Source organism: Hyperolius riggenbachi, chromosome 6 (assembly GCF_040937935.1).
Source record: "Hyperolius riggenbachi isolate aHypRig1 chromosome 6, aHypRig1.pri, whole genome shotgun sequence".
NCBI classification, from domain to species: Eukaryota; Metazoa; Chordata; class Amphibia; order Anura; family Hyperoliidae; genus Hyperolius; species Hyperolius riggenbachi.
In genome coordinates, this window is record NC_090651.1 from 386,251,748 (window position 1) to 386,323,836 (window position 72,089).

The following is a 72,089-nucleotide window of genomic DNA, read 5'->3' on the forward strand; positions in this document are numbered from 1 at the left end:
TAGATATTGTTGTATTAGTGTTAGTAGATATTGTTATATTAGTGTCAGTAGATATTGCTGTATTAGTGTCAGTAGATATTGGTGTATAAGTGTCAGTAGATATTGTTGTATTAGTGTCAGTAGATATTGGTGTATTAGTGTCAGTAGATATTGGTGTATTAGTGTCAGTAGATATTGGTGTATTAGTGTCAGTAGATATTGCTGTATTAGTGTCAGGAGAAATTGGTGTATTAGTGTCAGTAGATATTGTTATATTAGTGTCAGTAGATATTGGTGTATTAGTGTCAGTAGATATTGCTGTATTAGTGTCAGTAGATATTGTTGTATTAGTGTCAGGAGAAATTGGTGTATTAGTGTCAGTAGATATTGGTGTATTAGTGTCAGTAGATATTGTTATATTAGTGTCAGTAGATATTGCTGTATTAGTGTCAGTAGATATTGATGTATTAGTGTCAGTAGATATTGTTGTATTAGTGTCAGGAGAAATTGGTGTATTAGTGTCAGTAGATATTGTTGTATTAGTGTCAGTAGATATTGCTGTATTAGTGTCAGTAGATATTGCTGTATTAGTGTCAGTAGATATTGTTGTATTAGTGTCAGGAGAAATTGGTGTATTAGTGTCAGTAGATATTGGTGTATTAGTGTCAGTAGATATTGTTATATTAGTGTCAGTAGATATTGCTGTATTAGTGTCAGTAGATATTGGTGTATTAGTGTCAGTAGATATTGGTATATTAGTGTCAGTAGATATTGGTATATTAGTGTCAGTAGATATTGGTATATTAGTGTCAGTAGATATTGGTATATTAGTGTCAGTAGATATTGCTGTATTAGTGTCAGTAGATATTGCTGTATTAGTGTCAGTAGATATTGCTGTATTAGTGTCAGTAGATATTGTTGTATTAGTGTCAGGAGAAATTGGTGTATTAGTGTCAGTAGATATTGCTGTATTAGTGTCAGTAGATATTGGTATATTAGTGTCAGTAGATATTGTTATATTAGTGTCAGTAGATATTGCTGTATTAGTGTCAGGAGAAATTGGTGTATTAGTGTCAGTAGATATTGTTATATTAGTGTCAGTAGATATTGCTGTATTAGTGTCAGTAGATATTGGTATATTAGTGTCAGTAGATATTGCTGTATTAGTGTCAGTAGATATTGCTGTATTAGTGTCAGTAGATATTGTTATATTAGTGTCAGTAGATATTGCTGTATTAGTGTCAGTAGATATTGCTGTATTAGTGTCAGTAGATATTGTTGTATTAGTGTCAGGAGAAATTGGTGTATTAGTGTCAGTAGATATTGCTGTATTAGTGTCAGTAGATATTGGTGTATTAGTGTCAGTAGATATTGGTGTATTAGTGTCAGTAGATATTGCTGTATTAGTGTCAGGAGAAATTGGTGTATTAGTGTCAGTAGATATTGTTATATTAGTGTCAGTAGATATTGCTGTATTAGTGTCAGTAGATATTGCTGTATTAGTGTCAGTAGATATTGCTGTATTAGTGTCAGGAGAAATTGGTGTATTAGTGTCAGTAGATATTGTTATATTAGTGTCAGTAGATATTGCTGTATTAGTGTCAGTAGATATTGTTGTATTAGTGTCAGTAGATATTGTTGTATTAGTGTCAGTAGATATTGCTGTATTAGTGTCAGGAGAAATTGGTGTATTAGTGTCAGTAGATATTGTTATATTAGTGTCAGTAGATATTGCTGTATTAGTGTCAGTAGATATTGCTGTATTAGTGTCAGTAGATATTGGTGTATTAGTGTCAGTAGATATTGGTGTATTAGTGTCAGTAGATATTGTTGTATTAGTGTTAGTAGATATTGTTATATTAGTGTCAGTAGATATTGCTGTATTAGTGTCAGTAGATATTGGTGTATAAGTGTCAGTAGATATTGTTGTATTAGTGTCAGTAGATATTGGTGTATTAGTGTCAGTAGATATTGGTGTATTAGTGTCAGTAGATATTGGTGTATTTGTGTCAGTAGATATTGGTGTATTTGTGTCAGTAGATATTGCTGTATTAGTGTCAGGAGAAATTGGTGTATTAGTGTCAGTAGATATTGTTATATTAGTGTCAGTAGATATTGCTGTATTAGTGTCAGTAGATATTGCTGTATTAGTGTCAGTAGATATTGCTGTATTAGTGTCAGGAGAAATTGGTGTATTAGTGTCAGTAGATATTGTTATATTAGTGTCAGTAGATATTGCTGTATTAGTGTCAGTAGATATTGCTGTATTAGTGTCAGTAGATATTGTTGTATTAGTGTCAGTCGATATTGTTGTATTAGTGTCAGTAGATATTGCTGTATTAGTGTCAGGAGAAATTGGTGTATTAGTGTCAGTAGATATTGCTGTATTAGTGTCAGTAGATATTGCTGTATTAGTGTCAGTAGATATTGGTGTATTAGTGTCAGTAGATATTGTTGTATTAGTGTTAGTAGATATTGTTATATTAGTGTCAGTAGATATTGCTGTATTAGTGTCAGTAGATATTGGTGTATTAGTGTCAGTAGATATTGGTGTATTAGTGTCAGTAGATATTGCTGTATTAGTGTCAGGAGAAATTGGTGTATTAGTGTCAGTAGATATTGTTATATTAGTGTCAGTAGATATTGGTGTATTAGTGTCAGTAGATATTGCTGTATTAGTGTCAGTAGATATTGTTGTATTAGTGTCAGGAGAAATTGGTGTATTAGTGTCAGTAGATATTGGTGTATTAGTGTCAGTAGATATTGTTATATTAGTGTCAGTAGATATTGCTGTATTAGTGTCAGTAGATATTGATGTATTAGTGTCAGTAGATATTGTTGTATTAGTGTCAGGAGAAATTGGTGTATTAGTGTCAGTAGATATTGTTATATTAGTGTCAGTAGATATTGCTGTATTAGTGTCAGTAGATATTGCTGTATTAGTGTCAGTAGATATTGTTGTATTAGTGTCAGGAGAAATTGGTGTATTAGTGTCAGTAGATATTGGTGTATTAGTGTCAGTAGATATTGTTATATTAGTGTCAGTAGATATTGCTGTATTAGTGTCAGTAGATATTGGTGTATTAGTGTCAGTAGATATTGGTATATTAGTGTCAGTAGATATTGGTATATTAGTGTCAGTAGATATTGGTATATTAGTGTCAGTAGATATTGGTATATTAGTGTCAGTAGATATTGCTGTATTAGTGTCAGTAGATATTGCTGTATTAGTGTCAGTAGATATTGCTGTATTAGTGTCAGTAGATATTGTTGTATTAGTGTCAGGAGAAATTGGTGTATTAGTGTCAGTAGATATTGCTGTATTAGTGTCAGTAGATATTGGTATATTAGTGTCAGTAGATATTGTTATATTAGTGTCAGTAGATATTGCTGTATTAGTGTCAGGAGAAATTGGTGAATTAGTGTCAGTAGATATTGTTATATTAGTGTCAGTAGATATTGCTGTATTAGTGTCAGTAGATATTGGTATATTAGTGTCAGTAGATATTGCTGTATTAGTGTCAGTAGATATTGCTGTATTAGTGTCAGTAGATATTGTTATATTAGTGTCAGTAGATATTGCTGTATTAGTGTCAGTAGATATTGCTGTATTAGTGTCAGTAGATATTGTTGTATTAGTGTCAGGAGAAATTGGTGTATTAGTGTCAGTAGATATTGCTGTATTAGTGTCAGTAGATATTGGTATATTAGTGTCAGTATATATAGTTATATTAGTGTCAGTAGATATTGCTGTATTAGTGTCAGTAGATATTGTTGTATTAGTGTCAGGAGAAATTGGTGTATTAGTGTCAGTAGATATTGCTGTATTAGTGTCAGTAGATATTGGTATATTAGTGTCAGTAGATATTGTTATATTAGTGTCAGTAGATATTGCTGTATTAGTGTCAGGAGAAATTGGTGTATTAGTGTCAGTAGATATTGTTATATTAGTGTCAGTAGATATTGCTGTATTAGTGTCAGTAGATATTGGTATATTACTGTCAGTAGATATTGCTGTATTAGTGTCAGTAGATATTGCTGTATTAGTGTCAGTAGATATTGTTATATTAGTGTCAGTAGATATTGCTGTATTAGTGTCAGTAGATATTGCTGTATTAGTGTCAGTAGATATTGTTGTATTAGTGTCAGGAGAAATTGGTGTATTACTGTCAGTAGATATTGCTGTATTAGTGTCAGTAGATATTGGTGTATTAGTGTCAGTAGATATTGGTGTATTAGTGTCAGTAGATATTGCTGTATTAGTGTCAGGAGAAATTGGTGTATTAGTGTCAGTAGATATTGTTATATTAGTGTCAGTAGATATTGCTGTATTAGTGTCAGTAGATATTGCTGTATTAGTGTCAGTAGATATTGTTGTATTAGTGTCAGGAGAAATTGGTGTATTACTGTCAGTAGATATTGCTGTATTAGTGTCAGTAGATATTGGTGTATTAGTGTCAGTAGATATTGGTATATTAGTGTCAGTAGATATTGCTGTATTAGTGTCAGTAGATATTGGTGTATTAGTGTCAGTAGATATTGCTGTATTAGTGTCAGTAGATATTGGTATATTAGTGTCAGTAGATATTGCTGTATTAGTGTCAGTAGATATTGCTGTATTAGTGTCAGTAGATATTGGTATATTAGTGTCAGTAGATATTGCTGTATTAGTGTCAGTAGATATTGGTATATTAGTGTCAGTAGATATTGCTGTATTAGTGTCAGTAGATATTGCTGTATTAGTGTCAGTAGATATTGTTATATTAGTGTCAGTAGATATTGATGTATTAGTGTCAGTAGATATTGTTGTATTAGTGTTAGTAGATATTGTTATATTAGTGTCAGTAGATATTGCTGTATTAGTGTCAGTAGATATTGGTGTATAAGTGTCAGTAGATATTGTTGTATTAGTGTCAGTAGATATTGTTGTATTAGTGTCAGGAGAAATTGGTGTATTAGTGTCAGTAGATATTGCTGTATTAGTGTCAGTAGATATTGGTATATTAGTGTCAGTAGATATTGTTATATTAGTGTCAGTAGATATTGCTGTATTAGTGTCAGGAGAAATTGGTGTATTAGTGTCAGTAGATATTGTTATATTAGTGTCAGTAGATATTGCTGTATTAGTGTCAGTAGATATTGTTGTATTAGTGTCAGGAGAAATTGGTGTATTAGTGTCAGTAGATATTGCTGTATTAGTGTCAGTAGATATTGGTATATTAGTGTCAGTAGATATTGTTATATTAGTGTCAGTAGATATTGCTGTATTAGTGTCAGGAGAAATTGGTGTATTAGTGTCAGTAGATATTGTTATATTAGTGTCAGTAGATATTGCTGTATTAGTGTCAGTAGATATTGGTATATTAGTGTCAGTAGATATTGCTGTATTAGTGTCAGTAGATATTGCTGTATTAGTGTCAGTAGATATTGTTATATTAGTGTCAGTAGATATTGCTGTATTAGTGTCAGTAGATATTGCTGTATTAGTGTCAGTAGATATTGGTGTATAAGTGTCAGTAGATATTGTTGTATTAGTGTCAGTAGATATTGGTGTATTAGTGTCAGTAGATATTGGTGTATTAGTGTCAGTAGATATTGCTGTATTAGTGTCAGGAGAAATTGGTGTATTAGTGTCAGTAGATATTGTTATATTAGTGTCAGTAGATATTGCTGTATTAGTGTCAGTAGATATTGCTGTATTAGTGTCAGTAGATATTGTTGTATTAGTGTCAGGAGAAATTGGTGTATTAGTGTCAGTAGATATTGCTGTATTAGTGTCAGTAGATATTGGTGTATTAGTGTCAGTAGATATTGGTATATTAGTGTCAGTAGATATTGCTGAATTAGTGTCAGTAGATATTGGTGTATTAGTGTCAGTAGATATTGCTGTATTAGTGTCAGTAGATATTGGTATATTAGTGTCAGTAGATATTGCTGTATTAGTGTCAGTAAATATTGCTGTATTAGTGTCAGTAGATATTGTTATATTAGTGTCAGTAGATATTGCTGTATTAGTGTCAGTAGATATTGGTGTATTAGTGTCAGTAGATATTGGTATATTAGTGTCAGTAGATATTGCTGTATTAGTGTCAGTAGATATTGGTATATTAGTGTCAGTAAATATTGCTGTATTAGTGTCAGTAGATATTGCTGTATTAGTGTCAGTAGATATTGTTATATTAGTGTCAGTAGATATTGATGTATTAGTGTCAGTAGATATTGCTGTATTAGTGTCAGTAGATATTGGTGTATAAGTGTCAGTAGATATTGTTGTATTAGTGTCAGTAGATATTGGTGTATTAGTGTCAGTAGATATTGGTGTATTAGTGTCAGTAGATATTGGTGTATTAGTGTCAGTAGATATTGCTGTATTAGTGTCAGGAGAAATTGGTGCATTAGTGTCAGTAGATATTGTTATATTAGTGTCAGTAGATATTGCTGTATTAGTGTCAGTAGATATTGCTGTATTAGTGTCAGTAGATATTGCTGTATTAGTGTCAGGAGAAATTGGTGTATTAGTGTCAGTAGATATTGTTATATTAGTGTCAGTAGATATTGCTGTATTAGTGTCAGTAGATATTGTTGTATTAGTGTCAGTAGATATTGTTGTATTAGTGTCAGTAGATATTGCTGTATTAGTGTCAGGAGAAATTGGTGTATTAGTGTCAGTAGATATTGTTATATTAGTGTCAGTAGATATTGCTGTATTAGTGTCAGTAGATATTGCTGTATTAGTGTCAGTAGATATTGGTGTATTAGTGTCAGTAGATATTGGTGTATTAGTGTCAGTAGATATTGTTGTATTAGTGTTAGTAGATATTGTTATATTAGTGTCAGTAGATATTGCTGTATTAGTGTCAGTAGATATTGGTGTATAAGTGTCAGTAGATATTGTTGTATTAGTGTCAGTAGATATTGGTGTATTAGTGTCAGTAGATATTGGTGTATTAGTGTCAGTAGATATTGGTGTATTTGTGTCAGTAGATATTGGTGTATTTGTGTCAGTAGATATTGCTGTATTAGTGTCAGGAGAAATTGGTGTATTAGTGTCAGTAGATATTGTTATATTAGTGTCAGTAGATATTGCTGTATTAGTGTCAGTAGATATTGCTGTATTAGTGTCAGTAGATATTGCTGTATTAGTGTCAGGAGAAATTGGTGTATTAGTGTCAGTAGATATTGTTATATTAGTGTCAGTAGATATTGCTGTATTAGTGTCAGTAGATATTGCTGTATTAGTGTCAGTAGATATTGGTATATTAGTGTCAGTAGATATTGTTATATTAGTGTCAGTAGATATTGTTATATTAGTGTCAGTAGATATTGTTGTATTAGTGTCAGTAGATATGGATGTATTAGTGTCAGTAGATATTGGTGTATTAGCGTCAGTAGATATTGATGTATTAGCGTCAGTAGATATTGGTGTATTAGTGTCAGTAGATGTTGGTGTATTAGCGTCAGTAGATATTGTTATATTAGTGTCAGTAGATATTGATGTATTAGTGTCAGTAGATATTGATGTATTAGCGTCAGTAGATATTGGTGTATTAGTGTCAGTAGATATTGGTGTATTAGCGTCAGTAGATATTGATGTATTAGTGTCAGTAGATATTGTTATATTAGTGTCAGTAGATATTGATGTATTAGTGTCAGTAGATATTGATGTATTAGTGTCAGTAGATATTGATGTATTAGTGTCAGTAGATATTGATGTATTAGTGTCAGTAGATATTGATGTATTAGTGTCAGTAGATATTGCTGTATTAGTGTCAGTAGATATTGTTATATTAGTGTCAGTAGATATTGATGTATTAGTGTCAGGAGAAATTGGTGTATTAGTGTCAGTAGATATTGCTGTATTAGTGTCAGTAGATATTGGTATATTAGTGTCAGTAGATATTGTTATATTAGTGTCAGTAGATATTGCTGTATTAGTGTCAGGAGAAATTGGTGTATTAGTGTCAGTAGATATTGTTATATTAGTGTCAGTAGATATTGCTGTATTAGTGTCAGTAGATATTGGTATATTAGTGTCAGTAGATATTGCTGTATTAGTGTCAGTAGATATTGCTGTATTAGTGTCAGTAGATATTGTTATATTAGTGTCAGTAGATATTGCTGTATTAGTGTCAGTAGATATTGCTGTATTAGTGTCAGTAGATATTGGTGTATAAGTGTCAGTAGATATTGTTGTATTAGTGTCAGTAGATATTGGTGTATTAGTGTCAGTAGATATTGGTGTATTAGTGTCAGTAGATATTGCTGTATTAGTGTCAGGAGAAATTGGTGTATTAGTGTCAGTAGATATTGTTATATTAGTGTCAGTAGATATTGCTGTATTAGTGTCAGTAGATATTGCTGTATTAGTGTCAGTAGATATTGTTGTATTAGTGTCAGGAGAAATTGGTGTATTAGTGTCAGTAGATATTGCTGTATTAGTGTCAGTAGATATTGGTGTATTAGTGTCAGTAGATATTGGTATATTAGTGTCAGTAGATATTGCTGAATTAGTGTCAGTAGATATTGGTGTATTAGTGTCAGTAGATATTGCTGTATTAGTGTCAGTAGATATTGGTATATTAGTGTCAGTAGATATTGCTGTATTAGTGTCAGTAAATATTGCTGTATTAGTGTCAGTAGATATTGTTATATTAGTGTCAGTAGATATTGCTGTATTAGTGTCAGTAGATATTGGTGTATTAGTGTCAGTAGATATTGGTATATTAGTGTCAGTAGATATTGCTGTATTAGTGTCAGTAGATATTGGTATATTAGTGTCAGTAAATATTGCTGTATTAGTGTCAGTAGATATTGCTGTATTAGTGTCAGTAGATATTGTTATATTAGTGTCAGTAGATATTGATGTATTAGTGTCAGTAGATATTGCTGTATTAGTGTCAGTAGATATTGGTGTATAAGTGTCAGTAGATATTGTTGTATTAGTGTCAGTAGATATTGGTGTATTAGTGTCAGTAGATATTGGTGTATTAGTGTCAGTAGATATTGGTGTATTAGTGTCAGTAGATATTGCTGTATTAGTGTCAGGAGAAATTGGTGCATTAGTGTCAGTAGATATTGTTATATTAGTGTCAGTAGATATTGCTGTATTAGTGTCAGTAGATATTGCTGTATTAGTGTCAGTAGATATTGCTGTATTAGTGTCAGGAGAAATTGGTGTATTAGTGTCAGTAGATATTGTTATATTAGTGTCAGTAGATATTGCTGTATTAGTGTCAGTAGATATTGTTGTATTAGTGTCAGTAGATATTGTTGTATTAGTGTCAGTAGATATTGCTGTATTAGTGTCAGGAGAAATTGGTGTATTAGTGTCAGTAGATATTGTTATATTAGTGTCAGTAGATATTGCTGTATTAGTGTCAGTAGATATTGCTGTATTAGTGTCAGTAGATATTGGTGTATTAGTGTCAGTAGATATTGGTGTATTAGTGTCAGTAGATATTGTTGTATTAGTGTTAGTAGATATTGTTATATTAGTGTCAGTAGATATTGCTGTATTAGTGTCAGTAGATATTGGTGTATAAGTGTCAGTAGATATTGTTGTATTAGTGTCAGTAGATATTGGTGTATTAGTGTCAGTAGATATTGGTGTATTAGTGTCAGTAGATATTGGTGTATTTGTGTCAGTAGATATTGGTGTATTTGTGTCAGTAGATATTGCTGTATTAGTGTCAGGAGAAATTGGTGTATTAGTGTCAGTAGATATTGTTATATTAGTGTCAGTAGATATTGCTGTATTAGTGTCAGTAGATATTGCTGTATTAGTGTCAGTAGATATTGCTGTATTAGTGTCAGGAGAAATTGGTGTATTAGTGTCAGTAGATATTGTTATATTAGTGTCAGTAGATATTGCTGTATTAGTGTCAGTAGATATTGCTGTATTAGTGTCAGTAGATATTGGTATATTAGTGTCAGTAGATATTGTTATATTAGTGTCAGTAGATATTGTTATATTAGTGTCAGTAGATATTGTTGTATTAGTGTCAGTAGATATGGATGTATTAGTGTCAGTAGATATTGGTGTATTAGCGTCAGTAGATATTGATGTATTAGCGTCAGTAGATATTGGTGTATTAGTGTCAGTAGATGTTGGTGTATTAGCGTCAGTAGATATTGTTATATTAGTGTCAGTAGATATTGATGTATTAGTGTCAGTAGATATTGATGTATTAGCGTCAGTAGATATTGGTGTATTAGTGTCAGTAGATATTGGTGTATTAGCGTCAGTAGATATTGATGTATTAGTGTCAGTAGATATTGTTATATTAGTGTCAGTAGATATTGATGTATTAGTGTCAGTAGATATTGATGTATTAGTGTCAGTAGATATTGATGTATTAGTGTCAGTAGATATTGTTATATTAGTGTCAGTAGATATTGCTGTATTAGTGTCAGTAGATATTGGTGTATTAGTGTCAGTAGATATTGGTGTATTAGCGTCAGTAGATATTGATGTATTAGTGTCAGTAGATATTGTTATATTAGTGTCAGTAGATATTGATGTATTAGTGTCAGTAGATATTGATGTATTAGTGTCAGTAGATATTGATGTATTAGTGTCAGTAGATATTGATGTATTAGTGTCAGTAGATATTGATGTATTAGTGTCAGTAGATATTGTTATATTAGTGTCAGTAGATATTGCTGTATTAGTGTCAGTAGATATTGGTGTATTAGTGTCAGTAGATATTGGTGTATTAGCGTCAGTAGATATTGATGTATTAGTGTCAGTAGATATTGATGTATTAGTGTCAGTAGATATTGATGTATTAGTGTCAGTAGATATTGTTATATTAGTGTCAGTAGATATTGCTGTATTAGTGTCAGTAGATATTGGTGTATTAGTGTCAGTAGATATTGGTGTATTAGTGTCAGTAGATATTGGTGTATTAGTGTCAGTAGATATTGCTGTATTAGTGTCAGGAGAAATTGGTGCATTAGTGTCAGTAGATATTGTTATATTAGTGTCAGTAGATATTGCTGTATTAGTGTCAGTAGATATTGCTGTATTAGTGTCAGTAGATATTGCTGTATTAGTGTCAGGAGAAATTGGTGTATTAGTGTCAGTAGATATTGTTATATTAGTGTCAGTAGATATTGCTGTATTAGTGTCAGTAGATATTGTTGTATTAGTGTCAGTAGATATTGTTGTATTAGTGTCAGTAGATATTGCTGTATTAGTGTCAGGAGAAATTGGTGTATTAGTGTCAGTAGATATTGTTATATTAGTGTCAGTAGATATTGCTGTATTAGTGTCAGTAGATATTGCTGTATTAGTGTCAGTAGATATTGGTGTATTAGTGTCAGTAGATATTGGTGTATTAGTGTCAGTAGATATTGTTGTATTAGTGTTAGTAGATATTGTTATATTAGTGTCAGTAGATATTGCTGTATTAGTGTCAGTAGATATTGGTGTATAAGTGTCAGTAGATATTGTTGTATTAGTGTCAGTAGATATTGGTGTATTAGTGTCAGTAGATATTGGTGTATTAGTGTCAGTAGATATTGGTGTATTTGTGTCAGTAGATATTGGTGTATTTGTGTCAGTAGATATTGCTGTATTAGTGTCAGGAGAAATTGGTGTATTAGTGTCAGTAGATATTGTTATATTAGTGTCAGTAGATATTGCTGTATTAGTGTCAGTAGATATTGCTGTATTAGTGTCAGTAGATATTGCTGTATTAGTGTCAGGAGAAATTGGTGTATTAGTGTCAGTAGATATTGTTATATTAGTGTCAGTAGATATTGCTGTATTAGTGTCAGTAGATATTGCTGTATTAGTGTCAGTAGATATTGGTATATTAGTGTCAGTAGATATTGTTATATTAGTGTCAGTAGATATTGTTATATTAGTGTCAGTAGATATTGTTGTATTAGTGTCAGTAGATATGGATGTATTAGTGTCAGTAGATATTGGTGTATTAGCGTCAGTAGATATTGATGTATTAGCGTCAGTAGATATTGGTGTATTAGTGTCAGTAGATGTTGGTGTATTAGCGTCAGTAGATATTGTTATATTAGTGTCAGTAGATATTGATGTATTAGTGTCAGTAGATATTGATGTATTAGCGTCAGTAGATATTGGTGTATTAGTGTCAGTAGATATTGGTGTATTAGCGTCAGTAGATATTGATGTATTAGTGTCAGTAGATATTGTTATATTAGTGTCAGTAGATATTGATGTATTAGTGTCAGTAGATATTGATGTATTAGTGTCAGTAGATATTGATGTATTAGTGTCAGTAGATATTGTTATATTAGTGTCAGTAGATATTGCTGTATTAGTGTCAGTAGATATTGGTGTATTAGTGTCAGTAGATATTGGTGTATTAGCGTCAGTAGATATTGATGTATTAGTGTCAGTAGATATTGTTATATTAGTGTCAGTAGATATTGATGTATTAGTGTCAGTAGATATTGATGTATTAGTGTCAGTAGATATTGATGTATTAGTGTCAGTAGATATTGATGTATTAGTGTCAGTAGATATTGATGTATTAGTGTCAGTAGATATTGTTATATTAGTGTCAGTAGATATTGCTGTATTAGTGTCAGTAGATATTGGTGTATTAGTGTCAGTAGATATTGGTGTATTAGCGTCAGTAGATATTGATGTATTAGTGTCAGTAGATATTGATGTATTAGTGTCAGTAGATATTGATGTATTAGTGTCAGTAGATATTGTTATATTAGTGTCAGTAGATATTGCTGTATTAGTGTCAGTAGATATTGGTGTATTAGTGTCAGTAGATATTGGTGTATTAGTGTCAGTAGATATTGCTGTATTAGTGTCAGGAGATATAGTTGTATTAGTGTCAGTAGATATTGGTATATTAGTGTCAGTAGATATTGTTATATTAGTGTCAGTAGATATTGTTATATTAGTGTCAGTAGATATTGATGTATTAGTGTCAGTAGATATTGATGTATTAGTGTCAGTAGATATTGATGTATTAGTGTCAGTAGATATTGATGTATTAGTGTCAGTAGATATTGATGTATTAGTGTCAGTAGATATTGTTATATTAGTGTCAGTAGATATTGCTGTATTAGTGTCAGTAGATATTGTTATATTAGTGTCAGTAGATATTGGTGTATTAGCGTCAGTAGATATTGATGTATTAGTGTCAGTAGATATTGATGTATTAGTGTCAGTAGATATTGATGTATTAGTGTCAGTAGATATTGTTATATTAGTGTCAGTAGATATTGCTGTATTAGTGTCAGTAGATATTGGTGTATTAGTGTCAGTAGATATTGGTGTATTAGTGTCAGTAGATATTGCTGTATTAGTGTCAGGAGATATAGTTGTATTAGTGTCAGTAGATATTGGTATATTAGTGTCAGTAGATATTGATGTATTAGTGTCAGTAGATATTGTTATATTAGTGTCAGTAGATATTGGTGTATTAGTGTCAGTAGATATTGATGTATTAGTGTCAGTAGATATTCCTGTATTAGTGTCAGTAGATATTGATGTATTAGTGTCAGTAGATATTGATGTATTAGTGTCAGTAGATATTGATGTATTAGTGTCAGTGTATAGTCTTGTATTCGTGTCAGTAGATATTGCTGTAATATGGGTCACCTGGCCGTGTGGTAAATGAGTGTGAGGCGGAGGTCCCCTCAGGCTATTATTACTGTCAGTCTATATTGGTATATTAGTGTCAGTATATATAGTTATATTGGGGTCAGTGTATATTGGTATAATAGGAACCCTCCAGCCGTGTGGTAAATGTCTGTGTGAGGAGCAGGTCCCCTCAGGCCACCATCACTGTCACTCTATATAGTTATACATCTGGCTGTGGCGTTCTGTGTGGCACATTCCCCTCACTCCATCATCTCTGTCAGTATATATGTGAGTGATTGCTGTGTCAGTATATGTTAGTGTCTTCTCACTCAGTGACAGGCAGACAGTGGAGGGGAATTTAGCAGCTGCCTCACCTCAGGATTCCTTCTGTGAGGAGATGTGACAGGAAACCTGAGCCCCTCCCACCTGTGGCTGCAGATGTGGGCGGGGCTGGCAGCTCACCTCAGGATTCCTTCTGTGAGGAGATGTGACAGGAAATATGAGCCCCTCCTACCTGTGACTGCAGACATGGGCGGGGCTGGCAGCTCACCTCAGGATTCCTTCTGTGAGGAGATGTGACAGGAAACCTGAGCCCCTCCCACCTGTGGCTGCAGATGTGGGCGGGGCTGGCAGCTCACCTCAGGATTCCTTCTGTGAGGAGATGTGACAGGAAATATGAGCCCCTCCTACCTGTGACTGCAGACGTGGGCGGGGCTGGCAGCTCACCTCAGGATTCCTTCTGTGAGGAGATGTGACAGGAAACCTGAGCCCCTCCTACCTGTGACTGCAGATGTGGGCGGGGCTGGCAGCTCACCTCAGGATTCCTTCTGTGAGGAGATGTGACAGGAAATATGAGCCCCTCCTACCTGTGACTGCAGATGTGGGCGGGGCTGGCAGCTCACCTCAGGATTCCTTCTGTGAGGAGATGTGACAGGAAACCTGAGCCCCTCCTACCTGTGACTGCAGATGTGGGCGGGGCTGGCAGCTCACCTCAGGATTCCTTCTGTGAGGAGATGTGACAGGAAATATGAGCCCCTCCTACCTGTGACTGCAGATGTGGGCGGGGCTGGCAGCTCACCTCAGGATTCCTTCTGTGAGGAGATGTGACAGGAAACCTGAGCCCCTCCTACCTGTGACTGCAGATGTGGGCGGGGCTGGCAGCTCACCTCAGGATTCCTTCTGTGAGGAGATGTGACAGGAAATATGAGCCCTTCCTACCTGTGACTGCAGACATGGGCGGGGCTGGCAGCTCACCTCAGGATTCCTTCTGTGAGGAGATGTGACAGGAAACCTGAGCCCCTCCCACCTGTGGCTGCAGATGTGGGCGGGGCTGGCAGCTCACCTCAGGATTCCTTCTATGAGATGTGACAGGAAACCTGAGCCCCTCCCACCTGTGGCTGCAGACATGGGCGGGGCTGGCACCTCACCTCAGGATTCCTTCTGTGAGCTGTGACAGGAAACCTGAGCTCCTCCCACCTGTGACTGCAGACATGGGCGGGGCTGGCAGTTCACCTCAGGATTCCCTTCTGTGAGGAGATGTGACAGGAAACCTGAGCCCCTCCCACCTGTGGCTGCAGATGTGGGCAGGGCTTGCAGCTCACCTCAGGATTCCTTCTGTGAGGAGATGACAGGAAACCTGAGCCCCTCCCACCTGTGTCTGCAGACATGGGCGGGGCTGGCAGCTCACCTCAAGATTCCTTCTGTGAGGAGATGTGACAGGAAACCTGAGCCCCTCCCACCTGTGTCTGCAGACGTGGGCGGGGCTGGCAGCTCACCTCAGGATTCCTGTGAGATGTGACAGGAAACCTGAGCCCCTCCCACCTGTGGCTGCAGATGTGGGCGGGGCTGGCACCTCACCTCAGGATTCCTTCAGTGAGGAGATGTGACAGGAAACCTGAGCCCCTCCCACCTGTGTCTGCAGACGTGGGCGGGGCTGGCAGCTCACCTCAGGATTCCTGTGAGATGTGACAGGAAACCTGAGCCCCTCCCACCTGTGGCTACAGATGTGGGCAGGGCTGGCAGCTCACCTCAGGATTCCTTCTGTGAGGAGATGTGACAGGAAACCTGAGCCCCTCCCACCTGTGGCTGCAGATGTGGGCGGGGCTGGCAGCTCACCTCAGGATTCCTTCTGTGAGCTGTGACAGGAAACCTGAGCTCCTCCCACCTGTGACTGCAGATGTGGGCGGGGCTGGCAGTTCACCTCAGGATTCCTTCAGTGAGATGTGACAGGAAATATGAGCCCCTCCTACCTGTGGCTGCAGATGTGGGCGGGGCTGGCAGCTCACCTCAGGATTCCTTCTGTGAGGAGATGTGACAGGAAATATGAGCCCCTCCTACCTGTGACTGCAGACATGGGCGGGGCTGGCAGCTCACCTCAGGATTCCTTCTGTGAGGAGATGTGACAGGAAACCTGAACCCCTCCCACCTGGCTGCAGATGTGGGCGGGGCTGGCAGCTCACCTCAGGATTCCTTCTGTGAGGAGATGTGACAGGAAACCAGAGCCCCTCCCACCTGTGGCTGCAGATGTGGGCGGGGCTGGCAGCTCACCTCAGGATTCCTTCTATGAGATGTGACAGGAAACCTGAGCCCCTCCCACCTGTGGCTGCAGACATGGGCGGGGCTGGCACCTCACCTCAGGATTCCTTCTGTGAGCTGTGACAGGAAACCTGAGCTCCTCCCACCTGTGACTGCAGACATGGGCGGGGCTGGCAGTTCGCCTCAGGATTCCCTTCTGTGAGGAGATGTGACAGGAAACCTGAGCCCCTCCCACCTGTGGCTGCAGATGTGGGCAGGGCTTGCAGCTCACCTCAGGATTCCTTCTGTGAGGAGATGACAGGAAACCTGAGCCCCTCCCACCTGTGTCTGCAGACATGGGCGGGGCTGGCAGCTCACCTCAAGATTCCTTCTGTGAGGAGATGTGACAGGAAACCTGAGCCCCTCCCACCTGTGACTGCAGATGTGGGCGGGGCTGGCACCTCACCTCAGGATTCCTTCAGTGAGGAGATGTGACAGGAAACCTGAGCCCCTCCCACCTGTGTCTGCAGACGTGGGCGGGGCTGGCAGCTCACCTCAGGATTCCTGTGAGATGTGACAGGAAACCTGAGCCCCTCCCACCTGTGGCTGCAGATGTGGGCAGGGCTGGCAGCTCACCTCAGGATTCCTTCTGTGAGGAGATGTGACAGGAAACCTGAGCCCCTCCCACCTGTGGCTGCAGATGTGGGCGGGGCTGGCAGCTCACCTCAGGATTCCTTCTGTGAGCTGTGACAGGAAACCTGAGCTCCTCCCACCTGTGACTGCAGATGTGGGCGGGGCTGGCAGTTCACCTCAGGATTCCTTCTGTGAGGAGATGTGACAGGAAACCTGAGCCCCTCCCACCTGTGGCTGCAGATGTGGGCAGGGCTTGCAGCTCACCTCAGGATTCCTTCTGTGAGGAGATGACAGGAAACCTGAGCCCCTCCCACCTGTGTCTGCAGACATGGGCAGGGCTGGCAGCTCACCTCAGGATTCCTTCTGTGAGGAGATGTGACAGGAAACCTGAGCCCCTCCCACCTGTGTCTGCAGACGTGGGCGGGGCTGGCAGCTCACCTCAGGCTTCCCTTCCATGAGATGTGACAAAAGGCCTGTGTATAACCGGAGTCCCTCCCACCTGTGGCTGCCAACATGGGCAGAGCCTTCTGTGCCACACCCTGATGGAGATGCCCCTCCCCCTATACTTGATTTCTCTGATTATAGATAGTGGGTGGCAGCTGTTGCCGGACCTCCATGGCATTGTTGTGCAGATAGGGGGAGGAGAATGCCAGCTGCATAAAAGCTGAAAGTAAAGAAGCCAGTAGATGAGATGCAAATTCTTCCAAAATATGCAAATGTATGCAGTTTGAAAATGGACCAATCAATTTAAACCCAGGTTTAAATTGATTGGTCCATTTCAAGCTGCATACATTTGCACAAGAATTTGCATCAACTCAGAAGAATTTGCATATCTTTGATCATCCCTAGAGGCCAGTACAGGGCAGCAGCTGCAGAAACTTCCATCATGTGCTTGATTGAACTTAAGCTGGCCATACACTGGCCCGATTTGCCGGCGTTTCGACAGCAGATTCGATCACTGGGATCGAATCTGCTGAAAAATCGTTCGCGCTACACGCCGAATTTCGATCCATTTCATCCGATCCCGCCAATCGCTCCGTGCGGAAAATGACCGTCGATCGCCCGCGGGTAGGGAGCGCGTCGCTAGCGGCGTTCGAGTGCCCGACAACCGACGCAATAGAGCGGCAATACATTACCTGCTCCGCCGGCGCGACTACCCCCAGTCACCGCTGCTCCGTGTCCGCGCTGGTCTCCGGCATGCTTCAGTTCCTCCTGCCCGGCAGGAAGTTTAAACAGTAGAGGGCGCTCTACTGTTTAAACTACCTGCCGGGCAGGAAGAAGTGAAGCATGCCGGACCTGGAGACCAGAGCGGAGAAGACAGCGGAGACCTGGGGACTGGAGTCACGCCAGCAGAGCAGGTAATGTAAGCGGGCGGGGGGGAGCGGCGGCAGCACCACCACCACAACAGATTGTGAACGATTTCAGGCTGAAATCGGTTCACAATCTGTTTGCAGTAAAGGTAGCCATACTATCCCTCTCTGATCAGATTCGATCAGAGAGGGATCTATCTGTTGGTCGAATCTGATGGCAAATCGACCAGTGTATGGCTACCTTTAACCTGTGGTTTTTGTTCTGGACTTCCTTTGCTAAACAGATGTAGAAAGTCAGACATAACAGTGGTAGTTGCATTGCTGCAGCACAGCTCACTGCCAATGGGAAGCATCACTGGAGATGAGCAGATTGGGGCAATCATTGTTTCTATAATACTGGATTGTGTTAGAAGGCAGATTAAAAAAAAAAAAAAGTCCCTCGATAGAAGCACCTCACGGCAGTCACAGCTGTTTGGCTAGATTTACAGGACAGATAAGGTGACAGTATATATACATACACACACACACACACACACGCACACACACCTTTCCTTATCTCGCCACAGCTCCACAATAACCGCTGACTTCTGCTGTCCACACCATGATAATCGCAGCTCTCCACACACACCTCTTGTGATCCCCTCACTGGGAAGTGCATTTTGCGCATGCACAAAACTCTCCCAGCATCGGGAACACCTCGCCACAGCTCCACAATGACCGCTGACTTCTGCCGTCCGCCTATGTCTCCTGTGATCACATCGCTGGAGCATTCTGCGCATGCACAAAACTCTCCCAGCATCGGGAACACCTCGCCACAGCTCCACAATGACCGCTGGCTTCTGCCGTCCGCCTATGTCTCCTGTGATCCCATCACTGGAGCATTCTGCGCATGCACAAAACTCTCCCAGCATCGGGAACACCTCGCCACAGCTCCACAATGACCGCTGGCTTCTGCCGTCCGCCTATGTCTCCTGTGATCCCATCGCTGGAGCATTCTGCACATGCACAGAACTCTCCCAGCACCAGGAGCACCTCGCCACAGCTCCACAATGACCGCTGGCTTCTGCCGTCCGCCTATGTCTCCTGTGATCCCATCGCTGGAGCATTCTGCACATGCACAGAACTCTCCCAGCACCAGGAGCACCTCGCCACAGCTCCACAATGACCGCTGACTTCTGCCGTCCGCCTATGTCTCCTGTCATCCCATCGCTGGAGCGTTCTGCGCATGCACAGAACTCTCCCAGCATCGGGTGCAGAATCGCAAGAGGCACCTGCAGAGTAGCACACAGCTGCTAAAGCACAGCGGAACTGCAGCAATGGACATACTGATGCCTAAGTGCTGGATGACTCCAGGTAACGCTTTCTATGTACCCATCACAGATATCCTTTTAAAAATGGTCATCCAGTCATTCAAATTATATGGTAATGATGTAGAATAACCCAGTCTCACTCAAGTAAGTTTTCATCCTTTCATCACCACCCTTTCCTCAGATCTATGATAAATGTGTTTAATAGTATACACCCCGTACCTTCCACTGCACCTTATAAACAAGGGGGGGGGGGGGGGTAATTGGTGCAGATCAGGCAGCAGTGGCATAGTAGATACTGCTCTTGACTTGCAGCACTGGGTCTCTGGTTCCAATCTCAGCCAGAGCACTATCTGCATGGAGTTTGAATGTTAGCACAGCATCTGTGTGGCGGGTTTCCTCCGGGCACTCTGGTTTCCTCCCACATTCCAACAACATACTAATAAATTAAATTGACTCCCCCTAAAATTGGCCCTAAACTATGATACGTACATAGATATAGGACTATGGTATGATTAGATTGTGAGCTCCTCTGAGGACAATCAGTGGCATGACTATGCACTCTATATAGCACTGACAACTTCTGCAGCACATTACAAATACATAATATGGTAGGACATTAGACTATTACAGGATTAGAGTGTGAGCTCCTCTGAGGACAGTCAGTGACAGGACTATGTACTCTGTAATGTGCTGCAGAAGATGCTAGTGCTATATAAATTCTAAATAGTAACATCCCTGGCCTCTCAGTGAAGTGACAAGCAGCGCATCTTCAGCAATCGATAACCTGTCACAGTGCTCCACTGATCACCAGCAATCAGCAAAGTGCTAAACGCTGCTGGAAAACAACAGAGTGTGAACAGGGCCTACAGATGTCACTGTCTGTGATACATTCCAGAATGTATAATTGGAGAAAAGAAAGAATTTTACAATGAGGAACACTAACTACATAACCTGGAGATGATTATTGGGGAGGGGGGACCCCACAAGTTATTTTCACTACAGTACCTCTAAGTAATTGTAAGTGCTTTGGCTGCATGGTGTAATGGTTAAGGGCTCTGCCTCTGACACAGGAGACCTGGGTTCGAATATTGGCTCTGCCTGTTCAGTAAGCCAGCACCTATTCAGTAGGAGACCTTGGGCAAGACTCCCTAACACTGCTACTGCCTATAGAGCACACCCTAGTGGCTGCAGCTCTGGCGCTTTGAGTCCGCCAGGAGAAAAGTGATATAAATGTTATTTGTCTTGTCTACTTTTTCTCTTGTATTGAGCATAAATGGTAAATGCTAGGCCAGCTTCAGTTAGTACTGTTGTGGTACAGTGGTTAGGGTGCTTGCCCACACCACAGTGAGACCCAGGTTCAAATCCCAGCCAATGTGAGTTGGCTTTTCTCTTTCAAATATTTTATTGAGAATTTTTAAAAAATAATAAGATACAACTCCAGTGAGGGATCAATATTCACCCTGAACTGGACAGCATGACAATAACCATGTTAGCTTAGCATACATCACAAAGGCAAAAGATGACATACCGCACAGTAACAATTAAAGGTGGGAGGGCAAAAAGCCGCCCCAATATACATCTAGCAGGGGACGTCGACCCAGGACAGCTGATCTCCCCTGGCAGTGGTGGACTTGGTCCCTCAACTGACCCTTTTCCCTTCCCTGAAGGGCCTCCCACCCATAACCCACCCCCCACCCCCCCATCCCAGAGAGAAGGAGAAAAGGAAGGAAAGAGGAAAAGAAAGGAAAAGAAGAGAAGAGAAAAGAAGGACTCATGCACCAGGACCACAGCCACACGCTCCAAGATTCTGCAGGGCACTCCTGACTAGGGTATTATCCCCTGCCTGTTATGGTAAGGTAATCCTTCCAGGGCTGCCAGATCTTGTCGACCCTTGCCAGCCTATCCATGAGTATTCCTGCCAGCCTTTCTTGTGTCATGAAGTTGTTAATCCTATTCTTAACTTCCTCAAATGATACCATTTGCTGTTTCCAGGCTCTGGCTATTGTTTGCTTGGCCGCAACAAAGATAAAGTGGCATAGTGCCCTCTGGTGTTTTGAGAGAGAATCTATTTTGAAGTGCAATAAAGCTGACCAGGGGTCCTTCTGAAGGGGGGTGTGAAAAACTGCTTGCAGCAGTTTATAAACTTTAGTCCAGAAGCGGGTTAGCATAGGACACTTCCAAAAAGTGTGAAGTAGATCCCCTTTAGTTGCGCAGCCTCGAAAACAGGAGCCAGACCCGCCCAGATGCACCAGTCTAGCTGGCACCCAGTACCATCTCATTAGGATCTTAAAAGAGGCTTCTACCAGGTTCGTATTAATAGAGATATGATTAATAGTATCCCAAACTGACCTCCAATCTTCTTTATCCTTGGATCCCTTTAGGTCACGCTCCCAACTTTTCACGTAGGCATGAGAAAAGGAAGCCGGTGGGCTATTTAAAACAGAATATAATGAGCTAATGAGACCATGTCCCCCCGGGTTCTGGGCGCATGCCCTTTCAAAGCATGACAATGTGGAGCTATGATCCTGGTGGGGTGCAAGAAGGGAGCTAATCCAATGTTTCAGTTGGTGGTATCTAAAGAGTTCTGAGGTAGGAATCTGGTATTTTTCTTGGAGATCAGACCAAGAAATCATTTTTGAGTTCCTAACCAGGTCTTGCACCAAGTATATTTTTTTAGAGGACCACCAACGGAACGCAGTAGGATTATCATATGCCGGGTTAAAAAGAGGGTTTTCCAGGATAGGTAACAAAGGTAGAGTGGGAGAGAGAAGCCCCTGAGAGTATTTAAAGGAGTCCCATACAGTTAGGCAATGCTTATAAATTTTCCCCAATAAAGGGGGCCTCAGCCTAGGTGGCAACCAGATGGAGCATTGGACTGATTGGGGTGCAGCCGCCACGATTTCAAAGAGGGACCAAAGTGGCATCTCAGAGCCCCTATATAGGCTTACCATAGGCGCAATCTGGGCAGCCTGATAATATTTCATAATGTTGGGGAAGCCCAAGCCCCCTTGGGTTTTATGTACGAACATAGTGGTTTTAGCCACCCTAGGCTTAGAGGTTCCCCAAATAAAATTTACAAGCTTAGATTGCAGCAACCGTAAAAAGTGTGGCGGGACCCTGACTGGGAGGAGGCGGAATAGATATAAGATCTTTGGTAACAGGGTCATTTTGGTGGAGTGCACCCTCCCAAACCAGGACAGTTGAAGGGTAGACCATCGGGAAATGAGGTGAGAGATCTGTTTGGATAAATTATAATAATTAGCATGAAAAAGGGAATCATACCTGGGAGTGAGGCGGATCCCCAAATACTCTATATGTGTTGTGGCGATTCTGAAAGGAGTATCCTTGATTAGTGAGGACCATTCGCTATCGTCCATTGTAATGTTCATAAGAACGGATTTATGCGGATTGATGGTCAGACCCGAAACCTGTGAAAACCTTTTTAAAATGGTCAATAGATGTGGGATAGAGGCCTGGGGCTCCGTCATGAAGAGCAGCATGTCGTCAGCAAAAAGGTTGATTGAGTGATGGGTGCCTGCTATTTCTAGGCCCTTAACCTCCCCGGCATCCCTGATTACCTGGGCCAATGGCTCCATAGCCTAAGATGGCGCCGGGTGAGGACGCCACGGCCACAGGGCTCCGGTCTTTTTTTGTTTTTTCCCCCTAACTCCCCCGCTGGCGACCTCCCGTCCACCTCCATTCACCTGTGGATGATGCAGGGGGCTCGGATGTGCCCCGCGGGCTGCTGGAGGATCGGGAGGTCGCGTGCTCTGCTCCGCTGCGGGGTGGGGATCGTCTGACCTGGGGAATCCGCCAGGGGAGCCGGAACACCGCTCTGGAGCCAGGGAAGCCGGGACACCGCACGCAGCGCCGCATCCATGCAGCACATGGTTTGCTCTCCTGCCGGGGACCAAACGGAGAGGGGCAGCGGCGGCTCCACAATGCCCTCGGTCGCTCAGGACTGTCGGGGGCTGCCGCCTGGGAAGAAGCCGCATTATGCCCCCGCCGCCAACACGTGCTCCCGCCGCCACCACTTGCCGACCAGGGCCGCCGCCGGAGACCTCCCCCAGTGACCTCCCCATCACAGGACTGCTGGGGTTGCCGGTCACCCTCCACCACGGGTCGCCCAGGGACCAGCAAGGACACATGGGTCACCCGCCACGTGCGGAGGAGGCCTGTCTGCAGCGGCTCCCCAGTCACCAGGACCACGACCAGGCTGCCACCGTGCTGATGGAGGGCCTGTGGCTGCTCCTCGCAGCCACAGAGAAGGTATGCTGCCCCTGGCCTGTCCACCTCTGCTGCCTAGCCAGGGTGCCCCCTTCCCGGCCTGATGTCCACCAATGGGGCCTAGCCGAGGTGCCCCCCGGCCTCATGTCCACCACTGCTGGGTGGCCCCAGGCCCCATGCCCACCACTGCTGCCCAGCAAAGGTGCCCCCTGGCACCACAGTCTCATGTCCACCACTGCTGGGTGGCCCCAGGCCCCACGTCCACCACTCCTGCCCCCTGGCACCACAGGGCCCCACTGGGTCTGAACCCTCATCACCCAGCCATGCGGACCCTGAAATTAGGAGCGATTCTCCTGGAGTAACCTGGCTAAAGTGATCCCTGCTGGCCGCCTCCATCACGATCCCCCCCCCCCCCCCAGCATCCTCTCTACTTTCCGCGGACAATCGGAGCACCTGTCTAGTTGGGAGCGCGTCGCTGTGTAGCGTCCAGTGCCGAAAATGGCAGCGCTCATATCAGCTCTCAGGCTGCTCCTCCAGTCCCACTCTTTTTCTGTCCCGCTATCAGTGTATGTCTTGCTATGCTATGTGTGTATTACGTAAATTGTACGTGTATGTTGTAATGCTCTGTTTGTATTATGTTACTGTACGTGTATGCTGTAATGCTCTGTTTTTGCTTTGATTTTGCTTTTGTTTATACGTATGTACCTATGCTTAATTGTATACGACGCTCTGCTTAAATGTACGCACAAACTGTAATGTTGCCCTATGTATGCTTGTCCCACGTCCACGTATGTACCATGCTATTTTCTGTTTTCACCAACGACCCTGTATGCGCCAAAACCAATTCCGGGTACAATTCACCGTTGTACTTGGCGAAATAAATTCTGATTCTGATTCTGATAGCCAGTATAAACAAAATAGGAGACAGGGGGCAACCCTGTCGGGTCCCTCTTGTGATTCGAAACGTATCAGAGGAGTAGCCAGCATACTTAACCCTAGCCGAGGGGGATGAGTATAACGATTGGATCCAATTCAAGAAGGTAGAGTCAAAGCCCCGGTGGCGAAGGGCATAATATAAATATTCCCATGAAAGAGAATCAAATGCCTTATATATATCAAGACTGAGGCAGACCCCCGGTATCTTCCTGGCTCTAAGACATTCAAAGATTTGGATTGCTCGGAAGACCGCATCTGTGGCTTGTCGGCCCGGGACAAAGCCTACTTGGTCTTTATTTATCATACTAGAAAGCAAAGGGTTAAGTCTGGTGGCCAGTATCTTGCTGAGTAGTTTCATGTCAACATTTAGAAGGGATATGGGCCGAAAATTGTTAAAATCTATGGGGTCTGAGTCCGATTTAGGCAACATTACAATATCTGCCTGTAGTGAGGAAAAGTTGGGAGTTGAGCCTCCTCTGTATTCATTAAAAACCTGTTTAAGTAGGGGGGCCACTGAGGTAGCAAATTTTTTGTAGAATAAGGGGGAGAACCCGTCCGGGCCTGGAGCTTTAGAGGGTTTTAAAGATTTAATTGCAGTGAGGACTTCATCTGTGTGAATTTCTTTGGATAAATTCTCAATTGCCTCTTGAGAAAGTCGAGGGAGATGGATAGAGGAGAAAAAAGATTCTAGGCCTGAGGGGTCAGGATTTGCCCTTGAGGAGTATAGATTCTGAAGAAATTCCTGAAAGAGGGAGACTATCTTATGTGGGTCTGCTGTAGGTGGGTGGTTTGGGCTGCGAACTCTACAGGTGGGTGGTTTATATCCCCTATTTTTAAGTTTGTTAGCTAAGAGCGTGTGGGGTTTGTTGGCCCAACGATAGTATTTGTTTTTCTGCCACCTAAGCTGTTTTTCTATGACCTCGCTGAGCAGGGAATCTAGTTGGATGCGGAGTCTATCTCTTTCTATTTTAAGAGCTGGTGTCTGGAGGGTCTTCCAATAACGCTCAACTTCCTCCAACTGGGCAGTTAAATCTGATATGGTTTGGGTTTTTGCCCTTTTCAGATGGGACGCTACACTAATAATTCCTCCCCTAACCGTAACCTTCATGGCCTCCCAAAGGGTGATTGCTGAACTGACTGAGCCCTCATTATTATCCAGGTAATCAGAGATGCAGGATTGAATCTTATTGAGGCAATCAGGGTGTGATAGCAAGGAGTCGTTCATACGCCACTTAAACATGCGGCCTCTTGGTACCAGTGAAGACATTTGTATCTGCACAGGGTCATGGTCTGACCATGGGACTGTGAGGATTTTTGCTGACATGACATTAGCAATCATTGAGGAGTTTAGAAAAAAATGATCTATTCTGCAGAAGCTTCCATGAGGGTTGGAATAAAAAGTAAAATCCTTTGTAGTCGGATTGAGTTCTCTCCAGACATCGAGTAGGCCCCTACTAGAGAGCAATTGCCCGACTGTCTGTGAGGTAGTGGTGGAAAAAGATTGGGAAGCTGCTGCAGAATTAGGGCCTGGGGCTTTATCTATATCAACATTAAGGGTGACATTAGTGTCCCCGCATAATATAAGAGACCCCTCTACATGATGATCAATTACCTGCATAAGGTGAGATAAGAAACGGTCCTGGAACCGATTCGGTGCGTAGTATGATACTATAGTTACTTTACTGTCAAAAAGGGTGCCTTTCAGCAAGACATATCTCCCTGTTGGGTTGAGAATAGAAAAATCACATTTGAAAGGGAGGTTGCGCCTGAAAGCAATCGTAACTCCACGTACCTTGTCAGGTGCGCAAGAGTGGTATACTAGAGGGAAGTGTCGATTAAGGAAGGTTGGGTGGCTGGATGCTGAAAACCTAGTCTCTTGGAGACACACTATGTCTGCATGACAGGCCTTGTAGTAGTGGAACGCCTTCCCTCTTTTCTGCGGAGAATTAAAACCCTGCACGTTGTGTGTAATGATTTTTAGGGGTAGACTATCCATAATCAAGGCTGGAGTTAGAGCCATTAAAGCAGAATGAAAGGTAGGGCTGATCTAGTATAAATATTGGGTGCCTCCCCATAGCAGTGTGAATTTGAGCTAAGGGTGCAGTCCTGTGACACGAGTCCCGAGGAAGAGAGTAGAGAGAGCATAGAAAAGAGCAAAGGCAGAAGAGAGAAATAAGAAGAAATGAGAGGGAAAAGAGAAAAAAGAGAGAACCCCGAACCTCTGATCTCTTCAGAAAAATGAAGAGGCAGAGGAGAACCATGCCCATGTTTGAGCCATCCGGCTTGGTGGAGAAACTCACCCAGCCTAGGCCATAGAGTAGGCGTAACCAAATTCTGGCGCCTACCCGGGGAGGAGGCCCTCCCCGGCTGCATGAATAATAAACATTTTCAATTCAATTAAAAGGCATCACTATAACATAACCTTAATTACCTATATAGGTCCGTCTGTGTCCCCCATCCCCTCTTATCCCCTGGACCTCAGACCCCGTCAAAATTTTCCCCCGAGCAGCATAACAGTGAATAATTAAGAAAAACAAAAAAATATAGAAATATAAGGGAGCCAGAAGCTTCCGGAACTATCAGCCGAGAGCCCTACGCCCCCCCCCCCCACGTCGGTAGAAAAAGGATTTGTAGTAAAACAAATAAGCCCTGCAAGGAGGGGTAAACAGGCATGGTCTAGTCAAAATAAGTGGCCCAGTGGGGCAAGATAAGGCTCCCGGCTGAAGCTACTACCCCAAGAACAATAAATCCTAATGCCCCGAAAAGTCTGTGATATCAGGCCTGTAACAAAAAAAAAGGGAATGCATGTCATATATTTCAAGAGCTTGCATTACAACAATATGGTGATTAGGCTGTTAAAGTGAGAGCACTCTGAATCGGGGGCACAGTGGTGATGGAAAGTACAACTCAGATGCTCTTCGTACGTATCTGGGGGCAGAAAAAGACACACATTAAAAAAAAAACATGACCAGGGGGCCCAAAGGCAAAACTCAGCAGCAGGCCCTAAGTTTTGGGCCTATAAGAATGCTCCAACAGTCATCCTGGGTCTGAGGCTATCGAGGGTAACGACTTTTCCTTGCCCCGGTTCCTCGAGCGTTGTGATCTAGTTGTTTCCCACCCATAGTGGTTGCGAGCGTATGGATCCTTGACTCCCTTGACTACGTGCAGGGGATGCGGTCGGAAGAGAAAGTTTGAGACGTTCTAATTTCTTCTGGGCCTCCTCGGGCGTCGTCACAGTATGTGTGATATTGTTGTGCGTAAAGATCAATTTAAAGGGGAAACCCCATTTGTACTTTATGCCATGGGAAAGCAAGATTTTGATGGCTGGCTTCATCTCTTTGCGGCGCAATATTGTAGCCGGCGCGAGGTCGGCAAATAGTTGATATTGATGCCCTTGGAACTCTAGCTTATCTTTAGCTCTGGCGGCCTGAAAAAGGGTTTCTTTCGTTTTATAGAACGTAAACTTGATAACAATGTCTCTGGGTGAGCCATCGGGTCTTAGTGGCCCAAGTGCTCTGTGAATCCTATCAAACTCCAACCTCTCAATCGGAATAGTATGATCCAACTCTTGGAACAGGGCTGTAACTGTCGAAGTGAGATCCGTAATACTTTCCGGAAGGCCCCGGACACGCAGGTTGCCTCTGCGGGCGCGGTTTTCAAAGTCCTCCATACGAGAGTTAGTCGCTCGGAGGTCCGATCGCATTTCCCCAATATCTTTCTCGTGCTCATCTATGACTATGTCAGTATTGTCCATACGTCTTTCTAGTTCGTTTGTTCTAGCCCCCAACTCCCTGATTTCCTTGGATAGGCGGGAAGCTAATTTGCTGGAGGACTCCGCCAACTCCCTCTGTAAGATAACCTTAAATTTGTCCAGCAAGTCCCGATCTCGGGTGTCTATATCGCCGGACCCCGCCACCGAGGTCCCCCGCTTCTGTTTGCGAGTCTGGGCGCCCCTTGTACCTGAGAAGCGACTATCTCCGTCTGACTCGTTTCCGTGGTCCGAGTCCTCGTGCTTGCTCATGCTCGTCGCCATCTTGGCCTTCGGGGTGCGCGCTGTTGAGGGTCTCAGCGGCGGAATCCTCGTTCTGGCGTTTCCCCTTGCCTCCCATCTGAGTGCTGGGGTGGTCCGGGAGAGAGGGCACACAGACCGACCACTATTATCTTGGTCAGATGCCTGGATAAACTCCGATGCAGCCGGGAAGAGCGGAGCTCGCTCAACACACGTCCAGCTTGAGCGGCTGCAGGCCACGCCCCGTGAGTTGGCTTTTATGCTACAAATCCTTAAAAGGAACCTTAACGGAGAAGGATATGGATTTTTCCTTTTAAAATAATACCAGTTGCCTGCATCGCCTGCTGATCCTGTGTCTCTAATACTTTTAGCCACAGCCCCTGAACAAGCATGAAGAACAGGTGCTCTGACTGAAGTCAGACTGGATTAGCTGCATGCTTGTTTCAGGGTGTGATTCAGCCACAAAGATCAGCTAGACTGCCAGGCAACTGGTATTGTTTACAGGAAACATCCATATCACTCTCAGTTAAGGTTCCCTTTAAGCAACCTAATGTTTCTATTGCATTGAGCATACATGGTAAAATTTTAGGCCAGCTTCAGTTACTACTGTTGTGGTACGGTGGTTAGTGTGCTTGCCCACCACACAGTGAGATCTGGGTTCGATTCCCAGCCATGGTAATATGTAAACTGGTTTTTTTAAATAGTATAATTCCCTGGCAGATGAGACCCTCCTCCCTCCAGAAGGAGGGAATAGGTAGAAGGGGAGGAGACCCACAAGAGGCTAATTAAAATCTCCCTAGCAGAGTGTGTAGCAGCTGTCCCATAACTAATTAGTGTAGGCAGACAACTGAGTCAAATGGTATAAGGACCTTGCTTGGAGGAGGGAGGGTCCTCCAGCAGTGATGTGTATTTCACTCAATCAGGTGTGCCTCCAGGTATTAGAGCTCTTGAAACATGTTTCCAGCCGGTAGAAGTTTATTAAATTTTCAAAGTTCGCCTCCCCATTGAAGTCTATTGTGATTTGTGAACTTTTTCGCGAACTGAACCTTTCGTGGAGGTTCGCGAACCTAAAATCGGAGGTTCGTGACATCTATCACAACCAACAAGAAAATCCAAATTTGGGTTCGACGAAAATTCACTCGTTCATAATCGATTGTGTCCATCAATGGAGGTTATTTACAACCAATCCGATCAGAATTTCTGATCGCTCAAACTATTTTTTGCTAGAAATTGGACAGTTAGTGGCCACCTTTAGTGAGACAGATCAATAAACGGGATTTGTATTCCCACTCAATGATCTCAGGGGCAGCGGGAACGCGTGGCGCAGCAGCACAGGCTATCTGGACAGATATATCTGTCCAGATAGACCTAAAGCTGGCCACTAACGGTCCAATTTCTAGCGAAAAATCGTTCGAGCGATCAGAAATTCTGATCGGACAAAAAATCGTTCACTACACCATCAACTAACCAATCATTGCTTCCTATCCATCACGACCACCAAGAGAATCCAAATTTTCGTTCGACGAAAATTCATTCGGGCGACATTTTTTTCACTCGTTCATAATCGATTGTGTCCACCAATGGAGATTATTTACAACCAATCCGATCAGAATTTCTGATCGCTCGAACGATTTTTCGCTAGAAATTAGACTGTTAGTGGCCAGCTTAAGTGGTTAAATATTTTCTTGTTTGCTGGTGACTTAAAAGGCATTTTATTAACAAGTTTAAAAATATCACCTAGGACAGTATTTCTCAACATTTCTTTGGGATGTACCCCTTTTAAAGCCCTGTACTCACCAAGTACCCCCTAACATAGTAAACATGATCACAAGTACCCCTTGACAAATATATATTTAATCATAGTAAACGATAATTGGTTCTAAACAATTTCCAAGCCTCTACTATTGCTTTTAATTGGCTAAAACATTAATTTTGTGTTTAATTAAGATTTATTTTCTAAAACTCTAAATTTGTTATTCTTGGTTAAGTATATGAAGCCTGAGTACCCCCTGGAACCATCAGAAGTACCCCTGGGGTACGCGTACCACACGTTGAGAACCTAGGAGATAAATCAGGTGAAAAAGTTAATTGCATGTGGGCCTTTTTCTCCTGAGTTTTTTCCTAGGTGATAATTTTTCATCTTCAATTTTAAACATATTTTCAGCACTTTGCAATTGAAAAAGTATCAAAAATTAGAAGAAAAAGTACCAAACATTATTTAGAGTATTTCGTGCTTGCTGGTGGTTTAAAAGGCATTTTATAAACAAATTTGAAAATATCACCTGGGAGATAAAGTTAATTGCATTATAGGCCCAGGACCCCTGTGCAGTTAACTTCACCTGAGTTTTCTTCTAGGAGATACTTTTTTTATATTCTCTTTAAAATAACTTTTGAGCTGTGAGAAAACGCGGAAAAGTTGCTGCGTGTACTGGCAGCAAGGCGGCTGATTCCGCGTCTAGCGCGGCGGTTTGTCCGCAGCAGCGTGCATCTGTTAGTTCACACAGGCTGAGGAATACGCACGCACGCTGTGAGGCAGAACCTTTATGACAGACAAGGAGGGATCAGCTGACCTCAAGGCAAGTGGCTATTGGTTGATCGCTGTTGGGTGGCACTGGAGAGCGCTGCTCTATATGTAGTCACTGCTGGTCAGTCTCAGGTTGTCTGCCGTTGCGAACACTACGTGGAAGCACACAGACCTTAGTTAGATCCTACAGTGTGTTAGACCTGGGAATTCACACGGAGCCAGATTACCTCTGTGTAATATTGTATTATACTTCAGACTAGTTCCAGGGTGTCGAGACCACAGACCTCACAAGACAAATAATATTTATATTTGGGTGTAAGTGGGAAACAAAGAAAAAGGAATACTGCCCATGCATTACAGCTGGCACATGAACTGCTTTTCTATGTGCTTTGTGATGTGAAGAGCTCTTGCTAATGTCATGCTGTGTGTGATGATTCTAATCTATAATGATCCCCCGTTGCATTGCATTAGAAAGAGCTTTACAAATCACTAGCACTTAAAAAGCTCTCACAAGCGGTAGGCTCCCTGCACGCGATTCCAATTTTTATTCGTTAGGCATCGTTCACATCTGCTGCGCTGAGAACCTCGTGAAAATGCGTGGGAAAACCGCATGTGCTCGTGCGCGCCTCTGTGTGTTGTGCTTCTTTAACCACTTGCCGACCGCGCACTCATACCACGCGTCGGCAAAGTGGCAGATGCAGGACCAGCGACGCAGTATTGCGTCGCCAGCTGCAGGCTGATTAATCAGGAAGCAGTCGCTCGCGCGAGCGGCTGCTTCCTGTCAATTCACGGCGGGGGGCTCCGTGAATAGCCTGCGGGCCGCCGATGGCGGCTCGCAGGCTAAATGTAAACACAAGCGGAAATAATCCGCTTTGTTTACATTGTACGGCGCTGCTGCGCAGCAGCGCCGTAAGGCAGATCGGCGATCCCCGGCCAATCAGCGGCCGGGGATCGCCGCCATGTGACAGGGGACGTCCTGTCACTGGCTGCACAGGACGGATAGCGTCCTGTGCAGCCCGGAACACCAGGGGGGCCAGGTAGGAGAGGGAGGGGGGGATTTCGCCGCGGAGGGGGGCTTTGAGGTGCCCCCCCGCAACACCGGCAGGCAGGAGCGATCAGACCCCCCCAGCACATCATCCCCTAGTGGGGGAAAAAGGGGGGCAATCTGATCGCTCTGGATGCACCCTGATCTGTGCTGGGGGCTGTAGAGCCCACCCAGCACAGATCACAAATAACAACGCTGGTCCTTAAGGGGGGGGTAAAGGGTGGGTCCTCAAGTGGTTAAGGCACGTTTTCCTTAATGTAGCAGTAGGCAATAAAGCTTTGTTTTTCTATGTAAATGTATTTTTTTTCCAAACAGGGGTAAAAACATGCACTTCTACGCGCTTAAAAAGCACACCCATTCACTTGCATTGATGTGCGCTTTACAGTAATGCACGCAACCCTACGTTTTTGTAACGCTGCTCAGCGCATAGATGTGAACCAGCTACATTACATGGGAAAATCAATACCTTGCAGAACGCACCGGGCAGTGCTCTGTGAAAAGCGCACAGAAACGGCCCTGATGTGAAGGAGGCCTTACTGCATGCTGCGTTTTTTCCTCCATTTTCCTGTTGATTGTATAGAGGGGAAAATCTGAATTGCAAATCAGAATCAGAAACTGAATTGCAAAACTGATTTGCAGTGTGTAGTGAGCCTAAAGCAGCTCTAAGCCTTATTCTGGGAAAAATGTACCCAACCATACTGGGGAACAACAGACATGTGAAGAGTTGCAACCCACTTTCCACTGCAGAAAAATGTACTGCAACCCACATTTGTGATAAGGTTCAGAGCGCGTGGCTGAGCAGTTGGCTTCTACTAAAAATAAAACGATGGCTAGTAACTGCTGGAGGCCTTTTCAGATGTGGTATGTAGCAGCCTGACATCACACTATCAAGCTGGCGAGTGTATCAGCAAGGGGTTAGTGTGCGATACACGGACAGACCCTTACATGCTGCAGGCACAACACAGCAATGCAGGTACTGCCAGTTTCTCTAATCTCTACCATGTGACAGTGTGCCCAGGCCCCAACAACAAAAATAACACAACACACAAGATTTAAAGACTTTTTGGGAACAGGACTTTATTTTGAAAATAATGTTCAATGTTTCTTAGCTGCTGCAACCTGCAAAAAAGGAGGAAAAAAAACAAAAACAAAAAAAAAGTTAAGATGACAGGACCTGGCTTTCTAAAAATGCAAACATTGGCACAAGAGACTTAATGGTAAATATTATGAATCATATTGACAATTGACCTAATCTTAATTTTATTCATGTCAATGACATCTTTGCTTGCTTTGGGTTGTGCTGCACCCGTGTGACCCCAGCAGTAGAATTACCCATCTGCACATGGCTTCCTCAGCTCACCGCATGTGACATTTGCAGCACTGCACTTGGGACAGGCTGAGGGTAAAGAGCTGGGCGTGGCTTTCAGCTGCTACAGGCTTCCTGTTTTTGAACACTAGCAGCACAAAGTGAACCAGAGACGAAGCGCCCTCATGTATGTTACCATATATATCAGTAAGAACATTAGAGAAAACACCTACCCTGCTCTCTGTTTCATCCTCACTGCTAAAAGTGTCTGTTATCAGCTGTAATAAGAATCCCGGACTGAGCATTCAGTCTGGCTTTGCAGGGAATAATTATAGCTGAGTCATTATAGCAGAGCCACAAGAGGGCAGGCTTGGGCTTGAAAAGACACCAGAGAAGACCGACTCCGCTATAATCTTTCCGTAGCAAAGCTAGACTGAGTGCTCAGTCGGGGATTCTTATCAGAGGTGATAACAGTCAGATTAAACAGAGAACAATGAAACAAAGAGCAGATTAGGTGTTTACTGTCATGTTCCCACTGATTTATAAGGTAAAATACATGCGGGTGCTTCATCTCTGGTTCTCTTTAAAATGGATCAGATAAACTTTTACTCATTGCATAATAGTGTTCCTTTCATATAGTTTATAGGGCATTCCTCAAGCCAAATACTTTTGTTTTAATTCTCTTATTCCCTATAAACTAAACCAGCCTCGCCCACTGCTTCTCCAGAGTGCCTCGGTACTATCAGACTTCTATAGCAAGGTCTTATGTGAGCTCAGTCTGGGCAGGAGGAGGAGGTTACTAGCCAGAGGGGAGGAGGAGAGGGAAGTGCCGCTTTCACAGGCTAAGGGCTGGAGATGCAGAGCAGCTTGCCTGTGTGTTATGTGACAAGCAGAACATGGCCACTCGTATCACAGGAAGAAATCATCTACTGTTGAAGCCATTTGCAGCTAGTTTTAATATATATATTTCCGCTAGGAGACTGTTAGTGAAACTGCGGTCTATTTACATTGTATAGCGCTGCGATCTACGGCAGCACTGTACTGGGGACAGCTGTGTTGTCCCCTTGGGAAGCTCAGGAGCTATTGGCTCTCATAGGCTGATACCTATAAAAGCCCATCGCTGGGATAAGCCTTGTTCACATATAGAATAAAAAATGGAGACGCTAGTGATTTTAGATTTTTGTGAGGCCCCCCCCCCCCCCCAGCCTACTTGCATGTTGCCATTTTGTGTAAAGAGCTTTTCAAAGGCGCTTTTGCAGAGCGATGTTTTTTCACTTCCTGACGCAAGTCAGAAAGTGAACTCTGACCTGGAAAATAAGTGCAACGTATTTATTCTTAAAAGCGGTGGGGAAATCTATCTACTAAGTGTTTTTACGAGTATTTTGCGATTTCTCTACACATTCCATTATAGGGAAATCGCCCCAAGAATGGTACAGGCAGCACTTTGGTGAGCGGATCGGAAATGAACCGCTCAGATGGGAACTCTCTCATAGGGAGGTCATTGCACAAGCGCAAAAAAAAAAACAAGTGGTTAAAGCTGCAGTGGCCTGAACTGTAAAATATAGCCTGGTCACTGGGTGGGTGTAAGCCCGTGGTAGGAAAGGAAGAAGAGTGATATCCATGATTCCCATACCTGCCCAGCGATTCTGTCCAGGTCTCTCTGTCCCTGTGGAGTCAGTCTGCGACCTCTGTACAAACAGAATAGAAGAAGGTGAAACAAATACTTTCTAAAAGGTTTTCTGGGTCATTGAAAAACTAATTAGTAAACATTACAAAATTCTGACCATAACCACCAAGTTGGCGCAAACCATTGTTAAAAGGGAAGGTTCAGGGAGGGAGGTAAAAAAATAAAAAAATCAATATCCACCTACCTGGGGCTTCCTCCACCCAGTGACAGGCAGGAGGTGCCCTCGCCGCCGCTCCGCAGGCTCCCGGTGGCCAACCTGGGCAGGCCGGCTGCCAGGTCAAGCTCTGCTGCGCTCCATGGCTTGGCACTTCTGCGTCCCACGCGGGCGCGCTGAAGTCATCGGACGTCTGCCGGGCTGTACTGCGCATGCGCAGAACTACTGCTACTACTGCGCAGTACAGCCCGGCAGACGTCAGTTGACGTCAGCGCGCCCGTGTGGGACGCAGAAGTGCCAGGCCATGGAGCGCAGCAGAGCCTGACCTGGCAGCCGGCCTGGCCAGGTCGGCCACCAGGAGCGGCGGCGAGGGCACCTCCTGCCTGCCACGGGCTGGAGGAAGCCCCAGGTAGGTGGATATTGATTTTTTATTTTTTTACCTCCCTTCCCTTTAACCAATTAGCATTCCTGGACGTGAGTTTCACGTCATGCTCTGTCCCTGCCTGCATTCACTCACGTGAAACTCACGTCCTGCAGTGTAAACAGCGCTGTGCGCGCGCGCGCACGCGAGTCCGCGCGATCCCCTCATTGGTGCATGTGAACAGAAGTTCACAGAACCAATGAGATCGTTTTTACTGTGAATGACAGCTGCCATAGCCAATGGCAGCTCTCATTCACACTGTGACAATGTAAACATTACATTGTTGCCACCTAAAGCTGCTGAAGCCTCAGATCTCTCGTCAGTGTGAGATCTGAGGTGGAGCAGCTTGTGTGCAGAGCTGTGTGAGCTGTGTGATCTACTGTGGAAATAAATTGTATTTTATTGCTGTTTTCTAACCCTTTCCCAGCCTAACTATCCCTTGTGTGTTCAGTACACTGTACTGATCACACTGTACTAATCTAGCTGATCTAGCTGTCCTAGGCCCTTTTTATACTGCCCTCCTCCCCCCCTATTACTGTTTTAGTTTGCTGACCCCTTATTGATCAGTTGATCGTCATCTGATCATCTGATCTTCTGATCTCATCTCTCTCCCACTCACATCACCGTGCTCTCTTCTACTTCCATTCCCAGCACTTCTTTTCCTCATCCTCATTCATATAAAAAAAAAAAAAAAAAAAAAAAAAAAATCTTTCTATCTATTATCTCTTTATCTTGTTCTGTACCCTATTTATAAAAAATGGCAAAGAGGCGATACACAGAACAGGAGATCGTTGCCTTGATGGAAATCAGCAGCAGCGACGAAGAATCTGACTGCGAATCTGACGGCGAAGAATGGCTGCCGGTTGAACATTCTGACCCGCTGTCAGACGGCGACTCCAGCTCTGATGAAGGTGAAGGGCCATCAGAGCAGGCAAGAGTTGCTACTGTGCATCCTGTTGTCACTGCATCAGTTCCCAGTGGCAGCGACTCAGACACAGGCGTCATCAGATCGCAGAGGAGGGAGCACAGCAGGCACTAGTGCTCCAGGGGCAGGCAGCCAGCAGCAAAGTCCTCAGGAACCAATGGACATTTTAGATGGCACTAGTGCTCCAGGGGCTAGCAGCCAGCAGCAAAGTCAGCAAGTACCACTGGACATGTCACACCTACTGTGGGTACCGCCAAACATGCAAGCACCCCAAATCCCTGCTTTCATTGCAAACAGTGGCTTAATGGTTGACATGACAGGGAATATGTCACCAGTCGATGTTTTCCAGCAATTCGTCAATGACGATTTTTTGCAATTTATTGTCGAGCAGACAAATTTGTATGCCTCTCAATTCATTGAGTCCCACCCCAGGTCCACTTATACCCGGAAATGGACACCAACAAACTTGTCGGAGTTGAAAGTGTTTCTAGGCCTAACTTTCAACATGGGGCTAACAAAAAAAAATCGCAGCTCGCAATGTACTGGAGTACAAATCCCATACACCACACCCCTCTGTACTCATCAACTATGCCAAAGCTGCGTTATCAGATGATCATGAGATTTCTGCATTTCAATGACAATAGTCAAAACAAGAGTCCAGACAATGCAGGCAGAGACCGGCTTTTTAAATTAAGGCCACTTATAAATCACCTTAATTTAAAATTCAGTGAAATTTGTGTGCCTGGAAGAGAAATCGCAATAGACGAATCTCTAATGCCATTTCATGGCCGGCTTGGATTCAAACAATTCATCCCCAGTAAACGAGCCAGGTATGGGGTAAAGCTCTATAAGCTTTGCGAAAGCGGATCAGGGTACACCTTTGCATTTCGCATCTATGAGGGGCGAGATAGCATGCTACAGCCAGAGGGGTGCCCAGCAGATATGGGAGCCAATGGAAAAATTGTGGTGGACCTCATGACCCCCTTACTAAATAAGGGGTATCATCTATTTGTAGACAATTTCTACACCAGCTTGCCACTTTTTAAATTTCTTTTTTCGGCTGACACCGTTGCCTGTGGTACCATCAGGGCAAACCGAAAAGGCTTTCCGCAAGAAGTCCTGAAAAAAAAATTGAAAAAGGGGGAGACTTGTAGTCTGCGCAGCAATGAAGTCCTGGCACTAAAATACAAGGACAAAAAAGATGTGCTTATGCTGTCCACCATGCACACAGAGGGCACAGTGCTAGTGACGTCTCGCCGATCAGAGACTGTCAAGCCTATTGTGATAGATGACTACAACAAGCATATGGGAGCAGTGGATCTGTCCGACCAGATGTTGGCCCCATATTTGGTAGCTAGAAAAACTAAATCCTGGTACAAGAAGGTAGGGATTTATTTGCTACAAATGGCAATGTTCAATGCCCATGTGGCATACAGAAAAGCAGGCAATACCGGGTCATACCTGCAGTTCCAGGAACAGATCATTGCATCTTTCCTTTTTGGATCTGGCACAACACCAGTACGCAGTGACCAATCCCAGTGCGAAGACATCATCAGACTCTGCGACAGGCACTTTATGGAATCACTCCCTCCTAATCCCCTGAAAAAATATCCTCAGAAGAGGTGCAAAGTGTGTGCCAAACATCAAATAAGAAGGGACACAAGATATTACTGTCCAGATTGTCCCTCCCACCCAGGCCTCTGCTTTACTCCGTGTTATAAAATATACCATACGGTCACCAATTATTAGAACCATGCCTATCTCCCAAAAAAAATTCTGTAGCCACCAGCCCTATTTGAAAAAAAAAAAAAAAAAAAAAAAAAAAAAAACTTTTCCAAAAATAAAGAAAATAGACCAGGGGCAGCCTAAGGCATGTGCCATTAATTAAGGGCCACCATTCCCAGCGGGCCACCACATTATATTCTTATTGTTACAGTTGGTCATTGTTTATGACTGTATTTTGTTCATGTTTTTTTTATGTTGCAGTTATACACATAAATGAATATCAAACAATAAAAAAAAGTGTAAAAAGAAAAGTAAAAAGACAAAAAAAGTAAAAAAAAAAAAAAAAAAAAAGAGCTAGGCATTGCTGCTACCTCCACGTGGTGCCTGGTGGAAACAGCGAAAGCTGGCAAAATGCAGTGGATATTTCATTTTATATTTGATTTATCAGCACATAGTGGCTATGCAGTCTCTACGGTGGATGTTGCCATTTGCCCTGCATAGGATACTATATTGACAATGGCGGATGAAGGGGCCACAAATTCTTTCTGCTGCTCCTGCACAGGCTGAATATAATGGTCAACTACATGATCATCTAGTAACAAAATAAGGCTTATGGCACATCATTTTCATCTTGAGAAGCTGAAGAATACATTTTCCAGTGTTTTATTTCAGAGGCACCTGTCACTTTAAAAATGCTTAGCGACAAACTGTCACCAACAGTCAAAAAAATATTTATTTTCAAACAAGTGGTCACACTTGTGCAATTTTCAGCAAAACCACAAAAATGTAACGGACACAATATACCCATCTTTGTATAGCCCTGGATCTCTACTTTTCAAAATGGTGGCACTTGTAGTACTTATTTTCTGTTCTGACACACATAGGACTCTGTGAAGGAAGCGTGACGCTATAAAAAGGAAAGCGGAAAAAATGCCCTTCAAAAATCCAAGTACGCAGGTCTCTTATAAAGGCCCACTACGTGGTCAGCTAGTAACAAAATAAGGCCTATGGCACATCATTTTCATCGTGAGAAGCTGAAGAATACATTTTCCAGTGTTTTATTTCAGTGGCACCTGTCACTTTCAAAATGCTTAGCGACAAACTGTCACCAACAGTCAAAAAAATATTTATTTTCAAACAAGTGGTCACACTTGTGCAATTTTCAGCAAAACCACAAAAATGTAACGGACACAATATACCCATCTTTGTATAGCCCTGGATCTCTACTTTTCAAAATGGTGGCACTTGTAGTACTTATTTTCTGTTCTGACACACATAGGACTCTGTGAAGGAAGTGTGACGCTATAAAAAGGAAAGCGGAAAAAATGCCCTTCAAAAATCCAAGTACGCAGGTCTCTTATAAAGGCCCACTACGTGGTCAGCTAGTAACAAAATAAGGCCTATGGCACATCATTTTAACCAGGAAGGGCCAAAGAACATTTTTTGAAGTGTTTTATATCAAAATCACTTGTCATGTGAAAATTAGGCAGGGTGAAAAGTGACAAAAATGTATATTTTCTGCTTTTACATCTGTTTTTCCTTGTCATATGCATATGAAATAAAATAATTGCTTGGAAACAATATTACTGAGAGATAGCCTAGATTGTCCTGAAAAAAACACATGTTTCAATTAGATAGCATAAGTAATTAAAAAGTTATCACTGTATTAAAAGCAACACAGCTGAGTATCAAAATTGTCAGGAATATGAAGGGGGTAAAAACCCAGGAATGCGAAGTGGTTAAGGACCATTTTCCACTGACCAATGTGACTTCGGCACAATAGCTGAGAGTTTTCTGCATTCCTACACTTTATAAGAGCTGAAATACACAGCATGCATAACTTAGAGAGAAAAATCCCAGTGCAAATGAATATCCCCCTAGTGTACCTACTCCGTGGAATACAGCAGGACAGGACTTTATAACCATGTTTGACCACGCCGATATTTACAAGCCTAGGAAGGAAGTTTCTCAGCACTCAGGATTTCCAGCATTCATTTTGTAGATGCTGCAATAGTCCTGTTTTTTTTGCCCCAAGCTTTCAGCTGAAAAAGTTTAAGCACTTCTGGAGGTGAAGTGAAAGACAACTGGAGCAAGAGGGATATGGCGGTACCATGTTTATTTCCTTTTATGTAATACTAGTTGTCTGGCTACCCTGCTTATCCTCTGGCTGCAATAGTTTTACCCACAGACCCTGAAGCATGCATGCAGCAGATCAGACATTTGTCTTTACCAGATCTGACGATTAGCTACATGCTTGTTTCAGGTGTTAAGACTTTACTGCAGCCAAATAGATCAAAAGGTATTGTGTAAAAGGAAATAAATATGGCAGCCTCCATATTCCTCCTTCAGTTATCCTTTAAGTGTTAGGGGCCAACTTAAACGATTAACAAGTTAGGCAATTTCAGAACCATTGGCTGCTAGGACACATCTTGCCTGGACTAATGGCTTAGAAACACGATTGCAGATTCTGTCACAGTGCGACTACATTGTGGATTTTTTTGGAAGGGGGCGCAAAGGAAATTATTGAATGAATCCGTAGGGGGGGGGGGGGGGGGGGGAAATATCACATAGCTGTGAGTTTGCCTTGAGATTTTCCTGCACTCCTATGCACAGTATCAGCTGAATTGCACAGGAAATGTAACATGACTATTTCATGTGAAAGAAAGTCGTGCTGCACACAGCTCCCACGGTTTTCATAAGTTTACTGTATTTAGTGTTTGGTGAGCCACTACAGTGTTCTCCACAGAATTTTTTTCCAGCCGGGTGGCATGAAAAAGTAGCCGGGTGGGGCAAGATCAGAGAATACAGGGCAGGCGCTTTTCTGCACAACTGATTACAGCATAGGAGGAAGTGAGCCGATGACAGCCGGGTGCTCACCAAAACTAACCGGGTGGAGCACCCGGCTAAAAGAGCCTGGAGAGAACACTGCACTAGCGAAGGGGATCTGACTGCAGAATGCTGGTACTGGTACTGGAAAAGGGTCCCACATTCTAGTTCACTGCTGAATGGCAACCACACTAATCTGTAAAGCATGGCAATTCATATCACAGCTAAATCGAGGGAAGGAAAAACCCCAACATAAGACAGGATGTCCTTACACGGAAATACTAGGATATACTCGTATGAAAGTGTTCGGGAACTGCAGAACTCACCACTAGAGGGCACTGGTTACTGAAATCATGGGGGTAAAACTATCAGCATCTACAAAGTGAAGTTCTAAAAACAGATGTGCAGCGAATAGATTCTTCCTACAAGACACTGCTGCCCTGCTTGGACAATAGTGATTAGCACAAGCCATACAGGAGGCAGAGTGACTCAACAACCTTCCAATACGTGATATAATATCACATCACCTGCCTATCCCAGCATGCAATGCTCATATCCGTTAGTTGTGTGAAGCATATGATTGGCTGTGTGGTACAGCCTTGGCTATCTCAGCATGTATGGCATATCACTTGTGTGACGCAGGATTGGCTGAACCATATGGTGACTGCGTGATACAGCCAGGGGTCATCGCTATATATTAATCGAGAAGTTCAGCCATTTTGGGGCAGGTTACAGCCAGAACACGAAGTCTGGCCACTTCTGGTCAGGCAAGAACTAGATGTGGCCATCTCGCTGTGAGAAACGAATGAAGGATTCCCAGCGGTAATGTGACATATGAAGCCGGCTCCTCCCGCTGCCCACCTATTCATGCCTGGTCCCCAGAGTCCGTAGCGGCAGGAAGCAGTGCGGGGAGGCTGCAGACATTGCTTCTGCCAGCACCCGCTCTGCAGGAACGAACGGCAGGAGTCTGCCGCAACGAACAACTCCGGGGGACATGCGAGTCCCCGGCTGCCAGAGCTGAATAGGAGGGGCAGCAGGAGGAGCCAGAGCTGAATGGGAGGGGCAGCGGGAGGAGCCAGCTTCATTTGTCACATTACTCCCACCAGGAATCCGGAATTCTTAATCCATTTCTCACATTGGTCGCAGTGACCGGCCATAACATAAAATCTGTTCACACGCCTACACATTAGCTGCAGATCAGAAAAGTGTGACACTTCTCAGATATTGACAATTCACATGTTCTCTCTCTGCATTACTTAAAGGGGCACTATGGAGTAACATTTAAAATGTGCAAACAAACAAATTAGAAGTACGTTTTTTTTTCCAGAGTAAAAGGATCCATAAATTAACTTTTCTCCTATGTTACTGTCACAATAGGTAGCAGAAATCTGACAGAAGTGACATGTTTTGGACTAGTCAATCTCTTAATTGGGGATTCATAGGGATTTATTTATTTTCAAAAGCACTTAAGTGAATGGCAGTTGTGCTGTCCAACTGCCAAAAAAAAAACCTGTAGGGAGCAGGGAAGCTGAGCAGCATCATTGTTGAAATCCTTTTTAGGGAATAGCTTTATAAACAATAAAAGCCCTGCTGAGAATCCCCTATGAAGAGATGGACTAGTCCAAAACCTGTAGCTTCTGTCAGATTTCTACTACCTACTGTGACAGCAACATAGGAGAAAAGTAATTTATTGCCCATTTTACTCTGAAAAAAAAAAAAAAAAAAAGTACTTATTTGTATATGCTTGCACATTTTACAATTTAACATTTTTGTCATAGTGCCCCTTTACACTGGCAGGTTGTCACTTACCCATTGGGGTCTTTCTCCAACATTTTCAGCCCCTCTAGAGCTTGCATCACCTTCCTGGCAACACTCTTTGATCCACAGCTGAAGTGGCTTGGCATAACACCATTACGCTGGCGACCGCCATAGATCTTTGTCATGGACCCAACGCCGGCACCACCGCGGAGATACAAGTGACGGACTGTGGAGGCTGAAGAAAAATGATCTCCATTAGGTACAGAAAGGGAAGCGGAGTCTACGTCTAACAGGTTTATACACATGTTTAACTATTACCATTTTGTAAATTTCTGGAGGTTCCTTTGCAACCATGAAAACTATAATCTTAGTCAGTGGTCCTCAAACTAAAGCCTGCAGGCTGAATGTGGCCCCCTGAGGCTTTTAACCGGCCCCCGCACAGAAAATGTATTACTTATAGATATTGGTGGTCCGCATATAGAATAGCAGTGCTGGCACCACCCATCCACATGGAAGCCAGAAAGCAGTAATTTTGCTGGTTTCCAATCAAATTGCACATCAGGTGACACGGTTGTCCAATTGGAGTGCAGGTTGTCACCTGGGTGTGCTTCACTGTCTGGCCCGCAAAGACTTCTACATCATCTTATGTATACTCCGGCCCCCCAGCAGTCTGGAGTATGTTGAGCCGGCCCTCCACCCAAAACGTTTGGAGACTGCTGATGTTCGTAATAAAATCTCCTTTCTAGGTTTGTGCCAGAAAAAAAACACAACATGAATAAAAACAATCCGAAAACTAGGGCGCAAAAAAAAAAAAAAAAAAAAAAAAAAAAAAAAAAAAAAGTACCAGAGGTGACATGATAAGACTAAAATGTACAGTGGCAAGCATATTAACAACTACGTTGTTACTTTTTTTTTTTTTAAGTTTCTCTCTGTGGACAGTAAAAGTCTGATAAGGAATTACAGCCATAATACATTTTCCTGCAGAGAACTGAGTGGAGAGAACTGAGAGGGGATAGATGAAAATGGCCAATAGTGAATATTTTAGCTGTGGGCACTTGAGAGTCTGCCATTGAGCTGAGGCAAATACATTAAAGCTACTTTGTACACGTTTAAAAATAAAATCACGGGAGATCTTAAAAAAAATAAATACAAATTTCAGGAGTAGGAGAATCAAAACAATTGTTTATCTCAGTTAATTTTCACCCCGGGTTCACTTTAAGCCTCCTTTCCAGTACATGTGAATGTTTTCATGTAGCGAAAGTTCACGTTAATGAAATTCTATTGACTCCTTTCCACTGCATGCAAATTTTTGTTACTGTTGCTGGGAATAAACCCGAGATGGAGACTGTAGGTTTGTTCCTCTCCTGCATCTGTCCATAAGTCAGAACACTGCGCTATCTCAGCTACCTTGCACAGCACATGTCTGGCATTACTGTACACAAGAGAAGACAGTAATATTGTTAGGAACAACTGCACGGGTCTTATAAGAACAGAGGGAGATTCTCCACCTTCAACAATCAAGTTTAGTTCTCATGCTATATCCACCAATGTGTGCAGCAGCGCAGAGTGTACAAAAGAGGGATACGGAGGCTGCCAAACCAATTTCCTTTAAAACAATACCAGTTGCCTGGCAGCCCTGCTGATCTATTTGGCTGCAGTAATGTCTGAATCCCACCCCTGAAACAAGCATTCAGCTAATACAGTCACATCTCAGTCAGAGCACCTGATCTGCTGCATGCTTGTTCAGGGGCGATGGCTAAATTATTAGAGGCAGAGGATCAGCAGGACAGTGGGGGGTCATTACAGATTCTCTTTATAAACATGTGGTGCTCTGGCCTTTTCCTATGTAGCCCCTGCTCTATGGACAAGGGTGACGGGCTGTAAGGCTTGGAACCCACTGAAAAACGCAAACGCAAAACGCAACCGCTAGCGTTTTGTCTGAGCGGTTTGCAAGCGGATTCATGCGCGTTTTGGGTTGTGTTTTGCAACATTGTATTTTTTTCCCCAGCGGGTGCCTAGCGTTTTGCGTTTTTATCCCGATTGGTCCTGTGAATTATTTTTCATTTTGTTACAGTGTGCTGAACCGCAAAACGCTAGCAAAACCGCTCAGTTTAGGTTTTGCTGAGCGTTTCAATACTTTACATTGAAGCGCTAACGCTCCCAAAATGCTGCAGGTTTCCCAGAAACGCAAACGCTCCTGTGGAAGTTGCCCCATCCATTAACATTAGCCCAGCGTTTTGGCAAACTGCTAGCGTATCGCAGTGCTGCCAAAACGCTGCCAAAAGCGCTCCTGTGGGTTCCAGCCCTTAGAGTCTTTTCAAAAAAGAAATAGGCAAAAAAAAAAAAAAAAAAAAAAAACACACACAGACTTACCTGGGGTCACGCTCCCGTTGACGGCAGGGTTCTGCTCAGACGCAGTAGCTGCCAATCCCGCCGGGTCTGCAGCTGCTACGGAGGGGACCCCGGGCGACCCACTGAGCGTGGCGCAGCAGCAAGTAAGCTTCCAGGGGCCGGAGGAAGCCCCAGGTAAGTAAACCTGGCATTTATTTTTTGCCCGATATTTTCTTTAAAGGGATACTGTAGGGGTGGGGGGGTGGGGAAAATGAGTTGAAGTTACCCAGGGCTCTAATGGCCCCCCGCAGACATCCTGTACCCGCGCAGCCACTCACTGATGCTTCAGCCCTGCCTCCGGTTCACTTCTGGAATTTCGGACAAGTCTGAAAACCACTGCGCCTGCACAGCTGCATCCTCGCTCCCGCTGATGTCACCAGGAGACTATTGCACAAGCCCAGTATGGTCTTTGGTCTGCGCAGTATGCTCCTGGTGCCATCAGCAGGAGCGAGGACACGGCAATGCAGGCGCAGTGGTTTCCTGACTTTAAAGTCAGAAATTCCAGAAGTGAACTGAAGGCGGGGCCGGAGCATCGGTGAGTGGCTGCGCCAACACAGGATGTCTGCGGGGGCGGAGCATCAGTGAGTGGCTGCGCGGGCACAGGATGTCTGTGGGGGGCCATTAGAAGCCCCGGGTAACCAACTCATTTTCCCCTGACCCCCCTACAGTATCCCTTTAAGTGAATCCTGGGAGTAACTAAATTAGTCTTATTTGCAGAGCAGGGGGTGCATGGAGAGGTGTACAGTTCCAATAGATCCGCTGTGCGTATACAGGAGACAGGGCAGTGTCACTGGTGGATTTATTGGTCTTCACATGCAATACATAGAGTGCATAGCAAGATTCATGTGGCAGGGGATTCTAGCTGTGGGTGAAGCTGGACATGCACAGCAGCCGGTCTGTGCTCAGTGGAGCGCCTGCTCATGTGCATGTCTGCTATGTACTTGGGTACTTTCATACTCTGCTGCACATCTTTCTGTGGACTGCGCACACATCTGCTACTCGTGATTGAACGGCCGCCGTACAGCATTAGGAAGATCATGCAATGTGTTACAATGCACACAGTGTGAAACGTCCCAACAACTATTACATTCATGTACTAGCCAAACTCTAGCAAAGGCTCCAGAGTCAACCCTCTGCATAGGTGAGTATCTGACTTTTTTCCCACCACTTTACTTTAAAGGGAACCAGAGACAAAGCACCCTTGTGTATTTTACCATATATATCAGTAAGAACAGTAGGGTATTGTACCGTGTTAGCCATCAGTAAAAGCAAGAAGTTTTAAATCAGGATGATACCATTTATTGGCTAACTAAAAATGATTAAAATAAGCAAGCTTTCGGCCTTGCAGCCTTCGTCTGGCTTATATCCTGTTAGTTTGCAGGCTGGTGGTACAGACAGCTTATACACATGCAACATCAAAAGGGAAAACAGATTTTTTTCAAGCATAAATACATGTCATTAAGATGCCTTAATTCACACAGACCATCGACCTGGGGTTAGAGGTTGTAAGCCAAGATAAGAATCCTTGTTTACTACCTGCTCACAGACCTGGTATTAGGATTGACAGATGTATTGTAAATTCTTAGTTCACAAGTTAAGCTATAATGGCTGAGAAAAGTTCAAATATCATCAGTCTCATACCAATATAGAAAGTTGTTGTCCTTATTCAAACCCTTCTGCACAGCCTTGAACCAATTTATAAATTTTGTTTCTGCTATTAATCGATTATTTGACGTTTTGAAGCCACCCTTCAGGGCAGTGACATGAAGATCATCCATGCTGTGTCCGTTGGACCGAAAGTGTGTAGCAACTGGGAGCCCAGATTTGGTATCATTAATAGTGTGCCTGTGTCCATTCATACGTTTGCGCAGTGTTTGTCCAGTTTCTCCCACGTACATAACATTGGGGCATTTAGCACACATGATCAGGTACACCAGATTGGTGGAGCCACAGGAAAATGTACCTTGTACTCTGTACTCCTGTTGTGAACCTGGTATCTTGTAAAACCAGAAAAGAGGAACGTGTCCCTTTGGTTGTCACCTACAACCCACACCTGGAAATCTTAAGGAGGATTGCTAAGGAACTACATCCCATTTTACACAAGGATCACAGACTGAGAACGATATTCCCTAAACCTCCACTCTTGTCATATCGGCAACCACACAATCTAAAACAGATGATTGTCAGGAGCTCTTTGAATAGGCCTCAACAAAACGGAACATCACCCTGCCGACAAAAAATATGTGGGACCTGCGACGAACAGCCCCGCAATCTCGTCTAATTTACTCCAGAACCATCAGGGATTAATCCCCTCCGATGGCTTGTAAGACTGTGAGCAAGTTAACGTTAAATTACCGGTTGCTGAGTCGTCAGGTAATAATGCGACAACGCGCGCCAATCATTTCTAATCTGACACCGTTACCATTCGGGGAATAGACATCCGATGGTTTGTAATAGGGTGAACAGTGTGACGCCAGAGATTGGTCGCACCGCTGCCGGCAATGTGACGTATGCCCAGTCACCCAACAATTCCTGTTCCCTTTGCTGCAGTTTACCATAAAGCCTCAGACCCTGAGGGAATCCTGAAGGCAATCAGAACTGCAGGCAAAGTAACCTTTTGGGATTGGTTGGCGAGTCCACACACAGTCCAATTTCGATTGTATATACAATCAATACAATCTGTGCTCTCATATAGAGGCCAGTTTGCTGCCACCAATCCGCAATACAAGCGTGCAAATTCTAACTAATTCTAACTAGCTAAATCCTGTAGGAAAAAGGGTTAATTTGACAATCTTTCTAGAGATAGCAAAACTAATAATATTTCATATCAAAACAGTTATGGTAACATGTCTCTCTGAAGATGTGAATTCTTTTGGCGGAGATTTGTTTCAGAACAGCACTTAGACAAACGATTTTTAAATCATTTATTTAAAGAAATAATGCAAAACAAAATATAGCAATAGAAACAAATTGATACAGAAATAATAAGAGTTCAATATGAAAATAGCTGATTACAGTCTGCGCAGTTTGTCAAGTTACCGTGTCCTTTGCGGTAAGTCCCACAAAAATATATAGTCCAATTCTGGAAAGTTCTGTGGAATAGGTATTAATCCTTTTATCATCCAGCCCAAATCCGTGATGGTACAGGATGGCTGGGCAAAAGACTCTCCTTTGTCCAGCATTGTTGGTTTTTAACTCTTCCTCTGCCAGAGGGCGGAGTTGTAAAAGGAGATGGGTGTTGTATACCTTCTCCCGCCCTTTGTCATGACAAGCAGAAAGAATAGGAACTGGAATGATCATGGCTCGGCAACAGCTGACCAAAATCTGCAGCGAGTGACACGGGCGCGCTTCTAGCGTTCTCTGTGTCACACAGATACCAAACATGTGCATCTTGGGGTATCCCGAGGCAAATCACGCTGTTGCTTGTTTTGGGATAATGGTAGGAACATTCTGAATGGTTCCACCACACACAAATCATTACTACTAATGGTCTGCTAATTTTGTAATGGCTAGCCTCGACAGAAACTGATTAATTTAGTAAAATGTCTGAATGACTTATTCTTTCATATAAAGGTGAATTAAAAGTCATTCTCTCTAACTCTCTACCTCCCCTCAGGCGAGATGCAGGAATGTGAATGGGTCCTAATGAGTTTACAACCCGGATCTGTTCCTCTCCTTATCTTTAAAACTAGGATAGGAGACTTCCTGGAGAATCTTTATTGCCCCCCTTTTAGATAACCTTTTTCCTGTGTGGATGGTCTGGTTTTAGGGTGAATGGCTTCTCTCAGTAAGGACAACACAAACATTCACATCCCCCAATGTAGGGGTTGTGAGATGGAAAAACACTGAGTTTCTAAAAGACAGGCATATGAATTAAAGAGGCTCTCCAGATCATAGTTTGCGCAATGGCGTTCGCGAAATTGTGACAGGACCTGCAGACACATTTACTTCACTGACAGGGTAACGATACCAGGTTCACAACAGGAGTACAGAGTACAAGGTACATTTTCCTGTGGTTCCACCAATCTGGTATATCTGATCATGTGTGCTAAATGCCCCAATGTTCTGTACGTGGGAGAAACTGGACAAGCTCTGCACAAAACGTATGAATGGACACAGGCACACTATTGATACCAAATCTGGACTCCCAGTTGCTACACACTTTCGGTCCAACGGACACAGCATGGATGATCTTCGTGTCACTGCCCTGAAGGGCGGCTTCAAAACGTCAAATGATCGATTAATAGCAGAAACAAAATTTATAAATTGGTTCAAAGCTGTGCAGAAGGGTTTGAATAAGGACAACAACTTTCTATATTGGTATGAGACTGACGACATTTGAACTTTTCTCAGCCATTATAGCTGAACTTGTGAACTAAGAATTTACGATACCTCTGTGTCAGTCCAACTCCCAGGTATGTGAGCAGGGAGTAAACAAGGATTATTATCTTGGCTTACAACCTCTAACCCCAGGTCGATGGTCTGTGTGAATTAAGGCATCTTAATGACATGTATTTATGCTTGAAAAAAAATATCTGTTTTCCCTTTTCATGTTGCATGTATATAAGCTGTCTGTACCACCAGTTTGCAAACTAACAGGATATAAGCCAGACGAAGGCTGCAAGGCCGAAAGCTTGCTTATTTTATTCATTTTTAGTTAGCCAATAAATGGTATCATTCTGATTTAAAACTTCTTGCTATCAGTAAGAACATTAGAGGGAAAAAAAAAAAAAAAAAAAAAAAAAAAATTACCATGCTCTCGGTTTCATCCTCACTGCTAAAAGTGTGTTACAGCTGTGATAAGAATCCTGGACTGAGCATTCAGTCTGGCTTTGCAGGGAATAATTATAGCTGAGTCATAGCAGAGCCACAAGGGGGCAGGCTTGGGCTTGAAAAGACACCAGAGAAGACAGAATCAGCTATAATCTTTCCTTAGCAAAGCTAGACTCAGTGCTCAGCGGGGATTCTTATCAGAGGTGATAACAGTCAATTTAAACAGAGAACAATGAAACAAAGAGCAGATTAGGTGTTTACTATCATGTTCCCACTGATTTATAAAGGTAAAATACATGAGGGTGCTTCGTCTCTGGTTCTCTTTAAAATCAGACTCCAATACATCATTGCTAAAAAGTTTATCCAAGACAAACCCCCCAATCATGTTACCTGCGCGAGTGTAGAACCAGTTCTCATCATACGGAGCCAATTCCTTGTGTTTTGCAAGTTTAACGGTGTCTACAAAGTCTGGTACTTTTAGTTTTCCAGACCTGTGGGGGAAAAACATGAATATTCATAAACTGTCAAGTTAAGAATGCGTTCCTTTACAGAAGACAGAACATTCAACAAAAGGTACAACATCTCTTGAAAACCTATTCTGGGATTTATTTATTTTTATAACCCCTCCCACTACCTAACTTGCCAACATAGCCCTCTCCTCAAAGACCCATCCATAACATAATGGCAAGGGTACCTCATTTCATGGGTCACGAGAACCCACATTCCAGATGAAGCGCAAACCTCCTGGACAAGTCTTGTAACAAACAAACAGACAGAACATTTATATCACACTTTTCTCCTGGCGGACTCAAAGCACCAGAGCTGCAGCCACTAGGGCACACTCTATAGGCAGTAGCAGTGTTAGGGAGGCTTGCCAAAGGTCTCCTACTGAATGGCTGCTGGCTTACTGAACAGGCAGAGCCAAGGTTCGAACCCTGGTCTCCTGCGTCAGAGGCAGAGCCCTTAACCAGTACACTAACCACTTCCTACTACACAATACACCTGATCCCAGATATCACTGTGCAATTACATAATACTGCTCTCCTCCCCCCCCCCCCCCCCCCTCTACCCGGAGCTCCTGCCACTATAGAGACAAACTACAGGATAGAAGCGGAAGGTCAGTGATAATGATAGGAAGAGCAGCAGCAACACTTCTGAAAAAATAGAGCACTGGGGGAAAATAAATTAATATGCCTCTTTATAATTTAGTACGGTGCCGACAGCAAAGTAGCCGTGATCTGCACAACTGCCCAAGTTTTCCACTATGGAAAAAGCAGCCCTGGGACACAAGGGGACCAAGGCCCATTTAACATCCCCCTCCCACAAGTGACTGCAGGAGGCCGGAGTTCTAGCTGAAATCCCCAGCATGACATGAATGTTAAATCTCGGGGACAGGTTCAAACAATGTTTTGGGGATGAAAGTGGTACAGGAAAGTGTGGATAAGCTATATAAACTTAAAGGAGAACTCCAGTGAAAATAAAGAAAAAAGTACTTCATTTCTACAATAATTATGTATAAATGATTTAGTCAGTGTTTGCCCATTGTAAAATTTTTCCTCTCCCTGATTTACATTGTAACATTTACCAGATGGTGACATTTTTACTGCTGGCAGTGGAAGGAGATGCTGCTTGCTTTTTTTGGTAGTTGGAAACAGCTGTTATTTCCCACAATGCAACAAGGCTCTTGCAGTGTGATGTCAGAACCATGGTCCTGGCATCACACTATGGGAGGGGTTTCACCACAATATCAGCCATACAGCGCCCCCTGATGATAAGTTTGTGAAAAGGAATAGATTTCTCATGAGAAAAGGGTGTATCAGCTACTGATTGGGATGAAGCTCAATGCTTGGTTACGGTTTCTCTAACACTAAATATAAAAAGTCAATTCCTTTACCTACAGGGTGTTGCTCCTGTGGTTTCAGGCCTATACAGCATCCTCTGTACTCACATTCACGGACTGCATCTCCTGGTACGCATTGTGGCGTGCGAACACGTCTGACCATACAGGAATTACAAAATGCCATACAGGCCAGAGCTGGTAAGCTATAGTGCTCCCCCCAAAACACACACACACACACACACACACCTTACTGGGAGGTTAATTCTTTAATCCAGTGCTCATTTAGCTTTAAGTGGCATATTCAGATCTGACAGTATTTTAAAGTGAAGCAGAGACGAGGCATCCTCATTTTACCATAATTATCAGTGGGAACATTAGAGAAAAAACCTACCACGCTCTTTTTGTTTTAATATTTACTGTTCAGATTGTTTCTTATCAGCCCAGATAAAATCCCTGACTGAGCATTCAGTCTGGCTTTGCTATAATGACTCAGCTATAATTATTCCTGACCAGAGCCACAAGGGGGCAGGCTTGGGCTTGAAAAGACAGCACAGAAGACAGACTCAGCTATAATGATTCATGAGCAAAGCCAGACTGAATGCTGTCTGGGATTTTATCAGGGCTGATAACAAGCAGGCTGAGCAGTGAAGATGAAACAGAGCAGGGTAGGTGTTTTCTCTAATGTTCCCACTGATATATAGGGTAAAATACATGAGGGTGCTTTGTCTCTGGTTCACTTTAAGTGCAGGTGGGTCCGCAGACTCAGAATACGAAACACTCACTTTTTGAGGAAGGCAGCCAGGGCTCTGACGAACTCCTGCTGGTTAACGTCTTTCACCGTGACTCCGGGCATCTGCAAAAGGAAACAAAACATTACTTATTCTAATAAAGCCATAAGCACTGAATGATCATTATATCATCCTTACAGTAACCCAGAAGTAAACCTAGACAATATAAGCCGATATAATAAATCAGAGGTTACCTACAGCGAAGGCTGAAATATTCTGCAGCTCCTGAGCCCTGATCAGATGTAACAAACACAATTGCTAACTTCCAGTTAGAGCAATATCCTGCCTTTATCTGGCCAGCAGACGCCAGTCAGCCAATCAGGTGCACTGTCATACACCCTTTGCCTGCTGTACCATACCTAGCAGGAATTACATAGATTAGCATTCAGGTGGGAGGCTTCGGTTGGACGCAATCGTGAATTGCGTCGTTTACAGGGACGCCCCGTGTAGGCAGTTCCCTGGAGGTGAGAGGTCCAGGGCTTGCCAACACTTCCCTCTAGGTGACGCATGGTGGTTTGGGGGCCCCAGTGAGTGAGAGAGACCTGGGGCCCCTGGGCTGTCATGTGGACCAGTGTTCGTGATTTTAAATTTATTTTTTGCAGCTTCTAGGATGCGGTTGACAGGCGAGTGGTTAGGGAGGGGACCGTGTGGGAGATTTGCCTACACGGGGTGTCCCTGTAAACGACGCAATTCACGATTACGTCCAACCGAAGCCTCCCACCTGAATGCTAATCTATGTAATTCCTGCTAGGGATGGTACAGCAGGCAAAGGGTGTATGACAGTGCATCTGATTGGCTGACTGGCGTCTGCTGGCCAGATAGAGGCAGGATATTGCTCTAACTGGAAGTTAGCAATTGTGTTTGTTGCAGTTGGCATTCAGTTTAGAGGTGGTGGGGTGAGTTCCCTGGAGGTGAGAGGTCCAGGGCTTGCCCACACTTCCCTCTAGGTGTCGCATGGTGGTTTGGGGGCCCCAGTGAGTGAGAGAGACCTGGGGCCCCTGGGCTGTCATGTGGACCAGTGTCCCTGATCAGATGTACCAGTCATCTATAGTGAGCTGTGCAGTGAAGCCAGTCACACCTAGGCATGGAACAAACGTACACAGCCAAGCTATTCCGGTACAGTACAATCTCGTTCTAGTAAACCTCTGGATAGAGTAAACTCAGGTGGGGGGGGGGGGGGGTGAGATAACGTATGACCAATCCTGAAATAGGAAACTTCTGATATAGGAAGCTACTTTTCCTGGTCCGTTGGAGTTTACTGTAAAGAGACTATACTGTTTTTTTTCTTTATCAAACAATTGCCTCCTTTCAATCTCAGATTCTCCTCAGGGTTGTTCACACTGGCGATTCTTCAGCGATTTTCTGGTCGCCCGTGATTAACAAAGCGCTGCTACAATGTATACCTATGGATACATTCACACTGCAGCGTTTGTGATTTCGATTAATCGCAAATCTGATGTCACCAGGAGTGCGCAGGTACAGACCATGCTGGGCCTGCGCGCTCTTGGTGACATCAGCGGGATCGAGGACACGGCAACGCAGGCGCAGTGGTTTTCTGACTTTAAAGTCAGAAATTCCAGAAGTGAACCGGAGACTTTGAATTGCTGTCACTTATGTCCCAACGCCACCAAGCACAAGAGACAGGAAATGGAGAGAAGTGTCAGCTAGTCCAGTTGAAGGGACACAGCAAGGAAACCTCAGACCACCAGCCGCTCCCTACTCACGGTAAAGAGTTTAATTTGCTTGCAACCATTAAATTGCAAGAAATGGGCGACCCAGCGGGAAACTCTAGTTACTGAATAAACTAACTTTGCACACAGAGACCAAAGGCTTCAGGCAACCTCACTAAACCGATTCGGTTGGCGGTGTATATGGAGTTTGCCACTGGCTGTCCTATTTCTTAAAAATTAGTGGCTGCTGGCAACTCAATGACCACGCTATGGGGTTTCCAGCGTGCCAGGCTTTTGTGCCCTATATCGATGGGTGCGCTGAAATGTTGGAACACCGGCTGGGTCTGCTTAACTGGACAAGCTCAGAAACTTATCCAATGGGGACAAACATAACCCCTCCCTTAACCCCTCTGGGACCTCCGCAGGTAAACCCTATGCCGCACTTGTGGCTGTGTAAGCCTGATGCAGGGTAGGATTTACACCACCTGCCATTCCCGCTCCTGACACGATTGTGCGCACCCGAGAGGGGAGATGAAGCCGTCATGACAGCTGACATCTCCCCTCAGTGATAAGGAGCCATCGCGAGTGGCTCCTGCTCACTACGATTGCCGGCGGACCATACTGATCACTGTCAGAGCTGTGGCGGTAGGGGGCGGGAAGAAGAGGACCCACACCTTGAGGCTGTGGAGTCGGTATAAAAATCTTTTGGACTCCAACTCAGTTTATGAAACCACGACTCCAATACCGAGTCCTTACTCTAATACTTAACAGGGCTGTGGATTTTGTACAAAATCATCCGACTCCTCAGTTTATGAAATCAACGACTTCAACTCAGAGTGCCCAAAATTGCACCGACTCCTCGACTCCAACTCCACAGCCCTGCTTTCTTGACGTTCCCTTGGAAATCCCCTCCGCTCTGGCCAGCATCCCCACTTACCCTGATATAAGGCATACATTTCATATTGGCGCCGGTAGACTTGGGCGCAGGATACAGCCGGTATATGGCTGATCGTACTTCTGCACAAGTCCGGCCCGTATTAATTACTATTCCCCCTCCAGGACGCCATAAATAGCGGGGGAATGAAATAACTCAGCTTCCAGCTATTGCTGGAGGCCGAATTATTGTGTTTTTTTTAAGCAACTTCAACTCAGTCTTCTGACAGCGCCGTTGTTACTCACTGAGCACCGCTATAGACTGATTCCCATTACAGTCTATGGCAGCGCCCAAATCTAACAGCACTAAAAAGCACCGCTCCGGATATAAGTGTCGGTCCCAAGACTGAGAACTTAGCAGCAATATGAGCGGTAATGGCGGCCGGAGAGCTCTACAGGTGAGTAATGACTGCTAGCAATACAGGGGGCACCATACCCAAGCTTAGCCCTACCAGGGATCCGGCTCCCTGCCTCTCACACAAATAGTAATGTTCAGCGCTGCATAATATGTTGGCGCTTTATAAATACAATATATATATATATATTCACACATTGTTCAGGGAACATACGCATATTTAGGGACTGCTAAATAAAACAAATAAAACATATAATACACTGACTGGTGCTCTGCTATATTTCCTGCTGCTGAGCCCCGCATCACAATATAAGAGTGGTGCGGGCGGGCGCTGCAGAAGAATGGTGCGGGCGGGCGCGACACACAGCCCAGGCCTCTCTGCAGCCGCCATGCGGAGTCCGGGGTGGAGGAGCCGCACGCAGCGGAGCACATGGGGAGCCCCGGCCGCCCGCCTCTCACACTCCGCCTGTCCCGGGTATACCACCACACCCCCGCCTGCCGCTCTCCGGCCACACAGCCCCGGGATCCGCTCCCTCCCGGCCGGCACAAGCCGCACTCACCTTCTCTCCGCTAAGCCGAGAAGGGAAAAGGGATGGACGGGGTTTCCCGGCCTCAGAAGAAGGGGAGCGCGGCGACGTCACGCCTCTCTCTGCGAGCGAGGCGTCTCATTGGCTAAAGGGCACGGAAAGGGCGTGGCCTGCGTGTCAGGCTGGAGCGCACGGAGTTACTTCCTGGATGGGAGCTCAGGGGGGACAAACTGATGGAGGAAGCGAGAGAGCGCGTTATGCACGTTGTTCTCCAAATAAGTGACATAAGATAAGACGAGAGCGGAGAGCGGCCATTTATCAGCATGGATTCAGAGAACACTGGAGCTAAACAGCACCCAGTCTGAGTCTGCGCTCCAAGTGGACCCGAAACGGGCATAAACATGGCTTCCATCTGTCCCTCTTTCCTCCTCATTTGTCCCTCTTTCAGGACTTTGTCCCTCTTCCTATGTAAATATACATATTTCTCTACTAAAAAATGTATTTGTCTCTAAATTTTATCCCCATCCTTTAAAGAGGATCTGTAACGTCAAAAGATCCCCTGGGGGGTACTCACCTCGGGTGGGGGAAGCCTCCGGATCCAAATGAGGCTTCCCACGCCGTCCTCTGTCCCTCAGGGGTCTCGCTGCAGCCCTCCGAGAATAATGACGTCAATATTTACCTTCCTGGCTCCTGCGCAGGCGCTCTGACGGCTGTCGGCTCCGAACTACACGGAAATACCCGATCGCCGTCAGGTCTGCTCTACTGCGCAGGCGCAAGTTTCCAGCGCCTGCGCAGTAGAGCGGACCCGACTGAGATCGGGTATTTCCGTGTAGTTCGGAGCCGAGAGCAACCACAGCGCCCCCGCTGGAGCCAGCAAAGGTAAATATTGAACTGACAGTCGGGTCTGTCGCCGGCTGTTCGGAGGGCTGCAGCGAGACCCCCGTGGGACAGAGGACGGCGTGGGAAGCCTCATTAGGATCCGGAGACTTCCCCCACCCGAGGTGAGTACCCCCCAGGGGATCTTTTTGACGTTACAGAGTCTCTTTAAATTGATATACTACTAGTTTTAAAATGTTAATATGAAGGAAAATGAACCAGGATAGAAAGGACCAGTGTGGTTTGAATTATAAAACAACATACTTTTCATATGAAATCTTTATGGTATGTGTGACTAGGGTGTAATGGGGGCGTGATCAGGGGTGTGGCAGGGCGTGTCTTAAATGTCCCTCTTTCTCATCTCAAAAAGTTGATAGGTATGCATAAAGTAAATATGCTCACTAAAGAAGATTGACGTCTGGATCCTCCTCCCAACCGCCGCTGCCCAACACCCTACTCCAAAACACAGCCACTGCCAGACAACCCCCTCCCACAACCCCCTCCCAGCCACTGCCCTACAATTCCCTCCAGAACACCGCCACCGCCCAATAACCTCCTCCAGAACACCGCCATCCCCTTCCGAAATACCACCAGAACAACGCCCGAGACCCTCCTCCGGACCACTGCCCGGCACCCTCCTCCAGAACACTACAACCTTCCAAGACTCTACATCTGACCACAGCAGCCCGACAACCCATTCCAAAACACTGCCACTGCCCAACAACCCCCTCCAGAACACCGCCACCACCCGATAACCTCCTCCAGAACACAGCCAACCCCTTCCCGAAATACCGCCACTGCCCGACAACCCCCTCCAAAACACGACCACTGCCCGACAACCCCCTCCCAACCACTGCTGCTGCCTGACACCCTACTTCCGGCTGCTGCCCGACACCCCTCCAGAACACTGCACGACAACCTCCTCCAGAACACCGCCACCAGACAAACCCTTCCGAAACACAGCCGCTGCCAGACACCCCCCTCTCAACCACTGCTGCTGCCTGACGCCCTACTGCCGGACGCTGACCCACACCCCTCCAGAGCACTGCCACTGCCCGAGACTCTCCGGACCACCGCCACTGCCCAACACCCTCCTTCAGACCAATGTTGGTGCCTGACAACCCCCTCCAGACCACCGCCGCTGCCTGAGACACTCCTCCCGACAGGGATGGATCTGGGGGGGGGGGGGGGGGCAGACGGGTATCTTGCCCCAGGCGCAGTTTGTTGAATTCTTAAAAAAGCGGCAAAATTTGGATGGGGAATGGCAGTTTAGGCGCCAAAACCTGATCTTTAGGCACCAAAACTGGATGGGGTATGGCAGTTTAGGCGCCAAAACCTGACCTTTAGGCGCCAAAACTGGATGGGGTATGGCAGTTTAGGCGCCAAAACCTGACCTTCAGGCGCAAAAACCTGGCCTTGTCCCAAGCGCAACTTGGTCTAGATCCGTCCCTGCCTCCCGACCACCGCCGCTGCCCGACATCCTCCTCCCGACCGCGGCCACTAGCTGACATACTCTTCCAGACCTCTGCCGCTGTCCCACACCCTGCTCCCAACCTCCACCGCTGCCCAACACCCTCCTCCCGACCACCGACGCTGCCCAACATCCTCCTCTCGACCGCGGCCACTAGCTGAGATACTCCTCCAGACCACTGCCGCTGCCCCACACCCTGCTCCCAACCTCCACCACTGCCCAACACCCTCCTCCCGACCACCGCCGCTGCCCGACATCCTCCTCCCGACCGCGGCCACTAGCTGAGATACTCCTCCAGACCTCTGCCGCTGTCCCACACCCTGCTCCCAACCTCCACCACTGCCCAACACCCTCCTCCCGACCACCGCCGCTGCCCGACATACTCCTCCCGACCACGGACACTAGCTGAGATACTCCTCCAGACCTCTGCCGCTCTCCCACACCCTGCTCCCAACCACCACCACTGCCCAACACCCTCCTCCCGACCACCGCCGCTGCCCGACATCCTCCTCCTGACCGTGGCCACTAGCTGAGATACTTCTCCAGACCTTTGCCCTCCCACACCCTGCTCCCAATCTCCACCACTGCCCAACACCCTCCTCCCGACCACCGCCGCTGCCTGACACATTCCTTCCGACCATTTCGCTGTCCGATACCCTCCTCCAAACCACTGCTGCTGCCTGACACCCTGCTCCCCACCCTGGGTCACATTGCCCTCCTGTAGAACATAAATCCCCTGGAATGCCCTTCCACAAAACATCAGTCACTCTTCAACATTTGAAATCTCTAAGGGCTCCCTCAAAAGTCTCTTTTTCCAACAAGCATATGGTCTAACTTAGGCTATTCCCCTTTACCAAATGATCCTCCGGTCCATCCGCAATGGCTCACTTTCTTCCTTTCCAGCTTACAAGTCACCGTCCACTGCGCCTGCGTGGACCTGGCAACGTGCGTCCTCGTACCCAGTGCTGGGCCGAAATTACGCATTAGCGTAATTACGCATCGTAATTCACTACAAATGCACCGTAAGCGTTACGTGTAAGGTTACGGTATTACGCGTAATTAATTACGCGTAGACCATAGGGTTACGTTTTACGCGTAACAAATTACGCGTAAGACAGTAAACTCCCATTGAAATTACACAGTCTGCCGTAATCGCGTAATATTACGCTCCCGTATAATATAAAAAAGCCGCCGACTTTAAGGGTTAATAGCAAAGCCCCCTTAAGTGCTAATAGCCTCAAATTTGGAGAATATATTAAGGAGATCAGAAGGAATAAGAGGAAAAAATTTTTTTTCAAAAAGACCTTATAGTTTTTGAGAAAATCGATGTTAAAGTTTCAAAGGAAAAATATATACATTTAAAAACCCGCCGACTTTAACGGTTAATAGCAAAGCCTGCTTAAAATTTAGGAACACCAAATTCACAGGGTATATTAAGGGGATCAGTGGGAATAAGAGGAAAAATTTTTTTTTCAAAAAGACCTTATAGTTTTTGAGAAAATCGATTTTTAAGTTTCAAGGGCGAAAATGTCTTTTAAATGCGGAAAATGTCAGTTTTTTTTTGCACAGGTAACAATAGTGTTTTATTTTCATAGATTCCCCCAAGTGGGAAGAGTTTTACTTACTTCGTTCTGAGTGTGGGAAATATAAAAAAAAAACGACGTGGGGTCCCCCCTCCCAGACCTCTTTAACCCCTTGTCCCCCATGCAGACTGGGATAGCCAGAATGCGGAGCACCGGCCGCGTGGGGCTCCGCACCCTGACTATACCAGCCCGCATGGTCCATGGATTGGGGGGTCTCGGAAGGGGAGGGGCAGCCAAGCTTTCCCCTCCCCCTCCGAGCCCTTGTCCAATCCAAGGACAAGGGGCTCTTCTCCACCTCCGATGGGCGGTGGAGGTGGAGGCCGCGATTTCCTGGGGAGGGGTTCATGGTGGCATCTGGGAGTCCCCTTTAAAAAGGGGTCCCCCAGATGCCCACCCCCCTCCCAGGAGAAATGAGTATAGAGGTACTTGTAGTACCCCTTACCCATTTCCTTTAAGAGTTAAAAGTAAATAAACACACAAACACATAGAAAAAGTATTTTAATTGAACAAAAAACATAACCACGAAAAAAGTCCTTTAATATTCTTAATTAACCATTAATACTTACCTGTCCCTTTAAAAGCCAGTTCCCACGCAATATCCTCGGAAATATACTAATCAGTTACAATGTAACAAAGTTATTACAATGTAACAACTTTGTTACATTGTAACTACGCCGCACCCGACGTCACTCGCCGCTCACCCGCCGGCCGCCGCATACACGCTAGTCCCCGCCGGCTCCCGCCGTCCACTCCGCCCACACCTGTCACTCATATACATGCTGGCACCCATGGGTGCTAGCATGTATATAGGTGACATGTGGGAGAGGTGGGGAGGGCAGCGGAGCCGGCGGGGACTTAGCGTCCCTTCACCCGACAGAGTTCTGAGCTATATTAGCTCAGAGCTCTCGAAAGCATCTTTGTATTTGGGCTCCAAGGAGCCCCATTGGTCCTTAGCAGACCAATGGGGTTCCTTCAAATCAGAAGGAACCCCATTGGTCTGCTAAGGACCAATGGGGCTCCTTGGAGCCCAAATACAAAGATGCTTAGAGAGCTCTGAGCTATAGCTCAGAGCTCTGTCGGTCTGTGCAGCGCAGACGCGGTGGCGGCGGCGGCGGTGAGTGACGTCGGGTGCGGCGTAGTTACAATGTAACAAAGTTGTTACATTGTAATAACTTTGTTACATTGTAACTGATTAGTATATTTCCGAGGATATTGCGTGGGAACTGGCTTTTAAAGGGACAGGTAAGTATTAATGGTTAATTAAGAATATTAAAGGACTTTTTTCGTGGTTATGTTTTTTGTTCAATTAAAATACTTTTTCTATGTGTTTGTGTGTTTATTTACTTTTAACTCTTAAAGGAAATGGGTAAGGGGTACTACAAGTACCTCTATACTCATTTCTCCTGGGAGGGGGGTGGGCATCTGGGGGACCCCTTTTTAAAGGGGACTCCCAGATGCCACCATGAACCCCTCCCCAGGAAATCGCGGCCTCCACCTCCACCGCCCATCGGAGGTGGAGAAGAGCCCCTTGTCCTTGGATTGGACAAGGGCTCGGAGGGGGAGGGGAAAGCTTGGCTGCCCCTCCCCTTCCGAGACCCCCCAATCCATGGACCATGCGGGCTGGTATAGTCAGGGTGCGGAGCCCCACGCGGCCGGTGCTCCGCATTCTGGCTATCCCAGTCTGCATGGGGGACAAGGGGTTAAAGAGGTCTGGGAGGGGGGACCCCACGTCGTTTTTTTTTTATATTTCCCACACTCAGAACGAAGTAAGTAAAACTCTTCCCACTTGGGGGAATCTATGAAAATAAAACACTATTGTTACCTGTGCAAAAAAAAACTGACATTTTCCGCATTTAAAAGACATTTTCGCCCTTGAAACTTAAAAATCGATTTTCTCAAAAACTATAAGGTCTTTTTGAAAAAAAAATTTTTCCTCTTATTCCCACTGATCCCCTTAATATACCCTGTGAATTTGGTGTTCCTAAATTTTAAGCAGGCTTTGCTATTAACCGTTAAAGTCGGCGGGTTTTTAAATGTATATATTTTTCCTTTGAAACTTTAACATCGATTTTCTCAAAAACTATAAGGTCTTTTTGAAAAAAATTTTTTCCTCTTATTCCTTCTGATCTCCTTAATATATTCTCCAAATTTGAGGCTCTTAGCACTTAAGGGGGCTTTGCTATTAACCCTTAAAGTCGGCGGCTACCTAACATTGATCCATGCGTCAACTTTTCCGCTTGGCAGCATGACCTTACGCATTAATTGCTAGTACGATTTTACGCGTAAACGTATAACGTAATAACCTGAATTACGGTATACTTACGCGTAATTGCGTAAGTGCTACGCGTAATTATAGACATGTACCGAAATTGACTGTCTATGCCGTAAGCGTAATTTCGTAATGCGTAATAGCGTAAAATTACGCGTAATGATCCGTAAGCGTAGCTTTCTCCATTACGACCAGCACTGCTCGTACCCTCTCCAGTGGCTGGGATCGTCCTGGGCAGGCGAAATACAAGAAAATCTACTGCGCCTGCGTGGCCCTGGCCATGTGCGTCCTCGTACACTCTCCTGTGGCTGGGATCGTCCTGGGAAGGCGAAGTACAAGAGAATCTCTACTGGGCCTGTGTGGACCTGGCCATGTGCGTCCTCGTACACTCTCCTGTGGCTGGGATCGTCCTGGGAAGGCGAAGTACAAGAAAATCTCTACTGCGCCTGCGTGGACCTGGCCACGTGCGTCCTCGTACACTCTCCCGTGGCTGGGATCATCCTGGGAAGGCGAAGTACAAGAAAATCTCTACTGTGCCTGCGTGGACCTGGCCACGTGCGTGGTCCTCGTACACTCTCCTGTGGCTGGGATCGTCCTGGGAAGGCGAAGTACAAGAAAATCTCTACTGTGCCTGCGTGGACCTGGCCACATGCGTCCTCGTACACTCTCCAGTGGCTGGGAACGTCCTGGGAAGGCGAAGTACAAGAAAATCTCTACTGTGCCTGCGTGGACCTGGCCACGTGCGTGGTCCTCGTACACTCTCCTGTGGCTGGGATCGTCCTGGGAAGGCGAAGTACAAGAAAATCTCTACTGTGCCTGCGTGGACCTGGCCACGTGCGTCCTCGTACACTCTCCCGTGGCTGGGATCGTCCTGGGAAGGCGAAGTACAAGAAAATCTCTACTGTGCCTGCGTGGACCTGGCCACGTGCGTGGTCCTTGTACACTCTCCTGTGGCTGGGATCGTCCTGGGAAGGCGAAGTACAAGAAAATCTCTACTGTGCCTGAGTGGACCTGGCCACGTGCGTGGTCCTCGTACACTCTCCTGTGGCTGGGATCGTCCTGGGAAGGCGAAGTACAAGAAAATCTCTACTGTGCCTGCGTGGACCTGGCCACGTGCGTGGTCCTCGTACACTCTCCTGTGGCTGGGATCGTCCTGGGAAGGCGAAGTACAAGAAAATCTCTACTGTGCCTGCGTGGACCTGGCCACATGCGTCCTCGTACACTCTCCAGTGGCTGGGAACGTCCTGGGAAGGCGAAGTACAAGAAAATCTCTACTGTGCCTGCGTGGACCTGGCCACGTGCGTGGTCCTCGTACACTCTCCTGTGGCTGGGATCGTCCTGGGAAGGCGAAGTACAAGAAAATCTCTACTGTGCCTGCGTGGACCTGGCCACGTGCGTCCTCGTACACTCTCCCGTGGCTGGGATCGTCCTGGGAAGGCGAAGTACAAGAAAATCTCTACTGTGCCTGCGTGGACCTGGCCACGTGCGTGGTCCTCGTACACTCTCCTGTGGCTGGGATCATCCTGGGAAGGCGAAGTACAAGAAAATCTCTACTGTGCCTGCGTGGACCTGGCCACGTGCGTGGTCCTCGTACACTCTCCTGTGGCTGGGATCGTCCTGGGAAGGCGAAGTACAAGAAAATCTCTACTGTGCCTGCGTGGACCTGGCCACATGCGTCCTCGTACACTCTCCAGTGGCTGGGAACGTCCTGGGAAGGCGAAGTACAAGAAAATCTCTACTGTGCCTGCGTGGACCTGGCCACGTGCGTGGTCCTCGTACACTCTCCTGTGGCTGGGATCGTCCTGGGAAGGCGAAGTACAAGAAAATCTCTACTGTGCCTGCGTGGACCTGGCAACGTGCGTCCTCGTACACTCTCCCGTGGCTGGGATCGTCCTGGGAAGGCGAAGTACAAGAAAATCTCTACTGTGCCTGCATGGACCTGGCCACGTGCGTGGTCCTCGTACACTCTCCTGTGGCTGGGATCGTCCTGGGAAGGCGAAGTACAAGAAAATCTCTACTGTGCCTGCGTGGACCTGGCCACATGCGTCCTCGTACACTCTCCAGTGGCTGGGATCGTCCTGGGCAGGCGAAGTACAAGAGAATCTCTACTGTGCCTGCGTGGACCTGGGCACGTGCGTCCTCGTACACTCTCCAGTGGCTGGGATCATCCTGGGAAGGCGAAGTACAAGAAAATCTCTACTGTGCCTGCGTGGACCTGGCCACATGCGTCCTCGTACACTCTCCAGTGGCTGGGAACGTCCTGGGAAGGCGAAGTACAAGAAAATCTCTACTGTGCCTGCGTGGACCTGGCCACGTGCGTGGTCCTCGTACACTCTCCTGTGGCTGGGATCGTCCTGGGAAGGCGAAGTACAAGAAAATCTCTACTCTGCCTGCGTGGACCTGGCCACGTGCGTGGTCCTCGTACACTCTCCCGTGGCTGGGATCGTCCTGGGAAGGCGAAGTACAAGAAAATCTCTACTGTGCCTGCGTGGACCTGGCCACGTGCGTGGTCCTCGTACACTCTCCTGTGGCTGGGATCGTCCTGGGAAGGCGAAGTACAAGAAAATCTCTACTGTGCCTGAGTGGACCTGGCCACGTGCGTGGTCCTCGTACACTCTCCTGTGGCTGGGATCGTCCTGGGAAGGCGAAGTACAAGAAAATCTCTACTGTGCCTGCGTGGACCTGGCCACGTGCGTGGTCCTCGTACACTCTCCTGTGGCTGGGATCGTCCTGGGAAGGCGAAGTACAAGAAAATCTCTACTGTGCCTGCGTGGACCTGGCCACATGCGTCCTCGTACACTCTCCAGTGGCTGGGAACGTCCTGGGAAGGCGAAGTACAAGAAAATCTCTACTGTGCCTGCGTGGACCTGGCCACGTGCGTGGTCCTCGTACACTCTACTGTGGCTGGGATCGTCCTGGGAAGGCGAAGTACAAGAAAATCTCTACTGTGCCTGCGTGGACCTGGCCACGTGCGTCCTCGTACACTCTCCCGTGGCTGGGATCGTCCTGGGAAGGCGAAGTACAAGAAAATCTCTACTGTGCCTGCGTGGACCTGGCCACGTGCGTGGTCCTCGTACACTCTCCTGTGGCTGGGATCATCCTGGGAAGGCGAAGTACAAGAAAATCTCTACTGTGCCTGCGTGGACCTGGCCACGTGCGTGGTCCTCGTACACTCTCCTGTGGCTGGGATTGTCCTGGGAAGGCGAAGTACAAGAAAATCTCTACTGTGCCTGCGTGGACCTGGCCACATGCGTCCTCGTACACTCTCCAGTGGCTGGGAACGTCCTGGGAAGGCGAAGTACAAGAAAATCTCTACTGTGCCTGCGTGGACCTGGCCACGTGCGTGGTCCTCGTACACTCTCCTGTGGCTGGGATCGTCCTGGGAAGGCGAAGTACAAGAAAATCTCTACTGTGCCTGCGTGGACCTGGCAACGTGCGTCCTCGTACACTCTCCCGTGGCTGGGATCGTCCTGGGAAGGCGAAGTACAAGAAAATCTCTACTGTGCCTGCGTGGACCTGGCCACGTGCGTGGTCCTCGTACACTCTCCTGTGGCTGGGATCATCCTGGGAAGGCGAAGTACAAGAAAATCTCTACTGTGCCTGCGTGGACCTGGCCACGTGCATGGTCCTCGTACACTCTCCTGTGGCTGGGATCGTCCTGGGAAGGCGAAGTACAAGAAAATCTCTACTGTGCCTGCGTGGACCTGGCCACATGCGTCCTCGTACACTCTCCAGTGGCTGGGATCGTCCTGGGCAGGCGAAGTACAAGAGAATCTCTACTGTGCCTGCGTGGACCTGGCCACGTGCGTCCTCGTACACTCTCCAGTGGCTGGGATCATCCTGGGAAGGCGAAGTACAAGAAAATCTCTACTGCACCTACACAGTAAATTTTCACAATATTCTAATGGTCTGAGATTTTGATTTTAAGGTTCTCATAATCTGTAATCCGTAATCATCAAAATTATAACAAATAAAGGTCTATCGCGCTTTGCATGTAATGAGTCTATTTCATATATTAATTTCACCTTTTAAGTTGAATTACTGAAATAAATGGACTTTTGCACAATATTCTAATTTTTCAAGTTTCCCCTGTACAGTATTCACTGTTGATGTGTTCAAAAGTCAGTGCCAAAGACTGATCAGTCCAGCTCAAACGATATTGTGACTCCGAGGCAGGGCCGAGCCTGGGCGGGTGCTGCGGGTGCAAGGCACCCAGGCGCCTGCCTCTGAGAGGCGCCGCCCGGCCCCGCTCTCCCCCTGTGGCCGCCGCCGCCGCTTCAAGCTCCCTCCCTCTAGCCGCCGCGTCAGACCTCGATCAGGCAGGCGGGCGCTAGGACCTAGCACGCCGCACTGATATGCGGAAGTGACATCACTTCCGCATATAGAGCGGGTAGGTCCGGCGCCCTTTTCCTGGTCGGGTCGCCCGCTGATTGAGGTCTGACTGAAGCTGCTGAAAGGTGAGGGGGGAGCGGAGGAGGGAAAGGCGGCGGCGGGGCGCGCTCCTGTCACTCACTAGCTATCCTGGGCACAGATACTCCCTGGCTACCTATCCTGGGCACAGATACCCCCTGGCTACCTATCCTGGGCACAGATACCCCCTGGCTACCTATCCTGGGCGCACATACCCCCTGGCTACCTATCCTCAGCGCACATACCCCCTGGCTACCTATCCTGGGCGCACATACCCCCTGGCTACCTATCCTGGGCGCACATACCCCCTGGCTACCTATCCTGGGCACAGATACCACCTGGCTACCTATCCTGGGCACAGATACCCCCTGGCTACCTATCCTGGGCGCACATACCCCCTGGCTATCTATCCTGGGCACAGATACCCCCTGGCTACCTATCCTGGGCACAGATACCCCCTGGCTACCTATCCTGGGCACAGATACCACCTGGCTACCTATCCTGGGCGCACATACCCCCTGGCTACCTATCCTGGGCGCACATACCCCCTGGCTACCTATCCTGGGCGCACATACCCCCTGGCTACCTATCCTGGGCGCACATACCCCCTGGCTACCTATCCTGGGCGCACATACCCCCTGGCTACCTATCCTGGGCGCACATACCCCCTGGCTACCTATCCTGGGCGCACATACCCGCTGGCTACCTATCCTGGGCGCACATACCCCCTGGCTACCTATCCTGGGCGCATATACCCCCTGGCTACCTATCCTGGGCGCATATACCCCCTGGCTACCTATCCTGGGCGCATATAGCCCCTGGCTACCTATCCTGGGCACACATACCCCCTGGCTACCTATCCTGGGCGCACATACCCCCTGGCTACCTATCCTGGGCGCACATACCCCCTGGCTACCTATCCTGGGCGCACATACCCCCTGGATACCTATCCTGGGTGCATATACCCCCTGGCTACCTATCCTGGGCGCATATACCCCCTGGCTACCTATCCTGGGGACATATATCCCTGGCTATATATTCTGGGGACACTGTCTGTTTGTCATTATGTGCATTTACTGGTGAAAATCTCTCTTGTGTGCATTTGCTGGTGAAAAGCTGTCTTCTTATGTGCATTTGCTGGTGAAAAGCTGTCTTCTTATGTGCATTTGCTGGTGAAAAGCTGTCTTATTATGTGCATTTGCTGGTGAAAAGCGGTCTCTTGTTATGTGCATTTGCTGGTGAAAAGCGGTCTCTTGTTATGTGCATTTGCTGGTGAAAAGCGGTCTCTTGTTATGTGCATTTGCTGGTGAAAAGCGGTCTCTTGTTATGTGCATTTGCTGGTGAAAAGCGGTCTCTTGTTATGTGCATTTGCTGGTGAAAAGCGGTCTCTTGTTATGTGCATTTGCTGGTGAAAAGCGGTCTCTTGTTATGTGCATTTGCTGGTGAAAAGCGGTCTCTTATCTGCATTTACATGGGGAAAAGCTGTCTCTTGTTATGTGCATTTACATGGGGAAAAGCTGTCTCTTATGTGCATTTAGTGGGGAAATTTTGTCAGTAAAAATAATCTTTTGTCAGTAAATTTTTAGGTATTTGTCAGTAAAAAAATAACGTGAAAGGTTGGCAACACTGGCAGGCTGCGCGGCGCAACGGGAAAGATACAGGCAGCCCACCTCACGCTTGGGCTTGGCGGGGGGAGGAGCCTACGACAGCGAGAGTAGGGTGGCCGCAGGCAGCCATAAATACGCAGTGTGTGACTGCGTTGCACTCGCAGAGCCTCTCAGCCTGAGTCAGTCCAGAGACTATCAGACTCGCAGGAAGCCAAAGCCAGCCAGGAGCAAGCCCATGGAAGAGGGGTAGGAATGGGGTATCACATGCATGCGGAAAGAGGTGGAAGGTGTGGGTGTGATTAGGCAGGACACTGGTGTGGTTATGTGGTTGGGCGCGGTAAATTTAACCACTCCCATAGGCGCCAGAGAAAATCTTGCACCCAGGTGCCAGGCACCCCAGGCTCGCCCCTGCTCCGAGGGAAGGGGGGGGGGGGGGAATCCTAGCAAGCCTGCAAGTACTAGCTTTTCTGGCCTGTGACATCCATTCATATGCTGTATACGGAAGCGGGAAAAAAGGGCGCAGGCCGCTAGTGGCCAAAAAGGGCGCCGCCATTCACTCTCATAATAAATAGCGTTTAATGGGCGCCGAGCAGGAAAAAAGGGCGCAGGACATAAATAACGTTTACAAACGGCGCCAGGAGATTTTTAATGATTTATAAGTGTGCTTGTGGTGATTTACGTTTATAAAATGCACCCGTGCCGAATAACGTTTATAAAAATACTAAACATATTTATCTTATTTAACTAATTAAAACATTATTTAAAGTTTTATCCCTTACTGTTTGTAAAACATTATTATTCACAAAATAAAGCGATCAGTACGTAACGTAAATTGCAAAATATTTTTTGCATCCACAATTAGTAAAACATTATTATCCACATAATAAAGGGGGGTCTTAGGTTTAGGCACCAACAGGGGGGTCTTAGGTTTAGGCACCAACAGGGGGGTCTAGGGGTTAGGGGTAGGTACAGGGAGGGTTACTTAGGCACCAACAGGGGGGGTCTTAGGTTTAGGCACCAACAGGGGGGGTCTTAGGTTTAGGCACCAACAGGGGGGTCTTAGGTTTAGGCACCAACAGGGGGGTCTTAGGTTTAGGCACCAACAGGGGGGTCTTAGGTTTAGGCACCAACAGGGGGGTCTTAGGTTTAGGCACCAACAGGGGGGTCTTAGGTTTAGGCACCAACAGGGGGGTCTTAGGTTTAGGCACCAACAGGGGGGTCTTTGGTTTAGGCACCAACAGGGGGGTCTAGGGGTTAGGGGTAGGTACAGGGAGGGTTACTTAGGCACCAACAGGGGGGGTCTTAGGTTTAGGCACCAACAGGGGGGGTCTTAGGTTTAGGCACCAACAGGGGGGGTCTTAGGTTTAGGCACCAACAGGGGGGTCTTAGGTTTAGGCACCAACAGGGGGGTCTTAGGTTTAGGCACCAACAGGGGGGGGTCTTAGGTTTAGGCACCAACAGGGGGGGTCTTAGGTTTAGGCACCAACAGGGGGGGTCTTAGGTTTAGGCACCAACAGGGGGGTCTTAGGTTTAGGCACCAACAGGGGGGTCTTAGGTTTAGGCACCAACAGGGGGGTCTTAGGTTTAGGCACCAACAGGGGGGTCTAGGGGTTAGGGATAGGTACAGGGAGGGTTCTGTGTAAGAGTAGGCTTAGGTATAGTTTTAGTAAAATTTTAGTAATAATTACTAATGTTTTACAACACTTATTACGAACGTAGTTATATTTATATCATCGTTATAAAGAATATTTTCAGATTTTATTATAAGAACAAACCGTAAATGAAGGTTATTCACAATAATATAGAATTATAACAATTAAACATATATTATTGTTTTTTTCATAAACGTAATTACGGTATAAGTTTAACTTTAGAAACAGGGAAGATTAACGTTTTCACAATTTCCGACTTCATAAACATTATTTAATGATTTATAATTTTGTTAAACCTTATTTGTAAACGAAATATAGCACACTATTTTTATAAACCCTTTTAATGATTAATTATTATTTAGAGTTTACACCCCGCGCCCTTTTTGTCCGGGCGCCCTTTTTGTACGTACGCGCTGTATACATATATATTTGTTTAATCCTTTATAATTTTCTTTATGTCACTCAGGGCTGGTTCTCTCATGAAGCAAGGTGAAACATTTGCATCAGGCGCAGAGATTTCAGGGGCAGCATTTTCGTACTTTGTGTACCTTCCTGAGGAGGAATGGAGTGGCTGAGGGTGAGCAGTTAGTTTGTCACAGACTAACAGCCAGCCAGGGTGATATTGTGTTGAGCTGCAGCATGTCATGTGAGAACATCAAATGAAGCAGAGTAAATTGTCGGGTGCTGTGTGATCATTCCAAATCAGGGAGGGGGGCATTATCCTCACAAGATTGCCTCAGGCAGCAAAACGTCTAGAGCCGGCCCTGATGTCACCCTTAGATTAGTGGCCCTGGTGTACTGCCCCTGTGTATTATAAGCACGTGTTGTATGCTGTATCTTCCGTGCCTTATCACAGAAACAATACAATATATTTGTGCCGCTTGACTGGAGATACTGCGATCCATACTGCAACGGGCAGATGCCATGGCGACTATCTGCAGAGTGATTGGCGTGTTTCAAATGACAGAGCAATAGATAAGTCTTTATTAGCTCAGGACACAAAGTACCGCTGTGCAGCTTCATTGTCATTCAATTTCAGAAACAAAAACATAAAATCCATTATGTGTATTACATAACGTTAAAGAGGACCTGTAGTGAAAATTACATAATGAACAAAATTGCATATTTTTTACAACATTCATTTATAGATTATTTAGTCAGTGTTTGCCCATTGTATAATCTCTCCTCTCCCTGATTTACATTCCGAAATGTATCACTGGTGGTGACCTCTTTAGTCCTGCCAGGTGATCTGTACGGAATGTTTGTTACTGAGAGTTCTATGCACCGAGGGAGATACTGCTTGCTAGGCAGTTGGGAAAAGCCCTTATTTCCCACAGTGCAACAAGGTTCACACACAGCAAACTGCCAGGACCATGGTCATGACATCACACTGTGGGAGGGGTTTGACCACATTAAGCTCTATTCACAATCACCCAAGCGGTAAGAGATTTTTTTTAACGCTATATAACCGCCAGTGATAATTTCCGCATTTTTTCCACATTCACAAAAAATGTTCCACATGTTTCCCGCATGCGGGAACAATGCGTAAAAAAAAACTGGGAAACACGCGTAAATACCTAGTAAACATGCGGAAACCATACGTAAAAAAAGTGACAAAAAAACTTGTCCCAAAATAAAAAATGAAAGTCCAGCAAGCACAGCGCTGAAGCCTCCAGACTCCATTTAAGTCAATGGGAAGCGAAATATCTTACCAAGTACTTGTAGGTGATAAAAAATCGGTAGTTAAAGAGACTCTGTAACATCAAAAAGATTCCCTGGGGGGTACTCACCTTGGGTGGGGGAAGCCTCGGGATCCTAATGAGGCTTCCTACGCCGTCCTCTGTCCCACGGGGGTCTCGCTGCAGCCCTCCGAACAGCCGGCGACAAAGCCGACTGTAGCTTCAATATTTACCTTTGCTGGTTCCAGCAGGGGGCGCTGTGGCTGCTTTCGGCTCGGAAATAGACGGAAATACCCGTTCTCCGTCGGGTCCGCTCTACTGCACAGGCGCCGGAAACTTGTGCCTGCGCAGTAAAGCAGACCCGACGACGATCGGGTATTTCCGCCTA

General features: G+C 45.3%; 2 protein-coding genes across 9 annotated transcripts in view; both read right to left on the reverse strand.

Moving 5' to 3' along the window:
- LOC137521991 (histone-lysine N-methyltransferase PRDM9-like) overlaps positions 1–15,301 on the reverse strand; it is a 144,604-nt gene extending 129,303 nt beyond the window's left edge. For 2 of the 8 annotated variants that reach the window (XM_068241980.1, XM_068241987.1), the window contains exon 1: positions 13,942–14,027. The gene's annotated coding sequence lies outside the window, so the exon portion shown is untranslated. The other 6 variants (XM_068241983.1, XM_068241982.1, XM_068241981.1 and 3 more) reach the window with 6 other exon arrangements.
- A 17,825-nt stretch (positions 15,302–33,126) lies between these two features.
- Positions 33,127–56,250, reverse strand: RPS19 (ribosomal protein S19). The gene is made up of 6 exons (XM_068241991.1): positions 56,188–56,250; positions 52,664–52,734; positions 50,432–50,532; positions 42,929–43,112; positions 35,015–35,069; positions 33,127–33,194 (listed from the first exon to the last, which is right to left on the reverse strand). Exons 2-6 carry the CDS (start codon positions 52,732–52,734, stop codon positions 33,171–33,173), a joined length of 435 nt encoding a protein of 144 aa, XP_068098092.1. The 5' UTR covers positions 56,188–56,250; the 3' UTR covers positions 33,127–33,170.
- Positions 56,251–72,089: the final 15,839 nt, after the last annotated feature.

Bases quoted from the DNA above. Each gene is read 5' to 3' on its own strand.
- RPS19 (XM_068241991.1), bottom strand. From the start codon at position 52,734: ATGCCCGGAGTCACGGTGAAAGACGTTAACCAGCAGGAGTTCGTCAGA. The intron at 35,070-42,928 runs GTAAGTGACAAC...CTGTTTGTACAG, and splicing joins TTGGAGAAAGACCCCAATGG to AGGTCGCAGACTGACTCCAC. The intron at 33,195-35,014 runs GTATGGGAATCA...CCTTTTTTGCAG, and splicing joins TGGACAGAATCGCTGGGCAG to GTTGCAGCAGCTAAGAAACA.